This window comes from Melitaea cinxia, chromosome 11, assembly GCF_905220565.1.
Source record: "Melitaea cinxia chromosome 11, ilMelCinx1.1, whole genome shotgun sequence".
Taxonomy (NCBI): Eukaryota; Metazoa; Arthropoda; class Insecta; order Lepidoptera; family Nymphalidae; genus Melitaea; species Melitaea cinxia.
The window spans coordinates 15490473-15558231 of record NC_059404.1 but is presented as its reverse complement, the minus strand read 5'-3'; the positions used below and the strand labels follow the sequence as shown (position 1 = coordinate 15558231).

General features: G+C 34.0%; 1 protein-coding gene across 1 annotated transcript; it reads right to left on the bottom strand.

The window, feature by feature from the left end:
- Nucleotides 1-15431: 15431 nt before the first annotated feature.
- On the bottom strand, nt 15432-59017 carry LOC123657648. Its single transcript, XM_045593170.1, has 7 exons — nt 58880-59017; nt 56595-56730; nt 44501-44709; nt 32299-32434; nt 30988-31121; nt 22340-22541; nt 15432-15861 (listed from the first exon to the last, which is right to left on the bottom strand). The coding sequence occupies exons 1-7, from the start codon at nt 59015-59017 to the stop codon at nt 15776-15778; spliced, it is 1041 nt and encodes a 346-aa protein (XP_045449126.1). The 3' UTR covers nt 15432-15775.
- Between the last annotated feature and the right edge of the window lie 8742 nt (nt 59018-67759).

The following is a 67759-nucleotide window of genomic DNA, read 5'->3' as shown; positions in this document are numbered from 1 at the left end:
TGCTGGCTGGCGAGGAATCGTTTCACTGCTCGTAGTTTGTCTTTAATCGACAAAACATATGATAAAAGTACTACTCGCTCACCACTATGAAACCCTAAAACTCGCTTATAATCGAGCTTGCTAGCTTGTTTCCACATTCTAGCCCTACTTATCACACGTCCATCTTTGTCGGTTGAACAACTGCCTAATTATAGTGTAACATTACAAAACAAACATTTTAATCAACGATTGTAGACAATTGACGTGCCCCACGGTTTTATTTTAGTCTAGTCTATGCATATGTTTATAATTCCCACGACTGTATCTATTTTATTATTTTTTGGTTTTTAGTACATTTATCTTAAAACATTGCAATGTATGTTTAACATAAAACCGTTTAACTTAAAAAGTTTTTTTACCTATTTTTATTGGGTTAGATTCCCGCTCGATGTAAATTGGTATTTGTACAAATATTTCTTTCCGTTTTAGATAGTCTTGTGGTTATTGTCACCATGCCTCGAAGAGCACGTCAAGCTGTCGATCCCGGTTGTTATCATAAATACCTGGTACCCCTACTTCAGTAAAACTCTTACACGGAGAAAGAGGACTATGTCCAGCAGTAGGAATTTACAGGCGTATCGTATCAATTTGGTTAATAATATAATATTTGGTTATGATTGCTGTGTGGTTACGGCAGTGAAGAATATAGCCACCCCCACTCTTCCCGGGGATGTCGTAAGAGGCGACTAAGGGATAACACAGTTCCACTAACACCTTGGAACTTAAAAAGCCGATCGATGGTGGGATAAACATACAACTGCTGGCTTTGAAATACACAGGCCGAAGACGGGTAGCAGCGTCTTCGGTGCGACAAAGCCTGCCCTGCGGTCACCAACCCGTCTGCCCAGCGTGGTGACCAAGAAGTGAAGTGATTGATTGATTGATTGATCAATCGTGATTGATCAATCAATCAATGATGATCGGAATACTGCATATCTCTCAAAACAAATTATTAAAATAAAAGAAACGGCTGAAGTAAATTCGTATATTATTAAATAAAAATGTACAACAGAAAATGACTAACTCAGTGGAAGCGTGATTATGTCGAGCTATCACTGAGACATACTAAATGTGGTTATCGCATTTTTATAATGAATAACACACGATCCCTGCGGGAATATTCCGGGAACATATTTTTTACTTGCTTGCTATATGGTGTCGTTATTAAGTTTTTATATTAAGATGTGAATTACAAAATTGAAGAACTCGTTTATATTATTAAATTTTATAGAATAAAAATATGAAAACGACTTTTAATCGGTTTTCACACCTTTTTTCATTAATTTATGCTTTTTAATAAAAAATTCATTTTTAAAATAGAAATATAATACTTTTAAACGAGCAATTATTGTATATATATATATATACGGTTGAATTAAGTAACCTCCTCCTTTCTTGAAGTCGGTTAAAAAAAGTCTTCATCCAAACCGGTAGCAAATCATTTTAACTCTTTCTTCTACTAATCCTTCACGATTTACTAAAAATACCGAGCTCAGTCACAGGTACTAGAAATAATATGTAGAAAAAAAAAACATCGCTAAAATAGGTACCTCTTTCTGATAACCCCTAGAAAACATAACGAAAAAGAACAATGTATTAGGTGTAAGTATAGATATCACTTCAGTCTGTGATATTCCACTGCTGGGCACAGGCCTCTTTCCCCTGAAGGAGAAGGATCAGAGCTTAATCCACCACGCTGTTACAATTCGGGTTAGCGGATATATTCCCTACTATGAATAACGATATTATTAAATACCTACATATAAAGATAGAAATACACACCAACATATAAATACAAATTACATATAAATACTGACTATTATTCTATATAAATAAAAAAATGAATGTTGCTAAGCGCATAACTCGAAAATGGCTCAACCAATTCGGCTATTTTTTTGTATGTTCCTTAAGGCCCACGGAAGGTTTTAATACTAAAAAATATATATAAAAATAGATTAATTTTTACTATTAACTTTTGACAGAACGACGTCTGTCCAGGCAGCTAGAATATAAATAAATATATTGGAACATATTCTATACAGATGATCCAGATAGACAAATAGTTAATAATGTACATATACTTTTAATATTGTTACAAAACTTTCATGTTTGTAATAAAACATCCACCGTTACATAACGTAAAACACGACCGCGAAAATCGTTTACTTGTAATAGAACAACGTGGCCAGACTCCAGAAGTAGTTCATGTCAAAAAGGTCCAAAGTCGCGAAACCGACATAAACAATCGAAACCAAGATCTGGGATTTAAAGTTAAATTAAAAACTTCCATGTTTTTGTTGGACGCGGCTATTTAAACTGAGTTTAAAGAGACTATTCTGTACACATAAATTCGAATGCACAAATTCGTGATATAGGAAATACTATTATATATTTATACTGTGGTCCCGTATTTAGAAGATGGATTAGAACTGAAATTTTAAATAATCATGAGACGTATAGGCTTGCTCAAGATAATATCACCCACACGAGTTACGAGGTCGATCTCAAAAAAAATAACATTCCGTTTTTGACTAGGTTTTGATTATAACTAAGAATATACAATACGAATCACCAAGACCACATCCACTATTTTTATTAGTCTCTATCTGAATAAGTGCATACCTTAAGTGAATTTTAAATTTATCCTATTTAAATTAACTATAGCTTTTCGAATATCATCGTACACAATAGTACCCCAGTATTGGAAACACGTCAAGCGTTCAGCGTAATGTTTTTCTTGCTGCCTTCTTACTTGCGAAACTTTGGGTATCGGGGAAGTTTGTAGCTAGGTTTTGCTTGCGGACCCGTTCGAAGTTCTTACTGATATTCAAGAGCAGATGCGTTGTACGAGTTTAGCCGTTGGAGATCAGGTAGCTTAAATTGCAATATACTAAACAGTACGTGCTTTGCATTTAATCTTTTTAGCATAATTATATAAAAAGTGAGATTCTATACTTTTTGTGCATGTCTTTTATATGTTATTATAGTAAAATAGCTTATTAAGGAAGAAATGCTTTTATTCAAAGTTGAACTGAGGTAGGGCACAGCAGGAATTCCCTGCTCAAAATATGGAGCAGCCCGACTGGGGTAGTACCTCGACCTTACAGAAGATCACAGCAAAATAATACTGTTTTCAAGCAGTATTGTGTTCCTGTTGGTGAGTAAGGTGACCAGAGCTCCTGGGGGGATTGGGGATTGGGTCGGTAACGCACTTGCGATGCTTCTGGTGTTGCAGGCGTCTATAAGCTGCGGTAATCGCTTACCATCGGGTGAGCCGTACGGTTGTTTGCCGACCTAGTGACATAAAAAAAAGTTATATATGATATTTAAAAGTTTTTGGTCAGGTATCTTTCACTTTTTATATATTTATTATTGACATTATTTACAATAGTTTTACTTACCATTATATACGCCTGCTATTACCAAATGTCTATAATTAAATATCATATTTTTTTCAATTGATATTTTAATTAACTACAGCAAAATGTCTCTTGATATTTGCACATCGGAAAAATTGATAGGATATGTTGGTTAAACCTTTCTTATACCTTATCTGGCAAATAAAGAGTTACTAAAACTTGTTTTTCTTACTATAACTTTTATTCGATATATTTTCGTTTTAAGACATTTTTGAATCCCTACTAATGTTATAAATATTAATGTAAGTTTGTTTGTTACACTTTCACGCGAAAACTACTTAACCGATCATCATGAAACTTTATAAACATTTCTTGGAGATATTAAAAGTAACATAGGAAATTTTTTTACAAAAAAAAAAAATCAATGCGAGCGAAACCGCGGGTAAAAGCCTACCTGTCTACCTGCTTTTTTATATATTCAAAGAGTGCTAATTGCTCCACAGATGAGTTATTCAGTACTAATATAAGATCGTAGCTTAAAAGGTAACACAGGTTACTCTTGAGAGTTAAGCATTAACCACAAACTGTCGCACGTTCTGACAAGGGTATTTGAGTATGAAAAATGAGACAAGTTAAATGAATTTGTGAACAGGAGTAAAAACTTTTAGATTAAATACGTAACACGATACATATTGGCACGATATACATCATTGGCATTAGTCCGTCTATTGCAGACGATTTAGACAGTGTCAGACAGACACTGTGTCGCCTAGGACACTCTTCAGGAAAACGCAGAGTTGCTTAAGCTCTGCGCCATCCCCTCGAACTTACTGGATAGGCCCACAGGAACTACGAGTCGATACGTGTGGAGCCAGTTCGGCTGCAGGAGTCTTTCGCATTTTAGAGCTATGCCACGCTTAACGGAGACCCCATTCCGTCTTCCAAATGAAGTTTTCCTTCTCCAGGACCCTGATGATTTGTGCCGTGATGATGATTGATACCGTGTGGTGTCGGCCGAGTAGAATAGCACCACCCCCTATCTTCCCGTGGGGGTCGTAAAAGGCGACCAAAGGATAAACTTGGCCCAAAATCATATGGGTCCTGGAGAAGGAAACACGATATATACACCATAACATATCTACATATAGAAAAAAAAACAGACAACAAAAAAACAAAAGACCATGAAACTTCAACTAACAGAAAACATAAAAAGCGTTCACGTGTTTCATTCGAAAATACAGTAGTATAAAACAAAAAACGAACATTTTCTTAAACCGTATTTAATCGTCGTTTCAGTGACAAAACTTGGAAAAACTTTCGCGCCAAGCTATAATAATAAACAATAATCTTAAACTTTTCGCATTAAAAACTTTTTATTATTCAAAGAACGCGGAATTTGACCGTTTACCGCATTTATAATGCAAACGGCGTGCGTGCGCGTGTTTCAATTATATGTTATGTTAAAATTTAAACGTGAAACGTTGGGCGATAAACGCGAGGGAAAAACAAAGGTCTAAAATTGTGTAACATTTGTGTGATATTGTTATACATACTGCGTTTTTAGGGTCGATAAACGGTAAAGTGTTCTGAGCGGGATGAAGTCGTTTCGTTGAGTTTTCATTCTTATGCTAAATTTTATAAATAATTTTGTTTGCTCGCAAACGAAAAAAAAACCGACTTCAATTACATCGGAGAGTAATACAACGTAGATCGACGAAAAAATAGTCAAGTAACTACGCGTTATCAAAGATTACTCAAAAAGTAGTTATCAGATCTCGATAAAATTTATATGTGACCTTATGATAAACATCAGCTTTCGATTAAATCAAAAATTATCAAAATCGGTATACCCAGTAAAAAGTTATTGCGGATTTTCGAGAGTTTTCCTCGATTTCTCTGGGATCCCATCATCAGATCCTAGTTTCCTTATCATGGTACTAAACTAGAAATATCCCCTTTCCAACAAAAAAAGAATTATCAAAATCGGTACATCTAGTAGAAAGTTATGCGGTGTAATACAACGTAGGTCGACGAAAAAAGCGTCAAGTAAAAACGCATTATTAGATATAACTCGAAAAGTAGTTGTTAGATCTCAAATAAATTTAAATGGGACCAATTGACACTCACCATCTTTCGATTAAAATAAAATTTGTCGGAATCGGTCCACCCGGTCAAAAGTTCTGATGTAACATACATAAAAAAAAAATACAGTCGAATTGAGAACCTTCTCCGTTTTTGGAAGTCGGTTAAAAAGACTAGCTGACTCGGCAAAAGTTGTCTTGCCGCTAAACGCTATTTAAAAATAGGAGTTGGTGGTAGAAGGGTGAAAATTTAGGATTGTATGTATTTTTAACGCCAAATCATAATAAAATAAAAAATTAATAATTTATCAAAAAATAAAAATAATATTTTGGGGTGAACTACCCTTAAAATTTGGGGGGATGAAAAATAGATGTTGTTCGATTCTCAGACCTACTCAATATGGACACAAAATTCCATGAGAATCGGTCAAACCGTTTCGGAGGAGTTTAAAATACAAACACCGCGCACGAGAATTTTATATATTAGATTTGAGATAGCCTAGTAGACAGAACATGTAAATTGACACATGACATATTTTAGTACACAACATATAAATTTGAAACTGTTTATCTCATCGTTAACTCTAAATTGTTAGTGTTTGTGGGTGAGGTAAAAGTTAAACGTGAACATTTAGTGAGGCGTGGTGAACTAAATCAAACTGGCTACACAGATAAGGCTTCCTAAGAAAGTTTCCAATGTTGAGACAACGCCTAATAATATAATGAGATTATTTGGTTCTTTAGTTAGTGATCCGTTCATATAAAATCTTCTTCAACAAACAATTCTTACGCAAAAAATCATATTTTCCAAACCAACTGTTATCAAAATTTTTGGTCTCTTACTTGAATCAATATTGGTCTATAAAAATGTTATAAATAAAACACAGTCCATCAACTTGTCTGTTTAGTTTACACGGGTAAACAACACATTCACTTAAAAACACTCGATTTACAAGTAGAAAAAGTTTTTATATGAAATGGTAAATTTTACGACGCCGCCCACGTTACTTATGCCCTAGAGAACTGTTTTAATGTTAAGTAAGGTATTATTATGACACCATACCAAATAAATATAATTTTTAACAGCAATTATTTACGAAATTTATTATTTTAATTGATTATTGTTGAAATTTCAAGTAATCGATAAATTGATAATAGATTAAAAATAAAGAAAATTAATGAAATAAACGAAGAATTTAAATAATTAAAATCAGTATACATCTCTCTTTTCAATAAATATTTTTATGTATTGTTGTTTATTGATGACATTGTTTATGTCATCTACAGTGGAAAATTTTATTGAAGATACAATACAGTACAGTACAAATCTGAAAATTTCTTTTATTTATTTAAGATACTGATCTCACAATCATTAGTATCAGGGAAACTAAGAGAGACTGGTCGGACTTTAAAATCATCAAGCTACAGCTACAATCTTTTGTGGGCGCGATGATTAAAATTGGCCATCTGTTTTTTTTTTTTACATTCAAGATATGTGAAAGCACTATTTAACTGAGGTAGGGCACAGCAGGAAATTTCCTCAAAATATGGAGCCCAGTCGGGGGTAGTAAGTACCTCGACCTTACAGAAGATCACAGCTAAATAATACTGTTTTGCTATTTTTACTTTTTAGCTCCTGGGGGGTGGGGGGATTAGGGATACTTCTGATGTTGCTACGTCTATAAGCTACGGTAATCGCTTACCATCAGGTGAGCCTTACGATTATTTGCTGGCATAGTTATACCTAAAAAAATCTGAAATCACATTGACGCGGTGGGGCAACGGTCACAGCGTTAATTTGTGACTGTTGCGCTGGCGGTTGCGGGTTCTGTCCCCGCACCTGATAAACTTTTCTATCGGCCATCAGATGTTTGCCGTGGTCTGGGTGTTTGTGCAGTCCTCATGGGTCTCCCTACCGTGCCTCGGAGAGCACCTTAAGTCGTCGAGCCCGGTTGTTATCATGTACATCTGATAGCGATCGTTACTCATAGTAGCAGCTTAGACGCTTAGTATATTTAAAATTTAAACTATTCCTAAGATAGAAACGAACAAAAAGCGTGTAAGTAATGTGGGCTTAGTGATACTGTACATTTACTAACGTTTTATTGGAGGGTAACTACAGAGTTTCTCGATTCTTCTTTGCAGAATCTACATTACAAATTTTGGTCACATTTAACGGCAGACTTATTGTCATAGAGAACACTGTCTAGCTATAAAATTTAAATATAAAATTAAGAAGAATATTTTTGATAAATGTCGATGAAAATAAAAAATTGTGTCAGGTCGTTGTTGAAAGTTGAAATAAATAAAACTATGCTTATTTAAACAAAGGATTTTATTAAAGATAATTCCACTGCGATAAAAACTACTCTCTATAAAACTTATATTACTTATTATAATTAATGAATTAAAAAAAAAACAGTTTTTATTTGTAAAATGATGATTAAATGTTAAAAACTTTTGAAGCCTACTTGGATCAAGTTATTTTGTTACTTTAAACGCGATTCTAATTAAATTTATTTTACACATTATGTTGTTACCTATACAGACATTTGAGTTGTGTAGAATATAATTTGAAACTTTGAAACCTTTCGAGAGGCTGTTAAGAAAGTCTAGAAATATTTTTTATTATTTCTATTTTTATATCAAAATTGATCTTGTTGATAATGACCTCGAAGTGAGGTACCTAATATTAGGACTGAATCACAAAGGGATGCCTATTTTTGTAGTTTTTACTTGTTATTGGTTCTATTAATTGGGCGATTAAATAAAAATAAGATATATTTCAAAATATATTGTATTTGATCTGTTTAAAAAAAAATCGAAATTTCCGAAGCAGTTTATTTTTCGACGAATAATTAATTTATTTTAAAAATTTCTACCAGAACACATATTCCTATAAAGCAATATAATCGCATAAATTCAACATTCTATTCAAATAAACGTGAAAATTAAAAAACATAAAACTGAAGGCGATTCTTCATCAAAATATCGGTACACTTCAAATGCAAAATAAAATCGACATATATCCAATACAACTTGTTCATTTCGGATCCATTACGAAAAATTTTGTGCGATTAATTTAATTTCTCGTTCGAAAACGAACGATAAATGGATGAAATGGCACACGACCTGTCCACCCATAAAAGCCGTTTTACGAGCCATTTTGAACCACAAACGGTCATTTACACCAAACCATACTATTTAAAAATCACACGACGTACGTATCGTTAAAATTATAACCTGTACCGTATTCCGTGTTTGCGCGTTGATTGATGGTATTGTTCGTTTTGTTTATTAAATTTTTACCAATTTATAGTTAACAAATCGTTGTTTTTTATCACTGTGACGGCAATATGTCTGGTCTGCCTTATAAAGGGTTAATGAGCACGATGTCCTTTATACCAGGAGCATATAAGCACTATATAGCTTGGAGCACTACAAGACTTGAGACTATAGACGCGTGCAACACCAGAAGCGTCACAAGGTTTTTCTAAACACAGGTTTACCTTACGTTACCTTTTGTTAACATATTGCCTATACGAAGACATAACTATTTAATAGCAGTGTTACTTGGCTAAGATCTTGTGGGAGGTTGTGGGACTTCCCCAATTTAGCTTTTCCAGATTTTAATAATAATTTAAATAATCGTTGGTATATTATAATAATCCATTTTAAATAAAATTTAAAATTGGTCGATGAAATGCAGAAAATTGGTATACCGTGTATCGTCTATCGTGTCCAATTTTTGATAGCGAAAGTTTGAACAATGTCCCAGTAGATTAAATGCTGTATACAAAAAAACTAAAAACAAAAGTCCCGTTGATTCTGTCTGCATGCATATTGAACTATTGGACTTATTTATAATAAGAACTGTTATTTCATACCTTTATGTTTCAGGCTAAATTCGCCTATTTACCGTTTAAACGTCTTATCAATAAATGAAGATGAAATGTTCGACTGTTCTGGTACAGTGGTAAGCATAGTCGTTTTGAAACTGGGTGTTATGAGATCGAGTTTGACTTGTGGCAAGTACTTGTATTTATGTACAATATTTAATTTTGAACTCAGTGAATGTTTTTGTGGATCCCCGTCGTTCCTCGGGGAACTTGTAAGTCTCTCAGGCCCGTTTGTTATAATTTAGACTGTAACATCCCACTGCTGGATATAAGCCTCTTTCTCCATGTAGGAGAAGGATTGGAGCTTTATACAGCACGCTGCTCCAATGCGGGTTTGTGGATTTCCTACTATGAGTAACGATCGCTATCAGCTGTACATGATAACAACCGGGACCGACGGTTTAACGTGCTCTCCAAGGCACGGTGGGAGAACATTTGTATGACCAAAAACAAATGTTTGTCATGTGTGGGAATCGAACCCGTAAATGCCAGCGCTACAGCCACAAACCAGTGCAGTGACCGTTGCGCCAACGCTATTTTTATTATTGGTCATTATTATTTGTAAACGATTGAATAAATACGTATAACATCTATCGTGTGGTCGTCTGTCTCTAAGGTAGGCAACTTAATTCGTGTCATTTAAATGAAAGCAAGTTGATACAGCTACACAATTATATTTTAGTAATAAATTTACATATAAAAAATCATATACAAATTATTACGTATCACGTCCAAAATCTGAGTGGGAATCTAAAAGCGCCCGAAGCAGAATGCACGGTCCAAACCGCTCCAATCTGCTAATCAATCATTGAAATATAATCTGCATGAAGGAATTAAAGCATAGTTTCACATTGACCGTAAATCTAGAACTAAATCATATTAATCTCTGACAATATAACCAGATACGACATTCTGAAACATCATTAGCGCTGCAATAATCTGACACAAACTAGTTTAGATATTACAAACCAATTAATTTGCTTCTATTTAGCTACGACGTTACCTTTATGACAGTAAAAAGATCACTCAGCTGTTCAAAATAACTAAAATAGTTTGAGTGTGTGTGTTCGTGTGTGTGTGAGGAAAAATGTGGTGTGAAGTCCCTCGTCCGCCATCGTAAAGGGAGGATCCTCCGACCAGACTGATCTGTGTCTGGCAGGCTACTGCCCAACGGTTGTTGTCGGGATCTTGTGTATATACTCAATCACTTTGATAACTAATAGCGAGATGTAAGATACATCAGTTTTTTTTCTCTTGTTTTTGTATGTCGCGAGATAGATGTCGTTACAATAGTTTAGCGAATTGTATATGATGATTTTATCTATTATTACAAAATAATCCAATATGAAACTAAATTTTGTTTATATAAAAATCGACAAAATAAATTTAATTCCAACATCAAACTGCGAATTAGTTACAAAGTATTGTGGAATATATGTATATTAAAAAAAAAAAAAAATTACGTATTCTTTCAAAACAGAAAAAAATAGAATAAAAAATAATACTTCATTCGAAAATAGAAAAAGCGAAATGACATGACGCGTATGATAAAACGTGACGTAGAGAACATTTTTAAAAATTGAAAGAAATGAAAACTAAAATGTTTGCAACGCACTTTCTGACAGTGGACAAATTTTTATATCAAAAGGTTCACTGCAGCCTTGTATACTATATTTTATACGAAAGTTAAAACGGAATTGAAATAAACTAAAAAAATACTTTCTTCCTATGAAAAACAAACTCTTAAACAACACTTTCCACTGCTGGCCTCTTTATCTAGGAGAAGGATCGGAGCTTAATCCACCATGCTTCACTGCGATTTGGCGTATATATGCTCTGCTAGAAATGAGTGACGATCGCTACAAGGTGTTTCTGATAAAAACCGGGAACGAAATTCAACGTGCCTTCCAAGGCACCCTGAGGAGACCCACAAGACAGACCAGAAAGAAATATTTATACAAATACAAATGTTTATATCTCTCACTAAACGACTATGTTTTTGGCGACAACGCGCCCCACTACATTTGTTACAAAATAAAAATATTACTTAAATTTAATAATAAATATCACCAGTTCGAAAACTAATGGACTTCTTTCGTCGAACTATGAATTATTTACAAAGTCGTGATAAACAACTTAATGTAAAAGTTACTTAGCAAAGTTTTATTTTAGACTACTTTAGGAATTTCAATAAGTTCTCTCAAGAAATATCAAATAAGAATTTATGTAATAACTGTGTCGCAATAGGTTGCTTTTCATGCATTAAACTAAAATGAAATATTCTGTTCTTAGTTATTTGTTACTTAACTATTTTTGTAGACGTTGAACTGAAACTTTCTTCTGTTTCTTTATATGTGTCTGTATTTCGGTGTACATTAAGAATAAATTAAAAAAAAAAAACTTTTTTTTGCTTCTATGAGTACCTCACAGTTACGAAAAGGCTTACAGAAGATCACAGCTAAACAATACTGTTTTCAAGCGATGTTGTGTTCCTGTGGTGAGTAAGGTGACCAAAGTTCCTGGGGGATTGGGGGTAGGTTCAGCAACGCACCTACGATGATTTTAGAGTTGCAGGCGTTCTATAGGTTATGGTAGTTGCTTACAATCAAGTGAGCCGTACGCTTGTTCACCAACCTATGTTGCTGTATAAAAAAAAGACTAAACCCCAGACGATACTCACAGTAGGCTAGTGGGTAATTTAACTAATAAAAGACGTGTTGTTATCACATTATAATCGTAAAAATAGTCGTACACTCAAATACACCGAGTAGAGGTTCGAGGTTTCAAAAATGCGCTCAAATACACCGAGTAGAATGTATTCGGGGTTTCAAAAACACGTATTACACTTAGGCCACAAAAACATTGTATTCCTTGAAAATGTAATTCGAACCTGCCATAACTATTGACTATAACTCTGGCAAACCGTCAAACAAATATAACCATAGCGATACTTAAAATTTCATACATTACGAAACTCAAATATAATTAAACCGAAAGTCGTATAAATATAAATGAAACAGGAGTTATCGCGGTTGAAATCTAAATAAAACAAGTATCAAACGCCGACGAAATCTAGACGGAACAGCGATGCGTAAGTGCAAAGTTGAAATATGAGTCCAACTCGACTCACGAAATGCAATAAATTCCGTTCGGGCGTTTCGAAGCGAACTTTTAAATCACGTTTTCATAGCGTACAGATGATGTTCATTTACAGTTCGAAATAACCGCTGTTTGTTGAACTTTATTATTTCGACTTTTATGCGAATCAGTAATTATTTTTAATGAGGTTTGTGTTGTAACCATTTTATTTGATATTTTGCAGTGCATGTCTGATATTTAATTTGTATGTGTCTTAAATTTTGTTAATAGAACCATATTCATGTTTGATCTTACAAATAATAGTACATTTTATACTTAGTGAAATAGTTGTGAAAATGTTTGAAGTAAGAGTGCATGTTGTGAAATAAACTCATCAATTTTACATACTTTAAATCACTTAGTGTAGATTTGATTTGAGGATTATGAGGCAGGAAAGATTATCAGTATTTGATTTTAGGTTTAGAAATTATGGGATGTCCCGAGTAGAAATTTTTTCGTGTTCCTTAGCAAGACCAGACCAGGCATGCCCAATCTGGACCGGATAAGGTATGTAATGCAGAAGATTTGTCTGGACTTGATCAGGATGAGATGAGATTTCCTGACCGGGTGCAGATCAATCAATTGAAAAAATTGTTTAATAAAAAAAATGAATTATATAAATATGTTACTTAACATAATTATTATTATATTTCTTTCCGTTTATTTTTTCCACTGTATTATTTATTTTTGTTTTTACTTTAAATATCAATTATTTTTATTTATTTTTATATTATTAATTAATTATTACTTTAAATTAAATTTATTTATTAACTTCTATTAATTAACTACGAATTAACTACTTCCTACTACTTACGATTGCTCCACTATGTAAAAATGGACTCCCTGCTAGACTATCCTGATACCTTTATATATAGTAAGCGCGCTCAAAAACATCGATAGTGCGATTCAGGCTCAGTTCGCGTAATTATTTCAGGCTATCCTGATCTAGAACAAACCTGGTCCGATGCAATTATGCTTTACCATACCTGATTATATTTTACATTAGGCTATCCTTATCTGGACCGGACTGGGTCCTGATCCAGTATGTTTTACCATACTTGATTATATTTTACATTAGGCTATCCTTATCTGGACCGGACCGGATCCTGATTCAGTATGCCTTACCATACTTGATTATATTTTACATCAGGCTGTCCTTATCTAGACCGGACCGAGTCCTGATCCAGTATGCTCTACCATATTTGATTATTAGGCTAAAGTGATTCATAATTATTTTTTGTAGATTCATTTACTAACAGAAGGCTATCCTAACACTCCGGTTTAAATGTAAGAACAATATCCAATCGACGCTTTTATAATTAAATGTCGCAATTATACTAATATAATAATAAGTCAAATCCTAATAATAAGTTAAATACAATACAATTGAATAATTTGAATTCAAAAGTAACCTTCATAAGGTTACTTTAACCAACGTCCGAATCAATGTAGAAGGAAACGAGCCAGCTTATACAGTTTCTGGTATATTTACGAAGAGTTTTCTAAATCCAGTTAGAGCAGCTTTATTTATTGATATAGAGATCGCGTTTAAACGAATTGGTTTTGTATTTTACAAAAGCATAAAGGCCAGTATTCTTTTATGGTTATCATCCCCTTATTTGTTAAGCTTCCTCAGTAGGAATTGGTAGATTTACTCGTTCATACATAGCTAAGAATCTCGAGACATACAGGATTGTTAACGTCATATCTTAAAGTTATACTTTTGGAAAAAAAAAACGCACTAAGTTTTAGCTAGGATTTAGTATTTGTAAGTATTAGTTCTGGTAAGATCAGACAAATTTAGTTCTTATATAATACAACAAATTATAAATAAGAAGCGCGAAACGCAAAGAAAAAATGTACAATACACTCACATTATGACAACTCAACAGCTTACTTTCATTGTCCAAATAATTATAAATCTTTAAAAAAAAATGAAACACCTTTGTCAACCCTAAGCATATATAAGGATTCCCGACACATTTGTAATCTGTTACCTCGACACTCACGTTGATACCTTACTTGGCACACGCTTGACACCATCTTGACGTTCATAGACTTAGTCGCTATCCCTTACATGACGTAAGTTCCTGACGTGGCATTTATCAGATTAGCAACGGTTGATAAACACGTCCTCGTCAATGTCTAACGTATGTCGATATGAACTAGGTAGTCGTATTACGTGAATTATGGATAAATCAATACTAGATTATTCAGTAAGCATTTCCACGATAAGTTCAAACGTAATGGTGTTATGATAAAGGCAAAAAAGGGTAAAGACCTTTGAGAAATTTCAGAATATGAAAAAAATTAAAATTTAAATCGAAAAATATCTTAATTACTCCATTAGGGTCGATAAGGTAATGTGAGCAAAATTTGGCGCAAATTATTTTTTCGTCAAAGCGGTAACGTAAAGATCTTTAATCTATTGTTTCTAGCTAAATATAGTTTCTGATTTCTTACTGGAAACTAACTGAAAATTATTCTAGATCTTTGAGAAATTAGTAAATTTTTCCAACTAAATTCAAAATAAATTTTAAAGTGTGAAAATTTAACAACATCTAAAATCCTTAATTAATCTATTAGTGTGTTACTTCGTTTGAGCATATAAGTGGCCTTAAATATTGTGTCAAAGTGGTAATGTGTGTATCTTTCATCTCTTGTAATTAGATAGTCCAAAGTATAGCAAGACGAAAGCAATATTTTTATTCAATTTACTTATATACAGAAATTGGTTTCTGACTTTACATATAATAAAAAATTAATGTGTCTGAGAAAATTCAAGAATCTCAAAAACTTATTATTTACTTTAAAAAATACTTGACTTAAAAACTTTGTCTTTTTAATTTCCATATTATTATGATCAGCTATTTTTATTTCAGGAAAATTTGAGGAAAAAAAATTAAAACACACAATCCGACATATAATTTGTATTAAATCAACAATATTCTTAGTCTTTACATTCTTTGGTATAATTATTAGCTCATTTAGGTACAATTATCTAATATTAATTTCCCTCATCTCTTGACCAGAATTGAATACATCTATTCCATATTTATTTATATTTATAACAAGTGCTAATCCATGGCATTAAAGAAACAGAAAAAAACGCTATTTGAAACAACCAATCAGAGCTCACTATTCAAGGTCATATAATACAGTCGTACTTGATTGGTCAGTTGTTAATTCAACTACTTTTTTTCGCCGTTTTACTTTACTGGAATGAAATAGCACTTTAGTACACGTATGATCATTACGCCTATGTATTGTTAGCCCACACGATAATGTGGAGCAGTAGAAGGATTTGGCATGCGTGCAGTTTGGCTCCAGATCCAGGCGACGTCACTGCAACAGAAAGTTTAAAACTGAAGTTCAGTGTGGAATGTAGCCGAATTTGCTTTGAAGTTGTACCGCATTTGGATCGTATTGATGTATTTTCTGCAGTAAGAATTTTATTTATGAGAGTTACGGTTTTAGGACGTGTACTAAACTAATGTATAAAATAAAAATATAATTTTTTGTTTAATTAACACTTAGATTCATGTTTTCACTATTTGGTATTTTAATTTAATTAGCAACAACATACATAATATATTCTTCTTCTTAACTAGCTAGTCCACGCGGTTTCATATGTGTTAGTTTGAAAAAAAAAAAACAGTTTATAGTCTTCCTCGTTAAATGGACTATCTAACACATAAAATCAAACTAGTAGTTCCGAAGATTGAGTCATTTAAACAAATAAAAAAACAAACAAATATTTCAGCTTTATAATATTAATATAGATGAATATTGTAGTGTATCAGGAATTATCATCAAGACTATAACTATATACTAGGCATTTAAACTTAAATAAAAGTACCATAATCAAGACATGATTACTAAAACTAGTCACAACAAAAAAACTGTTATGTCTTTACTAGCTATCAACATTGTTGGTGTAAATATTTTATTTTGTCTCTTAATTACTTCATAATAATTAAACAACGATAAAATTTATTTCAATTGTGTTATAAAAGCATTACACGCTAGATTTAGAAATATTTAAAAATGAGTAAAGATTTTACGATAAAAAATTAGAAAATTCAACAATATATCGCTGTTTTTTTTTTCAAGTTTGTAATTTGCGTTAAAAATTTCAATTTAAATTTATGAAATATAATGATTACCAAATATTTTCAATTAATACAGAATCACAAATACTATAAATAAATATATTTTTACAAAATAAACTAAAACAGGTAAGAAAAGGATTATTTCCACCTAAAATACACATTTTTTTCCAAGTTTACTACTTCATATTTCTTATAATCTATAAGTAAAAGAATCCATTCAGCCTTGATCCTTCGAAACTTAACACTTCAAAGGAGAAAATGTAAAAGAAAAGCTAGGACACTGTTCACAATAAAAATCTCGAGTGCCGAAAACTTAAATCCAGCGCTGCTTTTTCTCGTTAAAGAAAAAATACTTTTGTCCCGGTAACGAAATACTTGCAGTTGTTAAGGAAATTAAAATAGACAAAAGGAGAAATATGATAGTTACGAACGTGATTTTATATTATTGAAATTCTGAAGTGTAAGAAAATATAAAAGGTATTTCAGAAATACAAAATAATCTTCGATAACCACTGAACGTTATTCCAACAGGCACTTATTTTCAACAAAGTAACATTACCGAGGCCATATTCGTTTATGGCGTCCATCAAGAAAATAGCCAACGAATGAAGAAAAATAATACTTATCAACGTAACAAATAAGTCTCTCAATGGTGTAGCAAATACGTGAATAGGAAGCTATAGTAATAATATTACTGGTTGCAAAGAGTCATTGAAGCTCAGTAAATTATTGCTGCCGCCTCATTTGCGAAGACAATTTCCTCTGCGTACAGACTAGCGTTGTTAGAGAATCATTTTAACTTGGCTCATGTCGCAACATTGTTACAATTTACAGTAGACTTATTGTGCTTCGACTAAGTTGAATAATGGCTGGGTAATAAATAAGAGCACATTCTTTTTTGAAGTTAATAAATTTTGAAGGTTTAGGTCTTAGGACATTAAAATCGTCAGTTTATATTCTTTACATTTTGAATGTATAATTGCCAGTACCTGGGTGACCGAGCTTAGCTCGGTATTTTTAGTAAATCGTGTATTTTTGGAAATCATATTATTTAAATACGAATTACATAATGATAAAATATGAATAATATTTTTTTACCGACAATAATAAAAAATATAAATAAATATAAAAAATCAAAAATAAAAAAATAGTAAAAAATAATAATGATAAAATATGAATAATATTTTTCTTTTTTACCGACATAATAATAAAAAATATGAGCTGGATATTTAAATAAAAAAATAACGAGTGCAATTAGACAAAAAGAGAAAAAAATAATAATCAATCTGGAAATTTGAGGATTTGAACTGTGGTATTTTCGGTCGATAGCGACCGGCCGATTTCCCACCTGAGCTATTACAACTTTATTGACATTTGCGAAATTTACCTTCGTATTCTTACGATATTTTAGCCATTTTTCCATCGTCTAAAAACAGGGATAAAACGACATTTTCTAAAAATGAATCCTAGCTAGATTTATTTATCTCCCCCGAAATTTCCTGTATACTAAATTTCATGAAAATCTTTGGAGCCGTTTCCGAGATTCAGATTATATATATATATATATATACAAGAATTGCTCGTTTAATAGTATAAGATCTGCCGTGATTTATACGCGCATGTTTAGCAATTATGATCTTATGATTAAATGAGATAATTTCAAATTTATCAGCCATATTTTTACGCTTTAATAGATAATAATAAACCCAGCGGGTTTCTGATAGTTAATAAGCAGTTTTCTTATATTTATGTCCTAAGAACACGCACAAGTTGATTGCTATTTACGATTATGTCTAAAAAATTACCGCAGACATTTCATATTGTTTACTTCATATTAATGTAACAATTTTGAAATCTGATACATCAAAACGTTTTACGCTTCAGCCTGTAATATCCCACCACTGGGCATAGGCCTCTTTCCCCATGTAGGAGAAGGATCAGAGCTTAATCCACCACGCTGTTCCAATGCGGGTTGGCGGATATATTCCTTACTATGAGTAACGATCGCTATCAGGTGTACATGATAACAACCGGGACCGACGGCTTAACGTGGTCTCCGAGGTACGGTGGGGAGACCCACAAGGACTGCACAAACACCCAGACCACGGCAAACACCTGTATGGCCAATACAAATGTTTGTCATGTGCGGGGATCGAACCCGCAACTGCCAGGGCAACAGGCACAATCCGTGGCTGTGACCGTTGCGCCAACGCGGCGCCCAAAACGTTTTAAACCGATTATATTATTGTGAATATATATAAACGCGACCTTACAAATACACATATATATACATACATACCTATACACATAATACATACACATTTAGGATCAAACATAACCCTTATTCAGTACTTGGAAAAGACGTTTACCCACACTGATGTTATTTTCAGACTCAAGGTTGTCTGGATTATTGTTTCAGAAAAATCATGAATATATCGAAACGGAACGCTATTAATCCAAAAGTATGTTTGTAATAATTTTGGTGTATTTGTAGAGGAATTTTATAATTTCACATAGATATTTCACATATGTATGTTTATAATTTCACACAATAATTTTGGAGAGATATTAAAATTATATGTCACAATCTCTTAGCACACCCAAATCTCGAATATTATAATGAATAATTGTGTTTGTTTACAAACGAAAAAAAAATGGACTTAATTTACAAAGATAAGCAATAAAATGAGCAGTCAAATATTCCCTAATATTAATTTTAATATAATAACCTAAAAGCTACACGTCAGTTCTTGATCATATTTAAATGGAACCACAAAAAGCAAAATGAATAATCAAATCCGTACATCCAGACTAAAATTTACTAGGTAACACACAAAAAAATATGCGATCGAATTGAAAGTCATCCCCTTTTTTTTAAAGTCGGGTAAAAATTGTTAATAAACTTAAGTTTTTCTACATTAAACACACAATGATCTGAGAAGGATGAAGTTTTTGAAACAAAAGCATTACAAATATCAAATGCTTAGACCGTGTACGTATGGCTCATACAAACAATCGTCCTTAACTCCAAAGTAAAGTGTTGTACTTTTGATTAATCACTCATCATATCATTTTAGCCTATCGCAGTCCACTGCTGAACATAGGCCTCCACAATCATCATTACAGCCTAAACAGTCCACTGCTGGACATAGGCCTCCACAAGTTTACGCCAAAAATAACGTGAACTCATGTGTTTTGCCCATAGTCACCACGCTGGGCAGGCGGGTTGGTGACCGCAGTACTGGCTTTGTCGCACCGAAGACGCTGCTGCCCGTCTTCGGCCTGTGTATTTCAAAGCCAGCAGTTGGATGGTTATCCCGCCATCGGTCGGCTTCTTTAGTTCCAAGGTGGTTGTGGAACCTTGTTATCCCTTAGTCGCCTCTTACGACACCCACGGGAAGAGAGGGGGTGGCTAAATTCTTTAGTGCCGTAGCCACACAGCACCACGCCTCCACAAGCTCGCACCAAAAATGGCGTGAACTCATATGTGTTGTCCATAGTTACCACGCTGGGCAGGTGCGTTGGTGACCGCAGCGCTGGCTTTGTCGCACCGAAGACGCTGCTGCCCGTCTTCGACCTCTTTGTTTCAAAACTAGCACTTGGATGGTTATCCCGTCATCAGTTGGCTTTTTAAGTTCTAAGGTGGTAGTGGAACTGTGTTATCCCTTAGTTGCCTCTTACGACAGCCATGGAAAGACATGGGGTGGCTATATTCTATACTGCCGGAGCCACACAGCCTACTTTTAACTTTTGTATCGAACGATAATATTATGAAAATGCTATCGTCATAAAATTGTCGTTAAAACATGCACCGCATTTAAAAGTTATCTGGGTCAACACAGGATTTCTACTAGGTCTTAATTATGGTTCGTTTATAACCATAACACCTTTTAGTATTTAGTTCTTTTGTTGAAATTTAACAATAGAAATATTAAAGTCGAAGCCAATCCTTTGTTTCTATTCTCCTTTGCTGTGAACTGAATGGCTTTTATATCTTTGGATTTTACCAAAAAATATTATAGGTGTCGTAGTTTTTAAAACCGAAATTCCTATACGTACAATCATATTATTCTCATGTAGTTCTGGCGTATTTCGTTGTAATTATTGAAGCTTATGGTTGTTTTATAATTATACAGTCCGGAAACGACCATACTTGCAGATGTCAAAGATTTAGTGCAACTTACGGATGGATCACGAATGCGTCTGGATTGCTGTGGAGTTGCCAGTCTGTCGCTAGATGTCATTGGCAAAATATTAATCAATCTACCCTTCGTCTCGTTGTCGTTTAAAACGAGACGAGTATACTTCAAATTACGTCTACAGCATTTTACGTACCATGGCAGGAAACACGCAAAAAGACGAATAATAAAAATATTAGAAATCTATACAAATAAATAAAACTGGAGAGTCTGCTTGTTATATTAAAATAACCGCTTTTTACTAAATACATATGGATATACCAAAATAACATTGTTTACAATTTTTGTCTGTCGTCTGTCTGACTGTCTGTCTTTCTGCCTATCTGTTTGTTCCGGCTAATCTCTGAAACGGCTGGACCGATTTTGACGGGACTTTCACTGGCCGATAGATGATGTAATACGGAGTCACTTAGGCTACTTTTATTTTACAAATTTAATTATTTTATAACTCTGCGAATTGAACAAATACTTTTTTGTTAAATTCTACGCGCACGAAGACACGGGCACAGCTGGTATTTTATATTATTTAATCTTATCTATGAAGTTATTTGTGAAACAAGTATACTTAATATGTACTAGTATGAATAAGGATATCGTATATGTTACTTGGGAGAGGGAATTAAATTAAAAATGTTTACTTTGTCACTGTCCAATAACGTCTAATAACTTTTCATATCTTTTTCGTTAGAAATAACGTACTTTAAAGGTTATCTCATCAATGCATTAAGACATTCAGAAGTTTGTTCACAAATCACAAACGAAAAACATCAAATCTTATATATAAAATTCTCGTGCCACAATGCTAGTTCTTCTTAGTTAGTTAGTCTACTCTTCCGAAACGGTAGGATCGATTTTTATGAAATTTTGTGTGCGTATCGGGTAGGTCTAAGAATCAGCCAACATCTTCTTACTCCTAAGTTATAAGGGGGGGATATGAGGGGTAATAACATATATGGCAAAACCACGTTTGAGGGGTCAGCTGGTAAATTCAAAAAATGTATAAAGCTAGGTTATTCATAAACATACTCAGATCACTATGCTGAAAATCGAGTACAACAAAATGAAACTATTAAAAAGTAATTCGAGAAGAAATTTAATAAAGATAAGTATGACAAGACTTAATACCCTGGTATTTCTCTTTGATAGTTAAAATAGAAAATTATCCAAGGAGAAAAGCTAGTTAATTCAAAACTCTTAAAAATGAAAGTAGGTGCCTTACAGTCTTGCCTTTTAGTTTCCGACCACTTAAGGAAATTCCCGAATACAAAATAGACTATGTGTTATTCTGGATTTCGACCCATTAGGTATGTAAACTAGTGTCGTTGATCGTCGATTGATTTAGTAATTTTTGTATTAAAAAGTGACTCTTTGCAGTCGTTTTTTCCGTTTGCAACCAAAACACAATTATATTAAAAATAAATTTATAAGAATAAATTATAAATGGACGAAATATCCTATCAATAATATAGGCTCATATCACAATGGCATTGCATAAAGTGATTTTTCAATTACCTCTTTCTATTTTGGGATCGCTATTCGCTGAATACAAAGCAACGGCCGAGTTGTCTCGATATAGGTCCCCCACTTTGGCCTCGCATCTGAGGATCGGCGCTCCTCTTTCATAATGAGCCGGCCACAGCTGGATCTGAACGTAGAGCTCCGATCGGAACAAACCTTCTGGAGCTGGCTGTACCTGGTACATTCCTGGTGTCACCTGCGAACAAAATTATATATATATGTTGAGGAGAGTACTCAAAATTCGGAGCAGCTCAACTGGGGAAGTATCATAAACTTATAAAAGATCAAAGCTAAATAACTACTGCTTCCAAGTAGTATTGTATTTCTGTGGTGGGTAGGGTAGCCAGTGCTACGCGGGACGGTGAGGGGTAAGGGTTGGCAACGTGCTTGCAATGGTACTGGTAATATTAATAACAACATAGACGAAATCCTAACAATAATTTTTTTAGCCCACTAACGTTCAGCTTTACTTAAAAATAAAAAGTTTGTTTCTAATTACATAACAAATTAATTAGAGTATCGTATACTTCTATATAGATTGTCTGAAACCTGATAATATGGGAAATCAACGCAAGTAAAGCCGTGAAGATCAGCTAGGTCATGATAAAAACAATTTCTTATTTCAAAATGTAGCGGCTGTTAAATTAATGCGTTTATCTAAATTCGCATTTTATAAAAGATATTTTATATAAAATACTGAGTGTATAAAGCGAAAGCCTCATCCATAAAGGGATTAGGATGTAAATCTTCCTCTGTACCTTAAGCTAAGAGTTGATTATGTAATACCTCAGATTTTCTTTCATAGATAACAGTGGAATAGAAATGGCATGGCGGTCGAATATTTTGCTATTTTCACATTCAAAAAATTTCACTTGTTTACCAACTCCTGATATCATCGGTAAAATCGATAAAGAATTACTCATCATCATTATCATCATTACAGTCTCCATCCATACAGTCCACTGCTGGACATAGGCCTCCACAAGTTTACGGCAAAAATAACGTGAACTCATGTGTAGAATGTTGTGTAAAGAATTACTACATACTATTAAACAAGTCCCCCGCAGTGTTGGTCTGTTCGTCAGAAACTTAAAAATGATACAACGGATTTTACAACATTATCACCAACAAACAAACTGAGGAAGATTTTGGGTGTAATGTGTAAAGATTTTGTGAAAATTTGATGAAATATGACGACATTTGTCAGTAATGTGTGGATAAGTCAAGCCATCTAACACCTTTCTAGTATAATCCTTTCGGCATATACAAAAACAATGTGGGGTTAAAAATGTTCTTCTTTTATAAATGAACAGATAAGTTGGAAATAACATATAATCTATCTTTTAGGAAAAGCCTATTTTACTCGTTACAACTTTTAAATGGCCAGGAGTAATGCGGTAAATGGAAAGCTATTAAGTTGGATATAGTACGAGTATTACTGTGGAGAGTTGTGTGGAGTATCGTACGTTTAATGCTTAATTCAACATAAAAACAACATGATAAATGTTAATTCACATTACGATAATTCTTTACACTTCTAATTTAAATTGTTACTTTAGGATTTATCATGAAATATAACTTAATAGTCGCGAAAATAAAATCAAATGCTAATGCGCTTCAGCTTGTAATATTCCACTGTTGGGCATAGGCCTCTTTTCCTATGTAGGAAAAGGATCAAAGCTTAACCCACCACGCTCTTCCAATACGGGTTGGTAGATATATTTCGCAGGTGTACGTGATAACAACCGAGACCGACAGCTTAGCGTGCTCTCCGAGGCATAGTGGGGAAACCCACAAGGACTACACAAGCACTAAGGCCATGACAAACATCTGTATGGCCAATACAAATGTTTGTCATGTACGGGGATCAAACCCGCAATCGTCAGCGCAACAGTCACAAAACTAGTGATGTGACCGTTGCACCAACGCATCGTCTTATGCATCCTAATGCAACTGCCACCAAATATTATAAATTCCTAATTTATTTAAAGATAAGTTTAAATAAAAAAAGTCGAATTAAATGCCGTATTCAGTGTTTGGTTCTATCATAATTGACTAGTCATTTATGTCAAAGAATCATAAACCATTTTAACAAGTGTAATCTAAGTGAGAATCCTATATTAAATTTTTTATTTATCTTTTCTGTTTAACATTTTTCGTTTTCTAAAGTTTTTCATTTGCCAATTTTAGTCAATTACAATTTAAGTATCGACAATATAAAAATCCACATAAAAGGGATATTGTCTTATTTATATTATTAAATTAATTACAGTAAGTTTAATGTGAAAGGTATACTTAATTTATTTATTTATTTACACTTTCATACACCAATACAAGGTTTTAACAGTATTACAAATGATATATAAAAAAAGAAATTCGCATATTACCAGTCATATTACTTTATTTAATATGACTGGAAAACAGAGTTAAATAATACTAGCGTCAAGCAAAGGACAATTAATTTGACATTTAAAGCCGACGTAGCGGACATTACTCGAAATTTGATAAACCGAGCTAAATGGAAATGCGTTAGCATCGCAAGCAACGTATTTTTGCATTGTATTGCAGTTTTCTTACAAAAGCATACTTCTAAATATTGCCCATATATATTATATCAATAATCAAATAATATACGTTCTGAGCTACATATTTCTTGATATACATAAATTTCGATTTCCTTTGCAAAAATTCCTTAGTGTCCAAGTCTTGGAATACTGCATTGTATTTTTTGAACTGGAAAAGTCTGTAAACGCTTCATTACTGCTAAGAACTTTCCTATACACGACATTTTTACGACGTTTTCCAACAAGGTGTCGTACTATCAGTTAGCAAATAACTTATACTAAACATAATATGTTATATTATATCATAAAAAATCGGGATATTCGACTTTGGCAGATACTGGAAACCAGACAAACATATATGACCGTGTATTCTATACCAATTCTAATTGAAATGTTAATCTTTGTTGAAAATGCTTTATGAAGGTTCCAAGAGGTCTGATCTCTAGAAATGTCATTTTCTATGTTAGTTGAAATGGGAAAAACGTCGGGACATAATCTCGTCATTCGTGTACAATTGAGAGAAGAAAGGTTAAGTAGTACAAATAAAAACTATTATAGCGAACTGTGGAAATCTTCTTTAATGTATTTTGTATTCACTCGTGTTTCTAAAATTATGCATGAAAAACCTTTTTTAACATAATTATTTCATCAATTAAATATTTATCTAGTAACTTTAATCGCCAATCAAATGTTATAATTATTGTAAGTAATATCTTTACAATTTCGACGGAATTAATTACATTTATAGTTACAAATATTTATTTATTTACTAAATTTAAATAAGATTTAATTCAAATGTTAAAGTATCTTATTTTAAGACAAATTTCCAACGAAAATTATGTTACATGAAAGTGGATTTAATTCGTAGCTCAAAGCCAGTAGCACTGCGGATGTCACTCATTATCTAGTATAAACACGTTGAAGGCGCTGCAAATGTTTCACTAGCTGCTTCGCTAACTGCTTTACATTCCGCTTCTTATGAATCAAATTTTAATTTAATCTCGATAACTACGTTTATTTTATACATTAATAAAAAATGTAAATTAATGTGTTCTACCATAATACTGGAAGAAAATGAGCGATTTGGCGAAGTCTATTGCAAAGACTTATTGCGATTAAAAGATGACTCGCTATTTTTTAAATGAATGGATTTCGAAAGTATTTATTTTTCTTTTTAGAAAACGTACGCAGAGTAGAAAAAATTATAATAAAAAAAAACCAAATGTAATATTATATATTAACAGATTTTTTAGAAAGCGTACACAGATTAGAAAAAATTATAGTAAAAAAAAACCAAATGTAACATTATATATTAACAGATTTTTTAGAAAGCGTACACAGATTAGAAAAATTATAGTAAAAAAAAACCAAATGTAATATTATATAGAAACAGATTTTTTAGAAAGCGTACCTCACAGATTAGAAAAATTTATAGTAAAAAAAAAAAACAATTGTAATATTATATAGTAGCAGATTGTATTATCACGATTTTACTCTTTTATTTTCATCAAATTTAATTTAATTTTAAATAGCCAGTAAGTCAGATATTAATTTTATCACATTTTGGATACAGAAATAAATAAATTCCACTTTTATTAATATTCGGGTGCGTCAGCTTGTATTTCTAATTGTAATAATTTACTAACGTCAGATTGTGACGAAGTAGTAACAATAAAAGGCGAATGTGAAAATCTAACAAAGGGTACTATTTTGAATATCTAAAGCGTAATTCACAAGCATTTAATTTGACTATTAAAGCCCGTCTATTGCGGGCGAAACTCATTATCTATGTTAAATATAGCCTATGCTAGCCTCGAAAATGTATCATCACTCAATTCTATCCTATAATCTGCGACACATTCTAGAATTTATATGACAATAGTATCATGTCGACAAGCTATTAACGATTTATATATTTAACTTACGTGTGGTTACGGCATCAAAGAATATAACCCCCTCTCTTCCCGTGGGTGTCGTAAGAGGTGACTAAGGGATAACACAGTTCTACTACCACCTTGGAACCCAAAAAATTGACCGGCGGCGGGATAACCACCCAACTGCTGGCTTTGAAATATACAGGTCGAATACGGGCAGTAGCGTCTTTGGTGCGACAAAGTCACCAACCCGCCTGCAGGCGGGTTGGTGACTGGCATGCCTAGCGTGGTGACTATGGGCAAAACACATGAGTTCACGCCATTTTTGGCGTGAACTTCTGGAGGTCTATGTCCAGTAGTGGACTGCGAAAGGCTACTGTGATGATGATGATGATGAATATTTAGCTATTAAACAATAATTTATCTATTAATAATTAAATATCTTCTATTACAAAATTACGCCTAGCTTTTTTCGAAATTTTTCATCATGCGCGGTAAAGTCTTTCTAGATCGTTCTTTTATAATGACAAAATAAATGTCAGTATAAAAATCACGAGGAACAAGAGCTTATGTTAAATCCACCGTATACTACGGACATCGTGCGGATATGCATGTTTAACGGCTTATCGTGCTCTCCGAGGTACGGTGGGGAGACCCACAAGCACTGCACAAATACCCAGACCACGGCAAACATCTGTATGCCCTATAAAAATGACTATCATGTGCGGGAATCGAACCCGCAACCGCCAGCGCAACATCCACAAATCAGTGCTGTGACTGATGCGCCAACGCATTGTCGTACTGATAAATTAAAAACTTATATTTAGTATAATTATGTGTAGGTACATGTAAATATAATTTAAATAAATAAATAACAAAAAATAGATAGCATATATGTTATAAACTATATCATTTAATATATGTATTAATAATAATTGAATATAAACTCTTTGTCTAAAACGTGTATGTAATAAGATATGTAACTCTGTTTGTATATCTTAGCTTCCTCGTACATGGCTAAGTAATGCTAAGTGTTATTGAGTTACAACTTCTAAATGAAATCAAAGAGCCTCATAGTTCTTTTCAAACTTATGGAAGAGAGCGCGGGAAACGGTTCGAGTAAGTTAGTAACAAAGTCAACTGTTTACTCTTTCGAAGTGAAAGACCGAGAAACATTCTCGGCTATTGTTCCTCTTTTAATTTCTAGTAGCATTCACTTAAAACGTGTGGAAGTGTCGCCGTATAACGCTACAATTTCTAACGAGAACAATAAGAAAACTCAAGACCAAAACGTAAATCTAGGAGTTTGTAAAATATGCCACAAGCCAGCGACGCTCGAATTAAAACTTGTATAGAAATTTAACCGTGTCTCGAGAAGGATTTACCCTGACGCGAATAAAGTGTTAATTAAACGTTGATGCTGTACGAAGTTATAGTGAATAAAGTTTTACTTGGTAAATTGAATTTCTGCAAAATTATGCGATTGGTATGAGAAAAGAGCTTTAAAATAAACTTCGAATCGACAAGTCGGTACGAATTGTAATTTTAAGATGTAAACTAAACATTTCCTTTTCCTCGTTGCTTTTACATTAAAAGAATCTCTCCTAAGAACAAGCTTGAAAACTTTTTATAAAATAAAATCTACTAAATTACTATGAAATATATTATAAGTGGAATTACATTTTAGGTTTAAGGGTTTGTGTGCTATTTTAAAAAGTTAATCTTTCGAAGATTTTAATTAACATCCTATATTTATAATCTAAAGTTAAAAAATATTTTGCTCTGTTACGAAATTACTACAGAGCGAATGAGATAATGTTTTGTACCAAATGATACCCTGATTGTTAAATTATTCCTTAAAATGGATCGTGAAGATTGCACTTAAATGGTTTCTTCGTATTAATATTATCGAAAGAGCCGTCTCAAGAATCACTTGTATGTATGTCATTTTAGTGAATCATAAGTATAAATTATGTTTAAGATGATTCGCTGAGGTGGAGAAGCCTGGATAGGGAAGTACTTCGACCTTACAGAAGATCACAACTAAATAATACAGCTTTTTAAGCAGTGTTGTGTTGCTGTGGTAAGTAAGATGACCAGGCTCCTGAGATTATTGGTGGTAGCCACACGTTTGTGATGCTTCTTGTGTAGCAAGCGTCTATAGGCTACGATAATCGCTTAACATCAGGTGAGCCGCAAACTTGTTTGCCGACCTAGTTGTATAAAAGAAATATATTTTCGGGAATCATTCGAAAAAGCAACATATACTCTAAACCCCTAGGTTTCAAAGCCATGGTTATCCGTTTTACGCCATACCTTGATCGTATTGACATGTTTTAATATTCCTATTTATTCCCATTTGTTAGTCGCTTTGGTCACTAGACTATACCCTATAACCTAATCAGGCGCGGATATTCTTTCATATTTATTCATACGAATATTTTTTGTGTTACTGCCAGTTAAATTGCGAAATTGTTCTAAACTCCTTTCTAGAGTCGTAATAAAAAGTAATAATTCAAATACATACGTCCCTAACCTACACTAAATTTAAATCTGGTTTACAAATTCTAAATTGGAATAATTTTCGAACTTGGATTTGCGAACTGTAATTAGACTTTCCGGATTGTAATTGGGACGTAGGGGTATCAGATACATACGTTTTCAATTCGGTAGTAATTATTGTAAGACCTGAGTCGTTATATCGTCCGATATCTGTAATAAGACTATCGTTTAAACTTTATACTGTAACGCTATGTACTAATGTTACAAATTGGGCAAACTGTTTGTTAAATTTTTACAAATTTTTATCGAGTATTTTAAATCTTAGGAAAAAATATTGTTACGTGTTAGGGCTAGTGGGCGTGGGTTCGAATCCCACTTCTGGTGTGCCTTCCTGACGAGTTTCTCAATTTCCAACGCCCATTGTTGTAGTCCTTCTCCTGAGCGTTGGACTCTGTCACGCAGTTGGGCACGGAACAACTGGTGTCGGAAGTGAGATTTGGAGATGCCAAAGTCTCCAGAAGAGTCAGCAGGTCTTTCTCTCCAAACCCTTCGAACCCCTAACACGTAACAATATAATAGTAGGCTAATTTTATCGGAGTTTACTCCTTAAGAATTTACCATTGAGTAAAGTTAAAAGGAGTAAAATCTACTGAATGAATGACCTCGTTACGGTTTTGTAACATTATTTGATTCGTTTATTTACCATTTGATATGGTATTAATCTTATTCTTAGTCTAGTAAGCCTTTATGTGCCTATTTAGACAGTCGATCTGAAGGAGTAAACTCCACTCGTGCGTCGGAGCTGACACACACATTTTTTTTCAAGGCTACTAAATAAAGGTTGAATTAGGAATTAAATGATTTTGAATTTTATAATTAACTTTGTTGAAAGTTTGTCTAGTAACTTTTAGTTTCCAATATTTTATATCATGTATTTTAATTAATACATACACGTACATTTAATTTATATTATTATATAATATCTTCAATAATATCTGCTCTTAGTCTTCTTCATACAAGTATTTTGAGGCCTCTTAAATTTGAAGAAGCAAACATACTTTAATTTAAACCATTAATATAATGCGTGTATCACTTTTGGACGTTATTGAAAAGCCCACAGAAAATATTTTCACATCATTCTTTTTTATATACACCTAATAAATTTTGATTATATTTTGAAACATTAAAATCGAACAAATTTCGCAATATTAAGCGTTTAACAATAAGTCTTATATGTATTTAAAAGGAGGTAATTCGACACCTCTAAGAAATATTATTATATATCGGTCACCAACCCGCCTGCCCAGCGTGGTGACTATGGGCAACACACATGAGTTCACGCCATTTTTGGCGCAAACTTGTGGAGGTCTATATCCAGCAGTGGACTGTGATAGGCTGAAATGATGATGATGATGATGATGAAGAAATATTATGTCAACTGGTAAAAAGTATCAATACCATATATATACTACTACTACAGTCTCACTAAGTCTGCAAATGTATCAAAAAAAAAAACTTCATTTGAACGATTATCGAAATTTTGTTTTTTTAAGCTCTTTTGTATGTCTACGATAAATCGAATTGACGTAGTTTTTTTAAAGTGAGATAACATGAATAGTTCATTAATCCGATTTGTTTCTTAAATTCGTAAAATGTATCCCATTTACCGATAAAATTTTAGAAAAATCGAAAATATACTTACAGATATATCGTTAATGTAGAATGTAAGCTCTGAAGGGGGGCGACTGGGTCCAGACGTGCAATTCCCTCTCAGTACATCGCCCGGCATGTAATAGTGTTGACTTGTGTGGATCGTTGGAGACGATGGAGGTAGAACTACGAAAAAAAAAAATTAAAGAAAATTGATTAATTTTACATTGATTCTAAAGTGGTTACTGTAAAGTATCAAAAAACTTAAGAAACTGCGATAAAACCCGAAAAAGTTTTATCATTATAATTTTACTTGGATAAAATATTTTTAATAATAATTGTGATTAAAATTTGACTCTATATATCACTAAAAGTATGTGTGAGAATGGTAAAAATATCTAAATCTTAACGAAAAAGAAAATTAATTAAAAGATATATATTTCAATACTGTATGTTTCTAATTAGTTCGTTTTAATTTTTTAACTAAAAGAAAAGCGTTATTTTAATAAGTACTTTAAAATAAATATAATTCAAAAACTGTAAATTAATCATTTCATAAATAAATGCTTGGATAGTTTTAAAAATATAACCTATATTTTTTTAATTCAGTTTCAAAAGCACGTTTTTACTAATATCAGATTAGATTAACGTGATAAACTTTGAAAAAACAAAATTTAATTTATTAATTAGAATACTGATTCGGGTTTAAATAATATTGTTTTATTCTAAGAACAGGCGTAGTAATTTATTAAAATTTATAAAACAGAAATGTATAAATAAAGTTCATAGAATTTTGCTGTTATTACTCAACGTAAATATAATAAACTAGCTGTGCCCGCGACTTCGTCCGCGTGAAATTTAACAAAAAAGTTATTATTCTGTTCGCAGAGTTATAAAATAAATCAAATTCTAAAATAAAAGTGGTCCTGTCAAAATTGGTCCAGCCGTTTCAGAGATTAGCCGGAAAAAAACAAACAGACAAACAGACAGAGAGACAAAAATTGTAAAAAAAATATTAATTTGGTATATGTACCATGTTATAGGTACATCCATATGCATTTTGGAAAAAGCTGTTATTTTAATATTACAAACTGACACTCCAATTTTATTTATTTGTGTATTATATAAATATATATGATTTTTATTGTAAAAAAATCTATGATATTTAATTTAATCTTTTAACATTATTTATAGTTCTTTGTAATACGAAAATTGTTTGATGTTACTTTTTTAAATAAAAACTGAGATTTCTTTGTTCATATAGGCTTCAAAAGAACTGAATCATATTTGTATAGAGCCAATAATATTATTTAATTTGAGGAATATAATGATTAATATGTCAGTTAGTTGTAAGTAAACTTACCAACAACATCCATAGTGTTAGACACGATGGACGTCGCAAAGGATGGTGCGTCAGCCGTGACCTCGCAACTGAAGTTACCGGAGAGGCCGAAGCTGACACGCGTTAGGACGACCTGACTTTGATTTGATCTGGCCAGCTGTGGACAAAAAAGTTATATTAATAACTAGCTGTGCCCTGCGATTTTACCCGTAACAATTACACAACAAATAGTCCTAAAATATAAATATAACTTTGTTTTAGATTTGAGTGTGTTTTAGTAATTTTTGAAGTTATACTTTTTTTGGCGCGTTAACGAAAATTATGAAAATAAATGGTTACAATACGCGCGCACACCGTCACAAAAAACTGACACCCTGAAGAATCCGATACAACGAAGAAAAAGTTAGCGAGCCAATTAAGTAAAACTTCTTATGTGCGTACATAAGTCACACACACTTTTTTATTTCTTACTTGTGATTTTGCAGTACAGTTAAGTAGCCTGATTTGTTTTCTTTGTCACGCATGTTATGTCCACATCTAATAGATCCAAGTATATAGATACTTTTTAGACTTTTAATACTTTATATGTCTATATTAAGCGATTGTGGTTAGTTTTGTGGACTAATAAAAAACCTTCCTCGGTAAATGGACTATCTAAAACATAAATCCTTTTTTTAATCGAACCATCAATTTCTGAGATTAGTGCGTTCAAAAAAAAAAAAAAAAACCTTTTATACTATTGATATAGATTACACAAATACATCGAATTTTAGAATCTCTTCATTTTATTTTTGTCAATGAAAAGTTATGGAATTCATAGTGTTAGAAACTTTCCCACGACCCGGCTCCTCTACTCAGTGACGTCGTGCGACGGAGCGCGGAGGGCGGGGCAATAGCGCCGCGTGCGCCACGTCACATCATGCGGTGGCATCGCTCTCTTTGCTTCGAGCTCGCGCCAGCGACGGACGTACTCTCTAGTGCTAATAGAACGCGTACTTGTACTTGTATTGATAAACATTTAGTTGATGTAAATGCATAAATCTTGTAAGGTTACTCCGTGTCTTATTCTTTTTAAAATAAAATTCTCTTTCACTTCTGATTTCTAAGAATAGATTTATATGACTATCCTAATACAATCAATTACATAACTGGCAATCGTTATTCTACAATCGTAATGCGATTGCTAACTAAGATATTGTATAGTTTGGTATTTACCTGAATAGTCAATTATAATGCTTATATATGACCTGGAATAATCTCGTTATATTTCAGTGGTATTAAGAACGTAATGTAACACTTTAAAGTACTAGTTATATTGTTTGTTCAGTAGTGACTTAAGAACGGTTACATAATTGTCTTTCATGCTATACTAGCAAAACTGTAAATGGTTAAATTTTACTTATTACAATTGACATGATTTGATGAAGTTCTGAACATAACATACCTATATATATATAACTAGGTCGTCAAACAAGTGTACGGCTCACCTGATGTTAAGTAATTACCGTAGCTAACAGACGCCTACAACACCAGAAGCATCTCAAGCACGTTGCCGACCCTATGCCCAATTCCCCGCAGGAGCTTTGATCACCTTACACACCAACTGGAACACAATACTGCTTGAAAACAGTATTATATAGATGTGGTCTTCTATAAGGTTGAGTTAGTACCCCAATCAGGCTCAGATGGCGAATGCTAGCGCGACCCCATCTCGCCCCACCCAGGCGGATGACTGCTAATACGTGGTGGTTTTTAGTCAGTAGGAGTCTGACATAACCCTCTGGCGCCCCCGCGCTGGAGGGTATCCATGATGGATTTTCCCCACGTAAAAAGAAAAAAAAGTACCCCAATCAGGCTGCTCCTTATTTTGAGAAGGAAATTTCCGGCTGTACCCTACCTCAGTTAAATATTAATAGATGTATAAAGCCTACAAAATTCTAATGACGACAGCTTATTATCCATTTACTTTTCAATTTCTTCTGTCATTTAATACGTAATATTTTTGACATGAAAAGAAATATCTCTATGATAATCCTTGAGACCCATTTCAAAGCAAATTATATAAGATTGTGAGTGATATGTAAAGGTTGGTGACAAATAATATATGAGGGTACTTTCCATTCATGTGTGGGAAGGAGTTTGAAATTTTCAAATATTTTATTTTATACTAGTAGTTGCCCGTGGTTTCGGTTGCATAGAAATTAATAATATTTACAAAGAGTAAAGTAGTGTAAAATCATTATTTTACAAAAATTCATAACCTCTTTGTAACACATTTATGGTTCGACTTTCGTGCGTTAGAAATACGAGACTGCTCGCAAAGCTCGCTTTCAATCACGCTTCATGGAACAATCGAGCGTTCCCTTAACTTTTTCAAGCCATTTTTAGTTAATTTCAGTAAAACAAACTAACCCCCCCCCCCCCCCCCCCCATTTACCACACAGAATTCCCGTAAACGCTGGGATAATTATTTATGTTATATAAAATCAAAACCCTATAAATAAAATTTCAAGCTTCTAAAATTTCTAATTCCGATATAACAGGAAAACCTCAGGGCTTTTGTTTTCCTAAATCAAAGTCATGTCACCTTGCAAAGGCGCATTTACTTTGTAAGTCCCGTAGTGTAAGTATGGTTAACTGAGGTAAGGCACATCAGGAAATGTTATTTTCACAATCTGAAGCAGCCCGACTGGGGAAGTACCTCGACCTTACAGAAGATCACAGCTAAACAATACTGCTCTCAAACAGTATTGTGCTCATGTGGCAAATAAGGTGACCAGAGCTACTGGGGGGAGTGGGGTCGGCGACGCGCTTGCGATGCTTGTAGTATTCCAGATGTCTATAAGCTACGGTAATCGCTTACCATCAGATGAGACATAGGCTTGTTTACTGACCTAGTTGTATAAAAAAAAAAATAGGTGTCGAATGCTAGCGCGACCCCATCTCGCCCCGCCCAGGCGGACGACTACTCACACGTGGTGGTTTTTTTAGTCAGTAGGAGTCTGACATAACCCTCTTGCGCCCCCGCGCCGGAGGGTATCCATGATGGATTTTCCCCACGTAAAAAAAAAGTTGTATAAAAAAAAGTTTAAGATATATTGAGGCGTAAGAATTACATCAAGGCTAAAATAAAATACATTTGATTATTTTTTATTATTATTATTAACAACCAATACCTAACCTCTAAAAGGTCTAAAAGGGTCTAAAAATAAAGGGTGAAATAATATTCTAACTCCAGAAATAACGGAGTTTCCATAAAAAAATCATCTCCTATTTTAAACATTTAGGTTTTAGGTAGGTTAAGATTTTCACGAAAACTGAAACACGTGTTGACTCATTTTTAATAATTAGTAATCCACTACAATTTCATGTTTTCAGCTCCAAAACTAAAGAATTTCTCATTTAAACTTTCAATTCCTATTTCATTCTTTTAAGGGTAGATTATCACTAATGCTGTAATACATATGTATTCATTTTTAATCAATAGAGGAATAATTAAGTTTCATGCTTCTTATTAAAAAAAAAATCAATAACGGACGGATTGAATGATAAATACAAATTTTCAACCCCGATTTGATATTTGTTCTTATTGGGCGTCTGTTACAATATATTTGTATAATTTGCAACACAAAAAATGGAAGACCTTCATACAAACTTGTCGAGTCCTTAGACCACATTAATCCGGTCCTGTCACTAAATCCGTTCTTAGCGGACTTTCACTAACTTTAAACTACATCTGAATTACATTTCAAACTTGTCGCACAAAAAATGTCGGACTTTCATACAAAACTGTGAGAGCCCTAAGACAATTTAATCCAGCACTATCAAACCGTTTATAGCGAAATTTTACTTACTATAAACTACATCTGAGGCGATTTACAGTTTGTAGCATACAAAACTAAGGACTTTTATAAAATCTTTCGAAGACATTCTTAATGCGGCGCTATTGAAAAATCCGTTCTTAGCGTACGTCTACTAACTATAAACTTCTCCTTGCCATATTCATCCTCATGTGTACAGCAGTTTTTGAGATTTTGTGATGTATCAATGGCCTGACGATTATATATATATGGATATGTCTTTAGGAATTGAATAAACAGAATATCGTCATATTATATCGAATATTTTGAATATATTTATTAACCTTACGTTTTATATAAAGTGTTTTTTTTACGTTTTGATAGTTCATTAAGTATATATTTGTCCTTTTATTATTCTTCTGATATCCCAAATAATTGTAATATGTATGTTGTGTTAGAGAGTTAAGCTTGCGTCTAATCTTAATATATATAAATCTCGTGTCATGGTGTTAAACATTGAACTCCTCCGAAACGGCTCGACCGATTTTAATAAAATTTTGTGGGCATATCGGGTAGGTCTGAGAATCGGCCAACATTTATTTTTCATACCCCTTAGTTATAAGGGGGGGGCGGGTTAATAAGATATATGGCAAAGCAACGTTTGCGGGGTCAGCTAGTTGTTTTATAAAATGGTATACTGAAACAATTTCGTCAGATTTTATCGCGGTTTATTAAGTTTTTTTAGATGCTCGATGTTTCGGATACTTTACAGCAAACATGGTCACGGTAGGACTGACTGATTCGCGTAAACATTAGAAAACACGAACTGTTTGGTATACTCGATAGAAATGTAATAAAATAATTATAGGAAATAAAAAAAATATATGTTATGCACTAATTTCACAGATAAACTGTCATACAGTGTAGCGGGCGCCAAAACTCGTACAAGTTTGATACAAAATGGATGTTTACATAAACATAAAGCGGATTAAATGATGCAACGTACACTGAATTCAATTTCATCATATTTTACCATCAGAAATGCAGCGGAGAATTCACAAAACGAGACAAGTTTTAGTATGTCATGTCATCATGATTTTCTGAAATATAGCAGTGTTGCTTTTCAGTATTTAAAAATACGTATATATTTTGTTTATATTTTATCTACCCTTTTGTCTACCTTCGTTGATTTAACGATTTCTGCTGTTTCTGTCAATTAAAATAAAGCCTATGTCAGTCAGTGATATCGTAGACGTAGTTGGTGAAAGAATTTGTTAAAATTTTTCGAGTTGAGTTAATCCAAAACAAATAAAAATCTTTTCTATTTACAACATACATACATATTTATATATTATATATGAGTAGGTTGTATGGCTTTTAATTTTTGTAGTGTAATAAACAAAAGCTGAATAAATCATGTTTTATGGATGATTATGTGTTATGATTTTTTCTGTTTAAAAAAAGAGATAAAAAGAAATTATGAAATCTTAAAGGTATAATTTGTATGCAATTGTCAAAGTAACTATATTCAAGTTGGATTAAAATTATATGAGTTTATCGCGAACAGACAATTAGGAAAACGTGGCGAGGGATTTCGGCTTAAAATATGTAGTGATTCGCTTTTCCGCCTTGTTCAGTAACTATACAGTATCTATCTGACATATTGTACGGTGCGATCACCAATGAGATATATTTCAAACTGACTAGCTTTGTTACAATATACACATTACTATAACTACAAAAAAATATATAGCTTAGAAATTTCCATAGAAATGTAGTCTTCACTAAATCCTTCTCACCTACAATGTAACACGTACACGTTTTATTCTGAAACGAATGTTAACTCGGCACGTTTTGCAGCTACAAAGCGTTTGTTATTTTCATTTTTATTTCAATTTTTTTGTTGGCAACCACCTTAAAACTATAGATTAATATTTTTTATATATACGCTACAGTACAGTGCTGTGTAGTTACAGCAGTAAAGAAAGCCACCCCCGCTCTTCCCGTGGGTGTCGTAAGAGGCGACTAAAGGATAACACAGTTCCATTACCACCTTGGAACCTAAAAAGCCAACCGATGACGGGATAACTATCAAACTAGTGGCTTTGTAATACACAGGTCGAAGACGGGCAGCAGCGTCTTCGGTGCGACAAAGCCAGCTCTGCGGTCACCAACCCGCCTGCCCAGCGTGGTGACTATGGGCAAAACACATGAGTTCACGCCATTTTTGACGCGAACTTTGCGGAGGCCTATGTCCAGCAGTGGACTCCGATATGCTGAAATGATAATAACCACAAAAAAAAAAAATAGTGCAAGATTCAAAAATGACGCGATACCTATATTTCGGTAATTAATTTTATTTGTTCATATTTTGTAAATATACGACTATACAGTAAAACGAGCGTAATTTATGTTAAATATGAAAAGATCTCTCATTAATTACCGCTAAGTGAATATAAGAACACACTTGCACTTAACGATGTTACTTAACCTTGACCAAGCGCTGACCCCGCATAGGTACACCTAGGCGTTCACATACGTAAGTAGATAGACGAGGGAATTAATTATATGCGAACAAGCTACTATAACAAATTAGATCTTCATACGTGAGTAATCTTGAAAAAGTGCCAGTGATAAAATTTTAAAAATGGAATCCTTTAACGTTGTGATGTTCATTAATATTGTTACTTAAAAATAATAATAATAATGCTATAGTTTTAAATCTGGATTTGCAATGTATTTTTAAATTTATTATCGGTGTGTATTACTCGTATATACTTCTTAAATTGATTAGTCTGGTCGAAATTAACATTTGTCGTAACTGAGAACAATGCCATCAAAGTACATTATTTTTAAAATATACTTGAATTTTTTTTTTTTTTTTTTGTTATAATTTGTATTAATTAATTCTATTACATTTTCCTAAAATACCTAGTAGTTTTATAGCGAAGTACTTGTGACTAGATACAAAGTTATTTTTTATACAACTAGGTCGAGAAACAAACGTACGGCTCATCTAATGGTAAGCGATTACCGTAGCTTATAAACGCCTGCAATCCCAGAAGCATCACAAGCACGTTGCCGATCCTACATCGGCCTCCACGGAGCTCTGGTTTCTTACCACAGAAATACAGCACTGCTTGAAAGCAGTATTATTTAGCTGTGTACTTTTGTAAAGTCGCGCTGCTTCCCCAGTCGGGCTGCTCCAGAATTTGTGCGCAGGATGTATACTGCTGTGCCCTACCTTAGTTGATTTTGCCTTACTTATCTTTAAATTTATTATAAATAAATAAATAATAAATATCATATAACATACACACACGGTCGTCTGTTCCTATGGTAAGCAACTTAATGCTTGTGTTACAGGTAACAGCCGACTGTTATAACTATATATTTATATATTTTTATAAATATACATATTAATAATGCATATATAAATACAAATATTATATTACACCAGGCACAGAAAGCAGGGCCACTACAAACCGCGCCAGCGGGATAGGCTAGTAGTATTATAGTGTATATTTTAATGTGTATGTGTACTTATAAGATACTACCCTCACTTTGACGTAATTCACCTAACGTATCATGATATAGATTTCCATTCAAGACCGTACCTAAAGATTTGCATATAAACAGCTTTGAATCTTGACAGAGGGATTGAATAAAATTAAGTGTATCATATCAGGAATTTCAATTAATCGTTTAATCCGAAATGTCAGTGCAACAAAGGATCTTAACAAAACAATTACGGTCTATTACTGAATATTGTTCAGGCGCGTCGAGGCGAGGGTTCTTTGTGTAACTTGGAAACGCTTTAAGAGATGAGAGGAAGCGCTGATAATATACTTGAATTCGAAGTGTCTTAAAGTAACTCTAACTATAATAGTCTAGCTGGCAAAAGCTTTTAATGGTATCGGTGAGAAAGAGTGATGCTGAATCCATCACAGTAATCCAAATGATAAATGTACCAGTTTCCGAGTTTCTTTTTAAATAATAGAAACTTTCTTATGCTATTTTACTTCGCCACTAAGTATACATTTTATCATTATTTTGAATCAATGTAACCACAAAATATAATATAATATACATAGTGTTTAGGTAAGGTCTTAGTTTTAGTAATAAATACTGTATTACCTGTGTTCATTTACACTATTTAAAGAATATTTTGACATATTTCCCATCTTTGAGGCTGTATTAAATTTTATATTTCATGGTGTATTATTGTCACCAGTATATTTTATGTTGTATTACTTACTACAAGATAAAATACAAATGAGCTCACGCCATTTTTGGCGCCAACTCGTGGAGGCCTATGTCCAGCAGTGGACTGCTTTAGGCTGAAATGATGATGATGATGATGATGATGATGATGATGATGATGATGATGATGATGATGATGATGATGATGATGATGATGATGATGATGATGATGATGATGATGATGATTACTTACTAGCTGTGACCCGCAGTTTCATCCGCATCAATTTGAGGACATATAGTTTGTCCTAAATTGCTATATATAAAAACTATATATGTATAATATTATAGACCTTAGCCTTTTTCAGACTATCTAAAAAAAAGTATTTGTTACTTCGGGCTAGTATGTAGCTCCTGAGATTTGCGCGCTTAAAGAAACAAACCATTTAGCTTTATAATACTGGAATAGATATAATTATTTTTTTTTTTCTTAAATAGCCTTCCTCTTATACCTTAACCCGCTTTGAGAAGTTCAACTAAGAATTTAATTATATCAAAGAGAAATGTAGGTAAATGTTGTTAACAATAACGCGAATGATAAATGGTCACCTGCATCTGTTTCGGACAATACCAATTTTGTTCCGCATTTTGTACTGAATAAACAGGAGTGAAGTAATAGACTCTTAGTGTAATGCTCAACATTTTAATATAATTTTAGTCCAAAATGCAACGTGCACTATAAACAGCTTGGAATGAACTAAGCTTTAGTGCATAATTATTGTACTTATGATTTTAGTGTGCACTTTTTGTGGTATAATAACTTGAATTTTGTTTGAATTTCGCAAATTTTGGAATTTATTTTTGTTGTGATTTTTACATCCGTAAATGCTAGTGGTGATGAGATTTAACTATTATTTTTATGTTTGTAATATTTTGAGCGTAAAAGACTAACACGTTATGTAATATGTATGACTTTAATTTTGATATTTAGGAAAAGATGTAGAATTTAATTATATTTTATTACGATATGAAATCGGAGTTTAGCAACTTTTATCGGAAAACCCAACATACAAATATGACGACCGACATACATATATAAAAAAAAAACAAATATTGATGTAGATAGTGTAAAATATTGTGATCTTTGTTAACTGTTTGATGAGACGAGTTTCGCATGATTTAAATGTTCTTAGTGACTTACATATAGAAATTGCTTTAATTTGTTCAAATGTGATAACTTATAATATAATGACTTATATGTGGTTACTGATGCATATTTTAAGGTGAACTAAGTTGACATATATGGTTGGAACTAACGACTTGAGACGACTAGAGATAAATATAGTAAATTAAAAATAAGGATTAATTGTTTTTTTTTTTTATTTTATTAGTAAGACGCTCATACATATTTCACTGAAAACCTGGTCCTTTTTTTATACAACTAAGTCGGCAAAAAAGCGTACGACTCACCTGATGGTAAGCGATTACCGTAGCTTATAAACGCCTGCAACATCAGAATACTATTCCCGAGTCCCCAAGGAAGTCTGGTCATCTTACTCACCAACAGGAACACAACGCTGCTTTACAAAAGTATTATTTAGCTGTGATCTTCTGTAAAGTCGAGGTACTACCCCCGACTGGGCTCCATATTTTGAGGAAAATTCCAGCTGTGCCCTACCTCCGTTAAAATACTAGGAAAACCGTCACTTAGGTGCTAGTGACTCCCCAAACAGCGATTCATTATTATTATTCAGAGATCAAGGGCAGCCGTAGCAGAGAAGCAGCAGAAGTATTTATTAAGAGATGTTTTTTTTTTTTAATTTATTTAAGAATTAATTATACGTATAGAGTTGTTGTATACAAATATTCATCATTGTAACTCACGTTTAAAGATTTTTATACATTATTACGTTATTATTATACAGATATATTAATATCAAGTGAAAGGAACGAAAAAAGGAAGTGAAAGGATGATATTCTTTCAAGTATCGCAATGTAATGATTTCAAAAGCTATTGATGTATTTTTGTACAAAAATGTAACAAAATATTCTTATTTTATACTAAATTTTTTTACGGAAAATTCTCAAATAGCCACTTCTAAACATTAGCTCAGTACAAGTTAAATCAAATTGGAGATTCTTTTAAAGTACCCATTTCAAAAGATAAACGCGAGAACATATTTAGGAACTTGACTCACGTAAGGACCCTTCCAACCCTTTTATAGTATTCAGTGATACCAACTTGACATCTTTCACAAAAGTGTTAGACGAATTGTACGTAACCTAAATGTTAGCTCCCGAGAGAAATGACACACCTAGTGGTTTTATCTCGGAATATGAGAATTTCACTATTAGAATATTTTTATCCATTTTTAGACGACCGCCTAAAATATGAAAATACTATTACTATTTAAGGGATTTTTTTAAGTGTATTTTTTTGTCATCGTAATGTTTTTCATACTTTGCTAAGTTTGATTTAATTTTTATAAAGCTTTACTTTTATTATTTTTCTACTATATTTAAAAGGTCAAGAGTACCCTAAACCGAAGAGCATGTATGAATGGAATAATGAAAGTGGACGAAGCGAAAGAAGTATGTAAAGATCGTAGCAAGTGAAAAGAAGTGGTCTCCTCCTACCCCTACGGGAAAGAGGCGTGATTATATGTATGTATGTAAAACTATATTTAATTATAAATAATATTGCTTGTACTTAAATAAATAAAAAATACATCACAATCAACAGCCTCTAGTAGCTTTTTTGTCCGGCTTCAGAAATACACACAGTACCCTCGCAAAAACGCCTAGACCACGAAAAACATATATGGTGAATAATGTCATGAGTAGGGATCGAACCCACAACCGCAAGTGCAACAGCCAATACTGTAACCGCTGGGCCAACGTGTCGTCAATTTAATTGTAGGAATATAATATTGGATTCGTTCTGTAAAATTATTTTAGAAAATGTTTCAATTGAATGAACGCTAAAACATTCCTACCTGTATTTACCTATATGTATCTACCTACATAAATTTGAACTGAACAGGATTTACTTACTCATTTTTTTTATTTTCGGTTCATTGCTCTAGTATAAATATTTGCTACAGACTAGGATTATAAAACCAGATGTCTGGCATGGATTAGACTATGACTATACAAACTTATGCGCTAACGTAAGGAAGCGACACAATGCGACCCGTTACAATACTAAACAATAATTCTAGTGACATGAATTAACGCGTCAACGTAGAACAGTATAAGATAAAATAACTGTTTGATATTTCCGCATTGCATGGTGTCGAGTAGCGTTGACATATTTAACACTCATGTATGACAATGGCTAAAGAGACGAAGTTTTATCAAACGCTGAAATAGTTATGTATTAATTTTTTACTTACAAAATTTGCTCTGAACTACCGATATATAGGTTAACGTTCGAAAAATATCTTAATTTATTGCAGTAGTAATGACTACTTACCAAAAAATCAAACCTTAATTATATTACAGATATAATTATATATATATATATATGAAGCTGTTGCACTCTTCATTTAATTTAAATTACCCGCGCATTTAGTTTATCTATGGTGGCAACTCGTTGCACTAAGTTCATTCTAGAATCTACAATAAAATTATCTGGCTTTAAACGTTAAAAGTTAAACTTTATTAAAAATAAATAATTGTAATTGTGAAAACAGTATCCGAAGCAATAGCTTTTAATGTTGTTTCTCTTTACAGGTAAATAATTATGTAATGTTAATAATTTATACATAAGAATGTAGAATCAAGCTGTTTAAAAAAATAACTTGTTATGTTCTATAAAAAATAAAATTCTCTTTACAGAGCAACAATATTATTTTTTTGCTTCAATAAACAACATATTACAGTCATATGACACTCGTAAATCAAAGTGCACATATTGCACTATAATTTCGACCTTTTGGTAATATATAATTTTACGATAAGCTAGAGTAGGGACGCCGCCGTAGCCAATGGACGGTGGATATTTCCTACTGCGGCCTGTCTCAATAAGCCGCATGTGCTTTACGTGTAGCAAGTTGGGTATAAAAATAATATTCGAACTATTATTGTGTACAAAACGCATCACAAACTGTTTCCTTTTATTTGGATACTAAAATCTCATAGCAGTTTGGCTTGACAATGGTTTCCTGAGTTTTTGTATATGCGTTTTTGTATTTAATAATATACAATATGTAAGTACTTACGTCGACGTTAATCCCTGCAAACGGAAATATCTTCGTAGCGGGCGTTTCTGTTGGCGAATATCTGTAGAACTCGTGTCGCCCTCTGTACCACTTAACAGAGTACAATGGTGCATCCGTCAGCTCGTATAAGCAGGCTAAGGTCACATCTGACCCTCGTTGTACAACTGGTGGCGATATCCTCAGGTCGATTGCTCGGAGACCACCAATACCTGTAGGATAGATTAAGCTTTATAATATTTTTTGTTGCCTACACATTATAACTACTACATGTAGTTAATACATGTCGAAATTTCAACACACATACATGACATATAATAAATATTGTTTGGTCCAATAATATTATATAAATGCACCTAAAAGTTACTAGAGCTATCTTAAGATAATAACACCGCTGAGTTTTACTTTTTTTATTAATATTATCAATCAACCAATGCTAGTCTGTAAGGTAAACCATCGTACGGAAACTTGAATGATTTGTAAGAATTATGAGTTGTAGTAATCCTTACAACTATCTTATTTTAGCATTTTTCAATGGACATTTGGGATTACAGCCTTTTCTTCAATTACTCTTTTTATGACATAGTAACACAACACTGCTTGAAAGCAGTATTATTTAGTTCTTACTAGTCATAGTAGGACATCTAAAAGCTGTTACAGAGGAGTTCACAAAAAATATTCTAATTTACAAGTATAATTCGCAACAGGATTAAGCAAGAGTAAGAATCTAATAAATAAAATAAAACATTAAATATAAAATAAGTAAAAACATTAAAGTACACAAAATATAAATTTCAATATAAAACAGAAAGTAAAAGCCATAAAGAAAGACAAAACCAACAATACAATGTAAGAAAAACATGTGAGCCTCAAATAGACGCTAATACCAAAACAATGTCTTATGTTCAAACTAAACTAAAAGCATCTCAAAGTAGCGCATAAATTTGTTCAAGTGAGAAGTTATTTAGGACAAGGTCCCCTTTGCTAACCCCCCTTTTTGTTAACAACGTAATGCAGACAAAGGCGGGCAAGGATTCTCAAACTTTAACAGTCTAATTGTAGGACATTCTTTGTCATTTTGAAGATATTCTGACGATTTATTTTGTTGATAATTTAGCAAAAATGTGGAATTAAATTTATGGATTAAGACAGTTTTTAGATTAAGACGAGTATATAGGAATTAATTAAGCATGAATTCAACAATTAGACTATAAGGAGTAGATAATATATATCTTTGTAACTATGTACAGCGATGAAAAACATTGAAATGGGTAAGCTTAATTCTAACTCAAATAATTTTACCTAAATCTTTAGTCAGAAAATTTTAAACTGCGTAGGTACAATATATAGTAATAATTAAAAATGAGATCGCTTTTTAGGAATTTCTCAAACGTCAGTGCAAGGTTTGACTACCCCAGGCGTTGCTTGAAGCGTTGGAAGCGTTGACGCTAGCAACACTACTTAATACAATAGCTAACTGCTCTACAAAAGAAAGGATCTTTAGAGTGCAATGGATTTGTAAAAATAATTTAAGTTAATGGTAAAACTTTTTATTTGAATTTCAAATAAAATACAGAGTGTTATTTTTATTTCACTAAAATAAAAGTAAAATGCTAAAATAAAAATAATGGTTCTATTCAATTACGACTGCTGCTGATCGAATGTAATATTTTGTCAAATTTTAGTATAGTGTACATTAGCTATGCCCGCGACTTCGTCAGCGTAGAATTTCACAAAATAGTTATTGTTCAGTTCGCAGTTATATAAAAGAAAACTAAAATAAAAGTAGCCTAAGTTACTCCTTACTATATTATCAATCTTCCAGCGAAAGTCCCGTAAAAATCGGTCCAGCCGTTTCAGAGATTAGCCGGAACAAATAGACAGACAGAAAGACAAAAATTGTAAAAAATGTTATTTTGGTTTATAAACTGTGTATACACATGGATGAATTTAGTAAAAGGCGGTTATTTTAATATTAAAAACAGACTCCAATTTTATTTATTTGTATACAGATAAGTAAATATTTTGCTCATACCTCTTTGCATGACTTTAGATACTACAAAGATGGTAACGGCCTTACGGTGACCTTCAACGCTCGGAACATTGCAAGCGCGTTCCCAGCCTTCCAGCAGCCTCGCCAGGAGCTATTACGCGAGCGAGTCGAGCAGTAGTCTTACGAGCAGTATTATTTAGTGTTGAAATGATAAGATGAAACATGATCGCAAGATCTGCTCGCGTCACTCGTCGGAACAAATTCTGAGACATTGTAATCAATACGCAACGAAGTAGCGCGGTAAATAAAGTACCACATCCTTTAATAAGAAAAGGGATCATAGCTATATTTATAGAGCTGTACAATGCGCGCGTTGCCGCGCGTTTTTTTTTTGATTTTTTTTGGTCGTACTAACTTAGAAACCTTTGTAGGCTCATGCACAATACTTTGCTGAAGATCATGGCATGATCAAATGCATAGTTTACGATTCTATAAAGGACATATAGACAAACATTCATTTAAATATATATATAGATTTACCAAGTAGAGCTATTTACAAAGAAGTATTATGAACTTATTGATTCGATGAAAATTGCACTATTGGAAGCCTTGCCTAATTTTTTTTAAAGTTTCAGTTCAAGGTGAGCTACTGCCATTTTATAAAAGTTTCTGTAAATTTCTCTTTATTCCAAATGTTAATTTTAAAAAAATATTTGTATAGCCCGTTTTTAATTCACTCCATATTCAGCTTTCTACAGTTTTTCTTTTCTTTTAACGCTGAAAAATTAGCGAGTTTTAAAACCGTCAACACTAAAGTAAACCATTCATTTAATCACTATTTCTCTTTTTAACATTTTCAGGTTTATTCAATACGTTTTTCATCAAAGAATCCATAATTAAGAATGAATGAAGTTATATTTACGACAAATTGAAATTCTAAAGTTTCTGGTTTTAGTAAATATATCAAATCGTATCATAAAAATTCCTTTTAGCACATTTAAATCGACGTAAAAAAAAGAAACAATAATAAAAAATCGTTTTATCACAAAGTTAAATGAAATGCAAAGAGAAATGTCCCTCAACGCCCCAAAACCTCGTAGTTGACAATCACAGATGTTGGAGAAATTGGACCATTGTAGTCTTTATTTTTAATATAATAAGAATCATAAGCATTTACAGAATAAAGAAAATTACCAATAGCACGAGCGTTACAGGAAAAACTGTATTTTTAATGGAATTCATTAGGTGATATTTTTTTGGGAGGAGAAAAGGTAGAATCACTTTGAGGTGTAAATGGAGGCGTCGGTGTTTCCGCACTTTGTGTTATCGTTATGTTAATGCTTTTCGGTTGTCAAAGAAATTCTTAGACCGTCGGCGTCATGACAAAAGTTAGCGTTGCGTCCATTTGTAGTGTTTGGAGTTGAGCGTCTGTTTTATGCTACTTTAGTCTTGTAGTAGATGATTCTTCAAGTAAGTTAGCAGTATTATCATTTTTGAATTTATGATTTCATGTTGTTGTAATTTTGCTGACTTCAATAATGCAGAAAGAAAACTATTGTTTCTGAGTCTTAATGTTTGTTCATTAATATCTACGTCAATCGTACAATATTTATGTTATTATTATTATTTTACTTCAATAACATACTTCAAGTGTCTCTAATTCATCAAACTAGAATTTGATTGAAAGACATGGTTCCGAAATTAATTTTCTATATTTGTAATAAATATTATAACCGATGTATCTGAATTATCTGTATCCTGCCAACATCTTTATCCAAGAAAGAATTGAACATCAATTGGTATCATCAAAGTACGGGTGATTACCATAACACCTAAATATAAATCATACTTTTTTAAAAATTCAATACAAACAAAAGATGCAGCGCTTGAAAAATTCTTCCTACCGACTTCCCACAACCGATCAAAATTAGAAACGATACTCTTATCGGAATCGAAGTCTCGTAAAAATGTCATTACTGTAGCGATAAAGTCGAAAATCGCATGTACATACCGTTAGTGCCTTTATCTGACTGAAACTGGGCACTTATTTCCAAACTTATTGGCTCCGTACGCAAAACAAAGCCATAAATACAACCCGTACGAAACTTCCAATAGATACTATATATGTATCTAGGGTATGATCACTGTTGTGCTTATGTACATATTATGGTACTTACTTTTTGTTAGTAAGTGTTTTTATGGTGTGTTTTATATGGTTATCATGTTAGCTCAGATGCCATCAAATTGTTCAATAGAATTTTAGTCGCACGGTAACACTATGCAGTATTTTTTTAATTATTAGGATAAATATCTGGCTATCCAGAAATGCGAGAACATTTTTTTGAACAAGGCGGCAGTTCTCGATACTGGCACGCTCAAATAAACAAACAAATTTATTATTCGTAACTTCTTTTGTTTGTGAGCTAACTTGAATAAATGCATTGTCATACACATAGTATTTTATTTACGTGGTAAATTCATCTTTATAAATATACTATCTGAACTGTATCGAACCGTCAGATCCTGTCGTACGAACTATCAAACGCGTAAAGTTAAAAAAAAAACACCTAAATAGATTATCCAATAAGTACCAAGTGGTATGAAACGTACTTCACGACCTAATCTCATACCTACCAAATACACTTTTGAATCATTCAAAAATCTGCCGAACCTTTTCATAATAATGTGACCATAACCGTGACACGTGCATTAGAAAAAAAATATGTAAATACCTATATTACAAATCGACACCTCCTACGTATAACTATGTATCTGTAAAAAGCAAATTTTACAGGAGAGCCATTTAAAGTTTGCGAAAAATTAAAATCGTCATATCTCAGCAATCGTAACGACTTATAACATGAAATTCGGCAAGTACCCTTAATTTGGCATAAATTTCACATAAACAATGAAATTATAATATTAAACCTATAGGTTGTTGTGTTTTAGCACATACATACTTATACGTTGTTCCGAAAAATTTATTAAATCTCGTATGTGCCTTATACATATTTTAACATTGGAATATTCTTGAATTTTAATGGTGTACAGACTGCCAGATATACAATTATACATAGTATAAAATTAGGAAGTATATAGTTTAACTGTAAAACCTGACCAATAAAAATAAAAAACTTGCTCTGAGGGCGGTCTATTTCTATTAAAGCGTCATTACGAAAGCCCTCCTGTCAATATTTGGTTAAAATTTAAAAATTTTGACATTATGAACATTTTAATTTAGTTCGTGAATTATCCACAATATTTCGAGGTTTTTTTATATTTATGGTCAGCCTTTAACACATACCTAATAATTATGTGTTAATAATTAATTTAATTAATTAACTAGCCCGTTGGCGCAGTTTTTAATGACCCTGTGTTCTGCTCCGGGGGTTGTGGGTTCGATTCCCACTCCGAGTCGGGGTGTAATATATATGTGTGTTGTATATATAAGTATATTTTTTTTGGTTCGCTGTCGAACATAATGCGACTCTATAGATACAAAACTGTTTACATGATCACAAACACTCGCAATCATTTCTTTAGTTATTTTTTTTGGATGCTGATGGTTGCCTCTTTTATCCGAGATAACAGTACCATGCAACGAGAGTTTATTCAGAGCGGAGTAGACCATACCTTGCTTAATGCCTAAAGTATTTAAGAACATGGTTTTGCAAACTCGTATTTTCGGTTTAAACCCATTAGAGCAAATAGAGCTATTAATAAGGACTTCTTTCGGCAAGTAATACAGCAGTGTGAATTCTCTTCTGGAATCCGACTCAGTAGTCATGCGACGTTTTGGAATTCACAATATTTGGCTATAAAATCCCAATGACGAATTAGCTCACCTAATGACCAAAACGATACAAATAGTGAATTTCGATTATCAGCTGTAAATTTTTCTGAACATTTTAACTTACAGTTTTCTCCACATGGCAATCCAATATGTTTTTGTTGCATAACTTTCCCACTCCTACTTGTGTACTCCAATCCTAAATTTTTGTTTGTCTTACGTTTAACATCTAACCACTGGTCACGGTGTAACTGTCGTATTCGACCTTTATCTTTTCTTTGGTTAACGCAGCGCTTTTTTCTTTGATTTAAAGATAGGGGGGATTCTAATGATTGGTGTTGTGGTGGCATAGGTGAGCTAACTGATAAAGTCATAGGCGTTGAAGGAATTGTTGAGCTATTAGAGCCTAATTGAGCTATTTCTTGAGCTATTAAAGTTGAAAAACTTGGTGAATCTAAGCACAAATCTTTTGTTTTCACGGAACTAATATTTTGTGTGAGAGGTGAATACGGCAATGTAGGGTCATTAAAATTACAATCTGTAGACAAAACTACTGAAGATGACTTTGTAATTAGTTCAGCAGGCTGTTGTTGTATCTGTTTGCTTATTTCCAATATAACTGGTTCATCGTCATAAGCCTCAACTAGTCTCCTGAGCTGTTGTAAGTCTTCTTCAGAGAAATCTTTGGAGAAACGTATTGGGGACTCTGTAAAGTAAAACAAAAACTTAACCAAAAACTTACCCAGCTAGTCCAAGAAGCAACACGAGTACCCGACGTTGACGACCATACACCTAATTGTTTGAACCTTCTGTTGACAACTGACCCAGACCGGTCCTCGGTATCAGTTGCAGCTCCCCTGGGCACATCTGATCACTGCGTGGTAAAGTCAGTATCTAATTTTCACCCTCTGGATACCGGTCCTACCGGAACTAGACGTGTGTGGCGGTATAAGTCGGCAGATTGGGGTGAGATGCGACACTTTTTTGCATCCTACCCTTAGCGGCGGACTTGCTTCTCTTCCTGTGATCCGTCGAGTTGCGAACAAGAAATATCGGAAGTGATACGTCAGGGAATGGAGTATTTCATTCCATTTGCTGATGTATCACTAGATGGCAAGATCCCTAGGTGGTATAATGCAGAATATGCCGAAACTGCAGCCCGTAAGGACTCAGCGTTTTGCAGCGTGGGCTGAAGCCCGTACCCGTCTCCGGACATAACTACGAGGATGAGAGCGTTCAACTCTGCTGCCAAGTCCTACAAAAGGGTTGTTAACAAAAGCTCGTTTCAACCGTATTGATCGCATCGGAGCCCAATTAGCTTCCCATCCGCGCGGTAGTAGAGCATTTTGGTCACTCTCTAAGTCAGTTGAAATGAGCTTCTGCCGTCCCTCGCTGCCTCCTCTGCTTAAACCAGATGGATCGCTGGCCTTTACTGCGACAGACAAGGCTAACCTTTTAGCGAATCTGTTTGCACAAAATTCGCTCCTTGATGCAGGTAGTGCCTCACCGCCCAGACATCCACCTTGTGACTCTGTTATGTCAGAACTACTCATTCGCCAAACTGAGGTTTTGAGAGTACTCCGTAACTTGGATGTGAATAAGGCTAGTGGCCCTGACGGGATACCAGCAAGAGTACTTAAACACTGTACTCCTGAGTTGTCTCCTATTCTCACGCGCTTGTACCGCCTCTCTCTAAAATCCGCTCAAGTTCCTAAAGCATGGAAGATTGCCAACGTACAACCTGTACCTAAAAAAGGTAGTCGTGCCGACCCGGCTAACTATAGACCTATCAGGATCACCTCCATACTGTGTAAAAGTTTGGAGCGTATACTGAATGATAAGCTCCTAGCATACCTCGAGTTGAATGACCTCCTGTCGGACCAGCAATACGGTTTCCGCCGTAACACGTCCACGGGGGATCTTTTAGTGTACGCCTCGCACATCTGGGGCGAAGCCTTGGACAAGCACGGAGAAGCGCTAGCTGTCTCACTTGATGTATCGAAGGCATTTGACCGGGTCTGGCATGAGAGCCTATTGAGCAAGCTTTCAGCTTACGGAATACCCCCGAGCTTGTGTGTCTGGATATCAGATTTCCTGAGTGGGCGATCATTTCGGGTGGTCTTGGATGGCTCTTCGTCTGACTTGATGGCGGTTAATGTCAGTGTCCCTCAGGGATCAGTTCTCTCTGCAACCCTCTTCTTGATTCACATTAATGACCTCCTCAGGCCTGGTATCTTTGGATACGCGGGTGACAGCACTGTTACGGAGAGATACGTGTCTGGTTCCCGAGCTGATGGGGCTGAAACTCATGAGCATAAGAGGCTCTGGTTGAACGCATGAATTTGGCTTTGAAAGAGGTATCCGATTGGGGTGACGCCAACCTAGTCAAGTTTAATGCTTCCAAAACGCAAGCGTGTCTTTTCACCGCTAAACGGAGTCCATTCCCATTGGCTCCGACTTTCCGGGGTGTATCTGTACCGATCACCGATAGTATTGATCTTCTAGGCATAAATATTTCGTCTAATATGAACTTCGGACAATGCATAGAATCCAAGGCAAAACTTGCTGGTAAAAAACTTGGTATCCTCAATGAAGTCAGGCAGTACTTCACACCGGAACAGCTTCTTACTCTCTACCAAGCACAAGTTCGATCGTGTATGGAGTACTGCAGCCACTTATGGGATGGCTCTGCCAAGTACCAACTCGCTGCTTTGGATTCTGTGGACCGACGCGCCAGAAGACTCATCGGTGACAAATCGCTGGTTTGCTTTAGACTTCAAAGTCTCGAACATCGGCGCAAGGTTGCCTGTTTGTCGGTATTTTACAGGTTATATTTCGGAGAGTGTGCTCTAGAACTATACAATTTGGTTCCACCATCACCTTTCTACCACCGAACCGCAAGGCATCGCATGAATCTACACCGCTATGTGGTTGAAATCCCACGATCTCGCACTAAACGATTTGCTTCCTCGTTCCTAATATGCACCGCAAAAGTTTGGAATGCCCTTCCGGCTTCCGTTTTTCCAACGAACTATAATTTGGGTATCTTTAAATCAAGAGTGAATGGGCATCTTCTAGGCAAGCGCGCACCACCTTAGGCTGCATCTTCACTTGACTTCAGGTGAGATCGCAGTCAAGCGCTAGTCTATATATTAAAAAAAAAAAAAAAAACTATCAAATATCAGTTCCTCTTTCGGTTCGCTTGGCGTCCCCAGAAGAGCCACAAAACATATTTTGTACGCCGCCAGTCACAAAAGTTTGCTAAAAAAACTACCGCATCGAATCGGTTAAATGATTTATTTCTGATATAATTACGATGTATAAGTATGTAATTGCCCTAAACTTTTTTCAATCTTACAGGATTCCAACGACTAAATGTTTAACTGTACAGGTACATTTTTTGATCTTACTGGATTCCAAAGGCTAACTGTGTAAGTGCTAAATACATATTAGGATAAAAAGGAATTACAGTTAATAACTGTGTATCTACGTAGTTACATACTTAAAAAAAAATTGGAACACAACTACAACTGACTAACGGGTAGTTGCTCGTCGCCCGCGCACCTGTGCCCCGCGAATTATAGTGCAACTGGTACTTACTTATTTTAACAGCGTCATTGTTTAAAAACATATGTAGATATATACTTATACGTCTGACAAAAATCAATGTTAGGGTCAAAAAAAAAATCTGATATTTTTGTACGTGATAGATATAAGTGCATAAATGCCAAAAATGTAATAAAAACGATATCGTGTATCTGGCAGATACATCCAAATACGTAGGAGGTGTCGAAATATGTAGATAATTTTGATTAACTATAAAATTCTTTAACTTTGCAGGTGTCATTGAAAATGGATAGTTCAATATTTTCTAAAATAACGAATTAGCTGACACGTTTTAACAGTCAAAATATTGTTCAACTTATTTCGCTACGATTCCATATCATTTATTTTATCTGATGATATTCTATAACTTTGTAAAGTGAACAAGTGTAAACTGAAGACTTTATAAAAATTGGAAATATTTAAAATCGGTTGATACAATAATAAATATTTTTTTAAAAATGAAATTATACAAAAAGCGTCAAAAACTCCTGTTGAATGGGATTTATTTTTACGATTTTAACTTTAATTCAATAGTTTGAATAGATTTTTATATAGAAAATCGAATGAAATGTTTTTTTTTAGTTACAGTATACTGAATAGCTATTGACTGTTGATATAGCAGTAGTGGATTTAAACCCCATTCATGATAAACGATCGTATAGTGTCTATGCTTCGACTTATTATACAAGGCAAGAACCAGGGCAAGCGCAGTGTGGGTCGTAGAAGAACATCTTGGCTAAAAAATCTACGTCAATTGTTTGGGAAAAGCACCCGTTCGTTATTCAGGGCTGCGGTATCAAGGATACAAGTTGCCAAAATGATCGCCGAACTTCGTGTGAAGATGTCACTTTAAGAAGAAGATAGTGTCTATACTATTGTCTAATACTATGTTCTAATACTATGTATTATATATTTTTATATGTGTATGTTCCTTGCGCTTGTATCGTAAAGAAAAGATAAAAAGTCCTTGATTAACAATCTTTTCATTAATAATAATATTTGACAAATGAAGGAATAAGTAAAGAATACGTATTCTATATATTATATTCCATTTATTATATTATTAATATTTGTATAAAATGTAATCAGAATACATACATTTTAAATATTTAGCACTAGAGGGATAAAATGTGGATTGCTAGTTAAAGCAAAAAAGAAACTAAGATTTTCAATATGATACTCTGATATGTGGAAATAGTAGACATAATACTATAATACATAAGTGAGCTATTCATCACATTGGCCTATCGCAGTCCACTGCTGGACAAAGGCATCCAGAAGTCGCGCAAAAAATGGCTTGAATTTATGTGTGTTGCCCATTGTCAGTCACCACGCTGGGCAGGCGTGTTGGTGATCGCAGGGCTGGCTTTGTCGCACCGAAGACGCTACAGCCCGTCTTCGGCCTGTGTATTTCAAAGCCAGCAGTTTGGTGGTCAACCCGCCATCGGTCGGCTTTTTACGTTCAAAGGTGGTAATGGAACTCTGTTTTCCTATAGTCGCCTCTTACGACACCCACGGGAAGAAAGGGGGCGTAGCCCCTCGCTTCCTATGTGTATTCTTTACTGCTTTAACCACACAGTACTACAACCACACAAGTGAGCTATCAATACTTATCAAATAGATTGATTAAAGCTATCAGTCGCAACATTAGACACTAATTCATTTAATTTTAGCTAATTATTGTTTAAAATCCACTTTAACATTGATTACAACAAATTAAATATTATTGAACCGGATCAATTCCAAAATATTCATATATATTATCATAATTTGCTTTTAAAAATCTGTATTCAGTACTTATCCGGTAACCGCAACATCATATAATATGTAGCAATTTAAATTACGTTCGCGATGCGTATTGGAATATTTGTATATTTGGCTATCGAAATGACAACAATTTTCTGCAAATGGATATTCGTATTTCCTTTTTGACAGAAATTAATTTAGCTTAGGGACTTTTTCATTGTTTGGCTTATAAAGATAAATAGTGGATTGTGCATGCTAAGATGTAGTTGGTGACTGTTTTAGTATATGATTATTACATCAAATTTGCAAAATCTCCCTTTGCAAAATCTCCCTTGCATCATTTTGGAAAAGAACTGAACTGAAGAGTGAATTCTTCAAACTGCTAGTTGGATTTCAGTTTCAGCTCCTGCTAATAAATACTATCAAGAACTTATGTACAAGATGAAGTTTATCAAGAGACTGAAAAAACCTGCGGTCACTATCTCGCCTGCCCATCGTGGTGACTATGGGCAACACACATGAGTTCACACCGTTTTTGGCGCGAACTTGTGGAGGCCTATGTCCAATAGTGGACTGCGATAGGCTAAAATGATAATAATGATGATGATGGAGTGAACCAAACCTTTAGTTTACGTTTTCAATATTTTTTGAAGTCGCTTGCGACTTGAAAAAAAGGAAGAGTTTCTTACTTGGGCTGAAATTTTTATGTTTTATTGAGAAACCTTTTACTGGGTGGATCGATTTCGATGTTTTTTTTTAATCGAAAGATAGCTATTGTCATGTGGTCCCATTTAAATATAGTCTAAGATACGAACTAGACATGATCTTCACCCATCTGCTTAATGGATAAATAAAATGTCAACTTTAGTATGTTAAAGATAAAACGCGAAAGGGTTGGCTGGAAAAATCTAATAAATAAAAATATTTGCAAGACGTTAGAAAATTTAAGATTGCGTACTCACCAACGACATCAAGTCTGGCTGTCGCTGTGTAGTGTGGGAAAGTATGGGCGTTTTGTATAATTTCACAGCTGTAGTTGCCGCTGAGACTCGGCGTCACCCGCATCAGAACTACGTGTGTTTCGTTTGAGTTTAACCTCTGTAACAAAATTACAAAAAGTCATCAACCCAGTTCACAAAGAATAAAAATGTATTTATTTTTAGATTATCTCGTTGGCGTAGTTTGTACTAGCTTTCCTTTGTGCTTCGGAGGTTGTCGGCTCGATTTCCGCCTGAGTCTGTGTGTAATATTTGTATTTATTTATGAAGAGTGAATTCTTCAAATCAACGCTGTGCAGTAACGATTAGTAACATAGTAAAGTACCATTCTTAAAGAGTTAACTCCAGTAGCGTGTCGTAGCTGATACGTACACATCTTTATTATTATCACTTCAATTGCATAAGTAACGTGCTTTTGTCCGGACGGAACAGGACGTCAAGCTTTGGAAATATCGTTTCATTGAAAATGTAAGCGAAAAGGCATACGTCACGTAAGCATGGATGGTTCGCTCTAGAGAGCTAAAGTAGGGAAGTAGGTGCATTTACCCATTGTTACTGAGTTACTGTCACGGTGCGTAGGCATTAAAAAAATTGTTTCCATCAGTGTTTCGTCCACGTTCCGTCCCCGTCTCGTCCACGTTCAAACGCCTGACGGATTCTAGTATATTTCAATGTACCAGATACCAAAATAATAAGATTTATTTTTTCATAAATTAAAATTTTCAATTGAATGTTAAAAGTAAATCGTCCGTAATACTATTAAATAATTTAATACAAAGAGCATTCAGACTTCTTTTGTCTACAACAAAAGGACCACGTTTTTTAAAATACTTCACAAATATTGCGAGTGAAATACAATATTTTTATAAATGCATATTCATATATTTTTAAAATCATCGATCAAAGTCCGAAATATTATTAACACAGAGGCTGAAAATGTATTTTTCATTAATTACTGGTATTGCATATCATGTTCGAGAAGAAACGTCGAAATGTATATTATACTAGCTGAGCCTCACCCACGGTTCCAAGCGCGTTTATTGGAGGAAAAAAATAGCCAATAGTTTTCCTCAGGAAATAGGCTATACAACACAAAAATAACTTTTCAATCCGAACAAGAAACTCCTGAGATTAGCGCGTGTAAACAAAAATCTTTTCAGTTTTATAGCTGAAATTTTATTTCGAATTTCTTTTCAATGGTCTAGCACTAGAAATTTTTAGTATATTCTGAAATTATGAAGTCATAATGATAGACCATACCTAATAAATACCTATACCTAATTATTAATCAACAATGTAGGTATATCCTCATTTCAATTCCTTCCTAAAATACTAAATTAAATTAATTTGAATTAAAATGAAAGGAAACATTGTCTAGCTTCAAAATATAGTATTTTTTTACTAAATAATATTTCAGTGAAATATCTCTACTGATGTTTTTATTAGAACGAAGATTGAAAGTACTGTGTAGAGGTAGAAGATGTATTGGATGATATTTTGAGATACGATTCAGCCTGTATTATCCTACTGCTGGGCATAGGCCTCTTTCTCCACGTAGGATAAGGATCTAAGCTTAATCAAAATCGATGCTCCACTGCGGGCTGGCGGATATATTGTCTGCTATGAGTAACGATCGCTATCAGGTGTCTGGATACATTAAGGATAAAATTTAAAGCATTATAATTATAGCTTTTATATGCGTTGTTAGCTGTAGGAGCTAGTTCTCTCTATTTTTTGGGAAAGTGAAGTTAATTGCATTACTTTATTTTTTTATTCAGCTATTAAAATGGCATCTTACCTAACAAATTACCTATAATTATGTATGCTATTAAGTTTATACGAGGTATCATACGTAAATGATATAATATCATACTCTTCAGCCTGTAATATCCCACTAATGGGCATAGGTCTCTTTCCCCATGTAGGAGAAGGATCAGAGCTTAATCCACCACGCTGCTCCAATGCGGGTTGGTGGATATACTCCCTACTATGAGTAACGATCGCTATCAGGTGTACATGATAACAACCGGGACTGACGGCTTAACGTGCCCTCTGAGGCACGGTGGGGAGACCCACAAGAACTGCACAAACACCCAGACCACGGCAAACACCTGTATGGCCAATACAAATGTTTTTCATGTGCGGGGATCGAACCCGCAACCGCCAGCGCAACAGGTACAATCCATGGCTGTGACCGTTGCGCCAACGCGGCGTCATCATATATGTAAATGCTATAATAAAATACTCACATCAACTTTAATGCCATTGACTGGCATGACCCTGGTAGTCGGTGATTCTAGTGGCGAATATCTGTAGAACTCCTGCGTACCACGAAACCATTTGACGGAATATATTTCGCTCTGTTGTATTTTGTACATACAAGCCATGGTAACATTTCTCCCACGTTGTACCACCCTCGGTATTATGTGAAGTTCCGTTGTACGCAGCCCTCCGGCCTCTGCAAACAAGGATATACACGTTTAATGTACAAGGATATAATGCTGATAAGTAAAGATAATATCGTATAATTAACGTCATAATACGCCAGGATTAGCGTGATATAGAATGTGGTTAAGGTTGCTTATAGTTTGTGTTCAGTACAGGGGGTTCTTATACAGTATTGACTAAAGTTCTAGTTTACAGTGCTTAGATAAAAGGCAATAGATACGAGAGAGAGTTTAAAAATCTGAATCTGAGGTAAGTTCATAGCTTTTGATTAGGTCGAAATATGTAAATGGTAGTAAAAAAATAATAATGATATATAGTACAATTGTAATCACAAGAGAAATATATAGCGAGTCGACGGAGCCAAGTGCAAGTCGGATTCGCACACCGAGGGTTCCGTACAAACAAAATTATTAAAAATATTTTTATTATATGATGTAAATAAAAATTTATGCTTTTCGCAATTTATCCTTTATCTGTGCTATAAGATGTTGCTTCGTACGAAATTTCAAGATTCTGAGTTCACGGGAAGTACCCTATAGGTTTTGATTCCCTTACGAGTGTCGATTTGAAGCATAAACGGCTGTACCTTTTGACTGAGTTGGCTTAGAAGTTTGATTTTTTCACAACCTCAATAGACAGTAAACTTGATTATTTGATATGAATTTTAGCTTAATACCTTTACATGTTCCCGAGGAAAATGATCTTGATAGACAGCCGGACAACAAAGTGATCCTGTAAGGGTTCCGTTTTTTCCTGTTGAGGTTTAGTAGAACCCTAAAAACGTTTATAACTCTTGCCTTTTACCTAAGCACAGTAGTATTGACCGAGGGTATAGGATTATTTTCTGTTTAGAGTCGATATTCCTGTTCTATCGAATATTTGTTTATAATATGTATCGGAAAGAACGTAAAGCCGTTGGTCCTGGTTGTTGTAGTAACACCTGATAATGAGCGTATCTCTTGTTTTAGTATCTCCAACATACAAATGAACAGCTTAGAAGATCATCCCTGTAATAATCCGCGTTATGTACAGAACAGGCCTTTGTTCGTGATATTTACAAATCTTAACTTATTACACTCTCCTTAAATTACACTCTCCTTAACCAGTAGTAATTGTAAAAAAAAAACATAAAAATTAAAAGATATTATATTCATTGCATTTCTGAAATTTTTACTTATTTTTTTGTAGTTCTCAAATAAAAGTACGATTATCGGATTTTGCTGTAGCTGTTGAATTGCATAAAACTTTTAAATAAAAATACGTTTGCCGTTAGTTTTTTTTTTTTTTGTAAGCGCTGTGGCACGCTTCTTGAGACTTACTGCACAGAAGAACATTGCCGTGTTTTTGTTATTTCATCCATCATTTAAAGTCAATTTTATTTGTATCTTTTTCATACTAAAGTAGATCAATTTTAATTCTTTTTTATTTTTTATTTTTAATTTGTACGATTTTGTTTTTGTGTTACCCCTTAGACCGAACATAAAATCATCATATCCAAAATTCCGATCTAGCGGGTACATCGTTCCATAGCTTAATTGACTAGAGCACCGACACGTTCAGTCGGAGATGCAGGTTCGATCCCCGCTGGAACGGTCGATTTTTGATATGATATTAAAAAATGTTTAATTTTAATTCATTAAGATGATAGATAAAAATCATGTCTAGCTCGGATCTTAGACCATATTTAAATAGAACCACGTGACAAGCACTAACTTTTGATAAAATAATTTTTATGACTCTTCGATTATAATAAAATTATAATGACGCGTTGGCGCAACATTAACGGCACTGGTTTATGGCTATTGCACTGGCGGTTACGGGTTTGATCCCCGTACATGACTAACATTTTTATTGACCATACAGATGCACGTTAAGTAGTCGTTCCCGGTTGATATCACGTACTCCTGGTAGCGTTCGCGACCGCCAGCAGTGGGGTATTACAGGCTGAAGCGATTCGGTTATAATATTTCTTATGACGCAAAATTCAATTCACAAATAGTTAATTTAAAACGTGTAAATATCAAAGTCCCAATAAACGCTTTCCAATGCCACTTTCACAATATTGCCTTAAAAACGAACATTTATTCGTGTTAAGCTATCCATCCACCCGAGAATCGATAACTAGATCAGAAGATCGTTGTTCTTCCGAACAGATAAGGAACACGCAGCTCAGATGTCGAACTTCAAATATATTGGAATCCTGCCAGCTTAGAAGCTGCAGCCTTAAAAAGTTGAAGAGGTCTCGAATTTCTTTTCGTGAAAACACTGGAATGATTTGTATTAAGAATATATAAAATAAGAATAAATATATAGGAGATAAAGTCAAATCCTGTTCAAAATTAGACTATATTTATAAGACACACAATTTGTGAAACTTAATTATTGAAAAAATAAAAAAAAAATAAAATAAAAACCTTCATACTAACTACCGAGGGTATTACATTAGATTTTCTCACAAATAAAACGAATATAAAATTAATTAGTAAGATTCGACATATCATTAAACCATAGTTGTGCGATTTTAAATAACTCAATTAACCTATTTGAAAATAACCCCTTTTATAATTAGCTATTTGGTAATTATTAAAAAAAAATGTCTTTCTTCTTAAAAAACCCGACTTCTATTTAGATCGCTCAAAAACGACTTGGCAGATCTCATTAAAATTTAAATTGTACCACACAAAGAACATCAGGTTTCAAATTAAAAAAAAAACTCATCAAAACCTGTACTCTCAGTAAAAAGTTATGAGGTCACTCACACACATAAAAAATACATTCGAAAAATCAAAATCAATATCAAATATAACTTTATTCAAATAGGTCCCAAGAGCACTTTCGAATCGTCATTTTACAAATTAAAATTCGAATTCGAAATTTCGAATTAAGAACATTTTTTTTGAAGTCACTCAACACACACACTCACACAGCTAATACAGAGTAAATACATTTGGCTTCGTGATCACGTAAGAAAATAAAATTAAAACAACCGTTTCGCACCTTTAATAAAACAAAGATGTAACTCAAAATTTGTGGATTTGGAGATTTTACAAGAAAACCCGTCTTCGTCGCGTAAAGAATAGGTAGACTTCGACTCCGGCGTTTTAACTATAATATACAGAGAGATACGCGACTGTTGCTCTCTTTTCTATGAACTGAAACTGACAAGTCAGTTCTTATAAAGTGGCGTGTTTCAGAGATGCACCAGCAGTGAGCGGAGATTAAAGTGCTGCCGTTTTGAGTAACATCAAATAATTCGATATTAGATTAAAAGGGATTTAAAATAAAAAGATGATTTTTGTTATACTTCATTCTCTCAGAAAACGCATTTGATAATGATGTGTAACATTTGGATTTACTTCGGTTTTGTTTTAAAAATTGACAAATTTTACAAAGTTAACGCCTAACACTTCAGTTTTATATTGAAATATATGCCTTAGTTGTTGGAGTAATTGGTTAAGTATCACTTTATTGTAATAAATAAGGCTATTTATAAAAGCTACTTTTGTTTACTTCTTTTTATTATTTAGAATGACGAAAGATAAGTAAAAACTTTCAACATTAATTCCCTTTTCGTGTAAAAGTTAAGAATAACTTGTAACTGTTGTGCTTATTTGTATAGGTTTTGAAAACGGAGTCGTCTTAGAGCTCACAATTTTTGTTAAGTTTCAGCGTATCGAGCGTAAAAGTTATAAGATAAACATAATAGTGTATCATTAAAACCTATACACTCCACTGGTGGACATAGGCCTCCATAAGCTTTCCCCAAAAATAGCGTGAACTTATGTGTTTTACCCATAGTCACCACGCTGGGCAGGCGAGTTGGTGACCGCAGGGCTGGCTTTGTCGCTCCGAAGACGCTGCTGCCCGTCTTCGGCCTGTGTATTTCAAAGCCAGCAGTTGGATGGTTATCCCGCCACCGGTCGGCTTTTTAAGTAATATAATAATAGTGTAATAAGTTATAATTTTTTTTCATCTGATTACTGTAATAAATGTGAAAGTTTATGAGGATGACGTATGGATGGATGATTGTTACTCTTTTATGGCAAAACGACTGAATAGATCATTGTCATTCAACAATGCTGCTATTTTGACGTTAAATAATTATGATTATTATTCATCCTTAAAATATACTACAGTGTTATGAATTATTGTTATTTTAGACTAAAGAAGTTATGCAGGTTGAAGAGGAAAATCAACAAAATACATATATCTCCAGAGGCCAAAAATGTAACTGCAGAGCTGACGAAAATGATGACACCGACTCAATATTTTACTGTCACTTATGAGTTGACGAGAAAAATGACACCTAAATAATACTAGCCATTTACAGTCCTCTAGTTCGTCTTCAAGATCATCTTAATCTAGTTCCGATTCATCTAGCTCATCATCGTCAAGCTCTTCATCATCCAGCTCATCTTTATCCAGTTTTTCAAGCTCCAATAGTTCAATGCCTACCCAAAACCCTGCCCCACAAAACTTTACAACGGATTGTGAAGAAAAGACGTCTTACACCAATTCACCACAAAATACTGAGCAAAATATGAGCAAATTCAGCTGAGAGAGCGACGAAATTACAATAGTGTGGCCACCTGAGTGACGACGATGCACTGTAGATTTTAATACGTTGTTTAATAAGCCTGTCAACAGAAGAAATTTTATGTTTGAAAATCAAAGTTCTTCTGACTCTGACTGCAATAATAAACCAAATATTTGTCAGTCAGTTCAGCCTATTGCAATGCACTGCTGGACATAGGCCTCCCCAAGTTCGCGCTAGACATCCCGGTTTTCCGCAATCCTCATCCAGCTTACACCGGCAATCTTAGGTAGATCGTCGGTCCAACGAGCCAGAGGACGTCACACACTGTGTTTGCCAAGACGCGATCTCTTCTCCAGGACGCGTCTGCTCCAACAGCACCGGTCCTGCGCCACAGATGACCAGCCCACTGCCACTTCAACTTGCTAATTCTGTGGGCTATATCGGTTACTTTCGTTCTCTCGCGGTAGTCTCGTTTCTAATCCTATCTTTGAGGGAAACCCCAAGCATGGCCAGTTCCATTGCACGTTGAGGGACTATATATTTGTGGACCAGTCCCTTCGTCAGTGTCCATGTCTCGGCTCGGTAATGTTAACACAGGCAGGACGTATTGCTCGAAGATTTTTGTCTTCAAGCATTGCGGAATCTTCGAAGTGAAGACTCGACGAAGCCTGCCAAATGCCGCCCAGCCCCACCGAATTCTCCTATCGGCCTCCTTCTCAAAGTTGTTGCGGCCTAGTTGGATAGTATGGCCTAAGTAAATATAATCCTGAACAACTTAGAGAAGGGTACCATCGACCGATACCTGTCTCGGTATGACTTGGTTGTTAGGCATAACTTTCGTTTTGTCCAAGTTCATACAGAGAACGACACGTCGGGAGGACTCGTTTAGACCGGCTAGCATTTGGCCTAACTCATCTAACGTGTCCGCAAAGATGACGATATCGTCGGCGAAATGAAGGTGAGATGTATTCACCGTTGACATTGATGCCTTGTTCAAGGTCTTAAAGATATCCTCCAGCGCAGCGGTAAACAGTTTCGGTGATATTACATCTTGCTGTCTTACCCCACGCCGCAGGGAAATAGGTCTTGTTCTCTGGTCCTGGACATGAACGGTCATCGTCGTTGCGTCGTACATACATCTCAGTACCACGATATATCGCCAGTCGATATGACATCTCTGCAGAGAGTCCAGGACAGCCCAGGTCTCGACACAGTTGAAGGCTTTCTCGCAGTCCACAAATTCCATACACAGCGGCTGATTATATGTCTCTGTCTTTTGAATAATCTGTCGAACAGTATGGATGTGGTCTACGGTGTTGTAGTCATTTCGAAACCCAACCTGCTCTGGTGGTTGGTATTCGTCGAGTCTTATGGCGAGACGATTCAAATGTGCAGAAAATATTGATTCCGACGGTATTTAACTTAGGGTTTCACCAACCAAAAAAAGGTCAGTGTGATATATGTGTATCATAATTATGATAATTCAAGCAATGAGCAAAAACAAGATGATAGACAATATAAGAAAGAAGAGACTGCTGATTTTTATACTATTTACTAGCTGACCCCGCAAACGTTGTTTTGCCATATATGATAACTTAGGGGTATGAAAAATAGATGTTGTTCGATTCTCAGACCTACCCGATATGCACACAAAATTTCGTGTGAATCGGTCTAGCCGTTTCGGAGGAGTTTAACTACAAACACAGCGACACGAGAATTTTATATATTAGATTATTTATGGTTAGTAATTATTTGTGATTTTAGGAGATATTTACTAGAGACTCATCATCATCATTACAGCCTATACAGTCCACTGCTGGACATAGGCCTCCACAAGTTTACGCCAAAAATAGCGTGAACTCATGTGTTTTGCCCATAGTCACCACGCTGGGCAGGCGGGTTGGTGACCGCAGTACTGGCTTTGTCGCACCGAAGACGCTGCTGCCCGTCTTCGGCCTGTGTATTTCAAAGCCAGCAGTTGGGTGGTTATCCCGCCACCGGTCGGCTTTTTAAGTTCCAAGGTGGTAGTGGAACTGTGTTATCCCTTAGTCGCCTCTTACGACACCCACGGGAAGAGAGGGGGTGGCTATATTCTTTGGTACCGTAGCCACACAGTACCCGTAGCCACACAGTACTAGAGACTAATTGTACCTAATTCTTATAATAGTGTATAGTTTTTGTTTTGTTTAAAAAACAATATTTGTAGCCATAAAGAGATATATAAATATCGGATGATTAATTAAAATTTGTTTAATTTAAAAAAAAGGTGATAAATTTCAGTTTTCGTTTTATAAAAAAATGATGCATTAGTACATACAACATCATAATTACAATTAAATAATCATAAAACGAAACATTGTGATTTATTTTTAAAACTTTTTGTTATGTTTTAATACTAAAGAGAATTTTTTTGAAATACTACCTAAAATATTAAGTAATTTTTGGCATAAAGAGATTTAAGTCGGAACTTTTTTTTCATCTCCATTTTACAGCTATTATAGATTTTAACACAGTTGTTTTTCTATTATTCTATTAATCTCTGTACTTTAAACTACTGATATCAATAATAAAAGTCATTAAAAGCATTACAAATAATTGGTAATTTTTAATCAAACACAATGCGGAAAAAGTGCTAAACTTCAAACGCCAATTCCCACAAATTGCGATTTTTGAGTTACATCTTTGTTTTATTAAGGGTGCGGTTTGTTTATTTCGATGCAGTCGTTAGCTCTCACTGGTGCACCTGTTGTCTGCATCGCCATATTGTGGACCAATTACTATTTCAATAAGCTCTGCTTGTATCGAATTTATTATTAGAAATTATTGTCATATTACAGTTATTAAAGTCGAATTGTTGATTGATATATAATTAGAGGTTACTGGAGTTAGTAGCGTAATATTTAAAGCAATTTAGACCATGTGATAAAATTTGAAATAATAAAGTTACTAAAAATAAACTTTAAAAAATAGATGCTTGGTTAAATAATAAATAAATAATAATAAATAAATATTTACACAATACACACACGGTCGTCTGTTCCTAAAGTAAGCAACTTAATGCTTGTGTTATAGGTTACAGCCGACTGCTATATAGCTACATATTTTTTTTTCGATAAACATACTTATAAATAATACATATATAAATATATAAATAAATATTTATATTACACCCAGACTCGAGGTGGGAATCGAACCCACAACCCTCGGAGCAGAAAGCAGGGTCACTACAAACTGCGCCAACGGGCTAGTCAAATCAAAAAATTGATATAAAGCTAGCTTTCAGTTTTGAAAATAGTTCAGTACGAGATTATTTGGTGAAAGGTATATCATGTTTATCTATAAAAAATATTTTTGTATGCCTACCTGTCAGAGCGAATAAAAAGACAGTGAAAAATATTTTTAAACCATTTCTGTGATAAATAAGAATACGGTCTTATTGGTAAGCGGTTTTCGTAGCTTAATGATAAAACTACTACAATACTAGGAGTACATTATTAGGTTGTGGATCTTCTAAAAGGTTAAAATACTCCAGTCGTGCTGTTCCAGATTTGAGAATAATTCTTGCAATTGCTTAATCAATGAACTGAAGCAACGAATCATTGACAATGCGCATAATACTTTTTTTTTATTAAAATAAAATCCTAAATAAAGTTTAATTTTTGTAACTGATTCTTTATTTATTTTTCACGCGTTAAAGGCCTTGATCAAGTATGCTGTATAAATAAATCTAAGTTTCCTAACAGTTATATAACCACCACGTAGATTTGTACATGAGCTAACACCGCTGAATTTTCAAGTATTCAATTTGTTTAATAATTCATTGCGTGTTCGGCGGTAGAGGAAACATCGGAAAGAAACATTACACGTTTTCTAAGAAATTCTGAACCATACCTAGCCCAGTGTGGATACTTGAGAATCAATCTATCTCTTAGAGGCATTTACATTTAAATAATGATTTAAAAGGTTCTTTTGTATATTTTTTTACCCACTGGGGTAGCAAACAAGTGTACGATCTGCCTATGATAGTAAGTGGTTACCCTCTATCAAGCCAGTGTTTCCAGGGACTCTGGCTGCACTACTTACTATAAGAATATAACACTTTTTGAGAGCAGTACTGTTTTGTGAGTTTTAGAAGGCTAAGGTC

Coding starts and splice junctions, on each gene's coding strand:
- LOC123657648 (XM_045593170.1), bottom strand. CDS start 59,017: ATGGCTTGTATGTACAAAATACAACAGAGCGAAATATATTCCGTCAAA. Junction 56,731..58,879: donor TCAATGGCATTAAAGTTGAT/GTGAGTATTTTA, acceptor ATTTTGTTACAG/AGGTTAAACTCAAACGAAAC. Junction 44,710..56,594: donor AGCCAGACTTGATGTCGTTG/GTGAGTACGCAA, acceptor TCTATCCTACAG/GTATTGGTGGTCTCCGAGCA.